This window comes from Trichoplax adhaerens, genomic scaffold, assembly GCF_000150275.1.
Source record: "Trichoplax adhaerens TRIADscaffold_5 genomic scaffold, whole genome shotgun sequence".
NCBI lineage: Eukaryota > Metazoa > Placozoa > Uniplacotomia > Trichoplacea > Trichoplacidae > Trichoplax > Trichoplax adhaerens.
In genome coordinates, this window is record NW_002060947.1 from 3,403,262 (window position 1) to 3,461,570 (window position 58,309).

General features: G+C 32.2%; 8 protein-coding genes across 8 annotated transcripts; 5 read left to right on the plus strand and 3 right to left on the minus strand.

Moving 5' to 3' along the window:
• Nucleotides 1–2,650: 2,650 nt before the first annotated feature.
• TRIADDRAFT_25751 (uncharacterized protein) lies at nucleotides 2,651–5,982 on the minus strand (the record flags this gene model as incomplete). Its single annotated transcript, XM_002112834.1, has 9 exons — nucleotides 2,651–2,791; nucleotides 2,888–2,974; nucleotides 3,085–3,230; nucleotides 3,564–3,626; nucleotides 3,699–3,807; nucleotides 3,981–4,136; nucleotides 4,502–4,635; nucleotides 4,741–4,809; nucleotides 5,904–5,982. Coding segments are annotated over 9 exons (984 nt in total), but the record flags the coding sequence as incomplete, so codon positions are not given.
• Nucleotides 5,983–7,588: 1,606 nt separating this feature from the next.
• Nucleotides 7,589–9,783, plus strand: TRIADDRAFT_56449 (uncharacterized protein; the record flags this gene model as incomplete). The annotated part of the gene is made up of 6 exons (XM_002112399.1): nucleotides 7,589–7,745; nucleotides 8,368–8,531; nucleotides 9,080–9,108; nucleotides 9,212–9,262; nucleotides 9,525–9,600; nucleotides 9,682–9,783. The coding sequence occupies 6 exons, from the start codon at nucleotides 7,589–7,591 to the stop codon at nucleotides 9,781–9,783; spliced, it is 579 nt and encodes a 192-aa protein (XP_002112435.1).
• A 710-nt stretch (nucleotides 9,784–10,493) lies between these two features.
• On the minus strand, nucleotides 10,494–14,735 carry TRIADDRAFT_56450 (uncharacterized protein; the record flags this gene model as incomplete). Its single annotated transcript, XM_002112835.1, has 12 exons — nucleotides 10,494–10,579; nucleotides 11,182–11,356; nucleotides 11,468–11,519; nucleotides 11,604–11,677; nucleotides 11,788–11,906; nucleotides 12,069–12,238; nucleotides 12,481–12,550; nucleotides 12,741–12,790; nucleotides 12,879–13,186; nucleotides 13,279–13,420; nucleotides 13,896–14,053; nucleotides 14,616–14,735. 12 exons carry the CDS (start codon nucleotides 14,733–14,735, stop codon nucleotides 10,494–10,496), a joined length of 1,524 nt encoding a protein of 507 aa, XP_002112871.1.
• A 1,988-nt stretch (nucleotides 14,736–16,723) lies between these two features.
• TRIADDRAFT_63948 (uncharacterized protein) lies at nucleotides 16,724–20,920 on the plus strand (the record flags this gene model as incomplete). Its single annotated transcript, XM_002112400.1, has 14 exons — nucleotides 16,724–16,750; nucleotides 18,286–18,397; nucleotides 18,530–18,589; nucleotides 18,756–18,815; nucleotides 18,918–18,999; nucleotides 19,169–19,312; nucleotides 19,398–19,443; nucleotides 19,571–19,642; nucleotides 19,774–19,863; nucleotides 19,978–20,074; nucleotides 20,141–20,192; nucleotides 20,323–20,421; nucleotides 20,551–20,770; nucleotides 20,849–20,920. The coding sequence occupies 14 exons, from the start codon at nucleotides 16,724–16,726 to the stop codon at nucleotides 20,918–20,920; spliced, it is 1,233 nt and encodes a 410-aa protein (XP_002112436.1).
• A 2,996-nt stretch (nucleotides 20,921–23,916) lies between these two features.
• TRIADDRAFT_26009 (uncharacterized protein) lies at nucleotides 23,917–25,071 on the plus strand (the record flags this gene model as incomplete). Its single annotated transcript, XM_002112401.1, has 2 exons — nucleotides 23,917–24,602; nucleotides 24,792–25,071. The coding sequence occupies 2 exons, from the start codon at nucleotides 23,917–23,919 to the stop codon at nucleotides 25,069–25,071; spliced, it is 966 nt and encodes a 321-aa protein (XP_002112437.1).
• Nucleotides 25,072–44,505: 19,434 nt separating this feature from the next.
• On the plus strand, nucleotides 44,506–45,204 carry TRIADDRAFT_26040 (uncharacterized protein; the record flags this gene model as incomplete). The annotated part of the gene is made up of 1 exon (XM_002112402.1): nucleotides 44,506–45,204. The coding sequence occupies one exon, from the start codon at nucleotides 44,506–44,508 to the stop codon at nucleotides 45,202–45,204; it is 699 nt and encodes a 232-aa protein (XP_002112438.1).
• Nucleotides 45,205–48,437: 3,233 nt separating this feature from the next.
• Nucleotides 48,438–49,236, plus strand: TRIADDRAFT_50304 (uncharacterized protein; the record flags this gene model as incomplete). Its single annotated transcript, XM_002112403.1, has 2 exons — nucleotides 48,438–48,855; nucleotides 49,052–49,236. The coding sequence occupies 2 exons, from the start codon at nucleotides 48,438–48,440 to the stop codon at nucleotides 49,234–49,236; spliced, it is 603 nt and encodes a 200-aa protein (XP_002112439.1).
• A 1,908-nt stretch (nucleotides 49,237–51,144) lies between these two features.
• On the minus strand, nucleotides 51,145–55,052 carry TRIADDRAFT_56455 (uncharacterized protein; the record flags this gene model as incomplete). The annotated part of the gene is made up of 5 exons (XM_002112836.1): nucleotides 51,145–52,233; nucleotides 52,320–53,787; nucleotides 53,933–54,119; nucleotides 54,468–54,661; nucleotides 54,865–55,052. The coding sequence occupies 5 exons, from the start codon at nucleotides 55,050–55,052 to the stop codon at nucleotides 51,145–51,147; spliced, it is 3,126 nt and encodes a 1,041-aa protein (XP_002112872.1).
• Nucleotides 55,053–58,309: the final 3,257 nt, after the last annotated feature.

Here is a 58,309-nt window from a genome sequence, read left to right on the forward strand (position 1 = left end):
TGAAATCACTATGGTAAAGGGGCATCACTATAAACAAATCCGTCAATTTTTAATTCGATATTGACTTTACCTGTAAGCGAAATAAAAGTTCCTAAGTACACAATAGCCGATGTTATTTAGCTTTAGGTCATTAATGCTAAAGTAAATGCCGATACGGCGATACGAGACTCGTATCGCCGGTCAAAAAGTTAACCATATATGAGGGTGATTTTATGTAGTTCATTACCTTCATCTATTATTATTTGTATTTATTGCCGGATTTTTGAAGCCTATCTTTAGAATTGTGTTACACTTGTATTTGTCGTACATGGGGTAGAATAGATATTATTACGTCTAGGGTAATCCTAATCTTGAAAAATCTTGCCTGAGTGCGATCAGTTCTTAAGAAGACGTTGGCCGTAATTTTAATCCATACAGGTGTGTGTTGCGCTGATTTATCGTGTATTAACGTTCACAATATATCATTTTTTTAAATCAATACAGTATAAGGCGATCCTATTAAGGCCGCAAGCATTTCATAATGAATGATCATTTCCTTCTAGGGGGGATAAATGATTACTAAGAGAAATGACAATTAGTCTGTCCAATTTGTTAATAATCATTTGAATATTACGATATGCATATTGTTTACTGTGTCTCATCTGATGAGCTCCTGTAATGCAATTATCGTTAGTCGTATTAATAGATGATTGATTAACAATCATTGATCAAAGCAATTCTAATGGCTATTAAACTTGAGAAAAAAAGGCTGAAACTTTTACACGGGTAATTCTTCAATTCAACAGGTGCGATAATAGGATGACCGCTATTCCATATGCCATATATCAAAGCAATGTAACGCCATCGAAGTTTATTGTATTTTAACTTTTCATTGTAACGAATTTAAGGTACTATTAGCGACAATAAAATATTATTATTGATAAAAATTTCAAATCATTGAAATCGCTGCTATCCGTTGAATTAGTGTGTTAGCATACTGTAAATAGCTAGTTTATACAGTAGGTGCCATTTAATATTTATATACCTTAAATTGGATATAAGGTAACCCTGATAATAATACTTTCCATACCTACCAAGGCTAATCTTTACTAACCGGGTGAGGACTGAGGAAGATACAAACAACAATCTTAATACTATTATTTGGTCACTAATATTACAGGACATTTGAGTATGATGAACACCAGCTGTTAATGGATGTCGTAGAACCTATAAGGGCATAACAATTATGTTTTAAGCTAGTGATAACATCAATGAAAGGTTTGGAGCTCAGCAAGGATCTTGTTGCTCAGAATTGAATTGTTTGAATTGTTTAAAAGGACATGATTATAAAGGTTTCTTCATCACTTTGTTAACCATAATTTCAACTATTGTATTTTACGTAACGCCTCACCAATTCAAGTTATATACCGTATATACGAGTCGTATGTTGGAAGGTATTTATATCATGCAGGAGGATCGAATATAACAATAATATACTTCAAGGTGGCACAGACAAAGTAAGTATTTGGTAAAGAATATGGATAAAGTATTTCGTGTTGGTTAGAATAGCGTAAATAAATAGAATTCTTAGCCTATCGGGTTATTAAAAATGATGACAATCAAGGATAAAGGGTACGTACACTGGTAATAAAATGACGACTGACTCATCTTACAAACACGCAGTTTGAAAGATTATGTATTATTTATTATACATGGATCATTGCGAATGACTTCAATTTTCGCAGGATTACCAATTGTCTGGCTTTACAATTTGTACTATAATTGATTATCTTAATCAAGGTAGGCAAAATACTACGATCATTAAATACATGAGCCAATGCAATTTTTATTTGCTCTAATATTTTAATTTTAACATCATATTCACTGTTACCATTAACTGCCTGTATTAAATGTCACAACTTTTTTTGCAAAAGGTTTATCTTTGGTAAAAACGCCGCTCTTTCTTAAGACCGAAAATTTGATGATTAATATTAATGTTCCTATACATAAGCACGAATTTAGCCAACGAGAAACTTATATAAACTTCCGGGCCTTTTGAAATATATTCTATGCTATTATTTACTATTGAAAATAGTTTCCATCAACGATTAAAAATTTAGATTGTGTTCAAATATTAAGAAAAAAGTTATACTTTAACTAAACTGTCCATGTAATCAGTTATCAAGTAAATCTCCACTATATCTTGCATTTAATAGCATCAGTAGAAGTCCGTAATGCAATTTCAAATCAGAAATCATGGTACTAATAACGCAAGTCAGAACTGTAATCGGAAAAGTTACTACTGATACAAATATTATGACTTACGGTACAAAATACGACACGCAGAGATCGGAATCTGGCCTCGGAAGATTCAATAATAATTATATTAGTACTGTATACCAGTTAAAACAGCAACTTGTATCTGACGCTAGCGTATTTGTACAAGTGTATTCTGGTATAATTTTTATAGTATATATTAATAATATGTGTATGGTAGTAGAATCGGGTATAAGTTCATTCGCTTTTGATATCTCATGGGAATACAAAGTATTTTAGGAGTAATATACCCAATACTTACACATATCAATCTATCAAGATAAGTACTATTTACCTAATCAAACACCAGTTATAAAGCAGTATTAGATGCATAATCATAAAGGAAATAATATTATTAATAGTCGAGTGCTTTCTTAACAGCGTCTAAGCATCGCCACTTATCCGGAACATAGAAGGGTTCAAATATGTGTGGGAAAGGCGTATCCAACCCACATACTCTCTGGATTGGCGCTTCTAAGCTAAGAAAGCATCGCTCCTAAATATTGATATAAAGAAAACCTTACAGTCAAGTTCTTATGCTAAACTGAAATATGAAATCGTACATGGAAATAAGTATTTGTCATAAATCAACCTGGATAGTACTAGCAATTTCGGCTCCAAATCCAGAGGTTATTGGGGCTTCATGGCTCACAACTAGTCTTCCAGTTTTCTTAACAGACTTTAAATTGCATTAAGAAATTATAGCGTGATTTAGTCTGTTTAGATAGCTTCACTTTAGAAATCGCATACAAAATTTTCAATAATAATCAACAGTAATATATATACTACCTTCACTACAGTTTGATAATCCCAAGGTAAAATTGTTCTTAAATCTATAACTTCACATGATGCTCCAAATTTTTCACGAGCCATATCGGCAACCTCTTTTATAATGTGAAATTGAGTGCCCCAAGCGACAAGTGTTATGTCGCTACCTATAAAACAAAATATACAAATCTCAAGGTATTAAATTAGCAAATAATTCCATCATGCACGGTTTAGAAATGTTATTATAAACTACTTTAAGATGGTATGAAATCAAAAGATTGTATCATCATGTAATTTAAGCCGTATTTACAGCCAAAAATCATGCCTTTTAAAGACAAGATTTGGTACATTTGATAGCATCTCTACGAACGTAAAGAGTATAGATTTAAAGAATCCTATGTTATCACAAGCATAGTATTTTGCAAATATGACATAGCAAAGTTTGCGCTGCTTTATCAATTACAAGCGACCAAATTTCTGAACACTAGAACTATCCTTACCCTCCATAACTACTTCAGCTTTTGATAGCGGAATTTCATAGTCATCTACCGGAACTTCTTCGACTGTGATGCAATATAATAAAAATGTAACTTATTTAGCGATTAAAAGACAGCATTATAACATTAATCTACAACCTGCAGAACGATATAGCACTTTCGGTTCTAAAAATATGGCAGGATTCGGATCACGAATGCAAGACAACAGCAGACCTTTGGCTTGTATAGGACTGCGAGGAATGACAACCTTAGCAAACGAAACAAAGAGACTTCCCTGCTTAGATTATAATAATATCTATGGTGATATACACTTAAAATAATATTATGTAGCATTAGATGAATGGCAGTGCAAGAGATCTTGATCAGAATTAATGTAGGTCAGTTTGCAAATTTTTTAAATACTGCAGTAATTAGTCGAACCTTAAGTCCAGGAGTATGTGAAAAGTATGCTTCTGGTGACTGCGAATGATATAAGGCACCATGACCAACAGCTCCACAAGGTGCTCTGATTGTTAACTTGCCACAGTCATATATATTACCAGAGCGATAGCGATATTTTGCAGCTTCATTTACAATCTGTGGTTAAAATTGCAATAAACACAATCGATAAAAAGCGGTTAATTGTTAGCTGTATAGACTCTACTGGTTGAGTGCATCCCCTTGGTATAAATTTGTAAGATTGTACAACATAATTATCAAGGTTACTGTTCTAGCTCAACTGGATAATATTTACAATAACAGGCAAATTTTACACGTCTGGCATATCGATGATATAAGGGTCATTTCCGTGGAGTAAATTTTATTTTACGTTCGGAAATATAACATACTGCGTATTTCTTACTAATATATTACCTTAGTAGGCAATTTAAGTTGATTATCGACTATTATATAATATTATAACAGATAAAATCGTTCTATTCTTACTTTGGTATTTGCAGTACCTGATCAAAAGCGGGAAATATATAGTCAGCAAATTGAATTTCTGCTATCGCAGTAGCTCCAGCAGCCGCTAAACCAATTCCAAAACCGGCAATTCCTTGCTCACATAATGGAGTATTAAATACTCGATCCTTTCCTGTATAGATGAAAATAATACATTACGAAATTACCTATCTTTACAAGTGTAAATGACCTCTAATTCAATAGTCGCTAATTGCCAAAGATCTTGGATTGGACTAACCGTACTTGTCCGCTAGTCCTAAAGTGCAGCGAAATACGCCACCAAAGGCAACGTCTTCTCCAAAGATAACTATTTATTTTATCAATTACATGAGAAATGTTAATATCTGTTGTTCTATTTGACGCAAAATTAAAATAGACCTTTAGAATTAACTTGAGTTGATTTTTTAGATAGAGATATCATTCATTGCTAATATCAACGACGTTAATGCTATTAAAAGTTCGAGTACTTCTGCTATACAGATATCAAGGCTTATATTATTAGTTGTTAATTGATATTTACTAAGAATTTATGTAACTTGAAATCTTTGTAATAGGTATAGTAAACCATTATTAAAGATGTCTCACAGTTTTCCATAAAATGTAATTGAATTAGATTGGGTTCTGATATGTACAGTATTGTAAAAATAAGTCGTTATAATTAAAAGGTAAATTAGATGAGTATTTAATATTTAATATTAATACTCGTATGTAATTATTCATATGGATATGTAATAAGATTTTATTTGTGAAATAGCATAGCCTACAGTATATCATAGCCTTAAATATAGCTAGTGAAGTTCTCGTATCATGATGACATTTTGTGTTATTAGTGGAAGCATCTAAGCACATGTTGATGAGTAAAAAGATCAACTTTACTAGCTGCATTCAGAGTAACTATCGTGCAAAATAATAATATAGATACATAACAGTTCTGAAGTACTATTTTTATCTAAAACTTGTAAAATCTTTATCATCGGATGTGCAAATTGATGCATATAAGAGAGTTCTGTAAAATAAAGCTAGACTTTTCTTAAGCTCAAAACTAAACTGTTCTTACGGTCGTTGAGGAGACTAGTAACAACAGATTCGAATAGACATGAACAATTTATTCCATTTTAACATGCAATGTCAGCTAGCAGTTACACCCACTTGCTTGCAAATTTATTTCTCTACTATTTGTTTTTAGTTCTTGAAAGGCCAAAATTTACCGATTAATGTTGGGCTTGCAAATACGTATAATAAACGTATAATATAATTTCAATTACTTAGTATGCACACTGTGTGCATTGCACAGGTGTTGTGTTAACTATCATTTATCATATATTATTGGATAGAGTACATTGCATAAAACAAAAATTCAGGTTATCAATTATAACCGTCAATATGTGATATATATCTTACCTGCATTTGGGTCACTAGCCATAGCAATATCCATAGCATTCGTTAACGATTGAAACAAATTTAATCTTTTCGTTTCACCTATAGGAATGAGAACATCGCATTTGAAAGTTTATTAAGCACTGTACTCTGAAATATACGTATTATCCCTTACGATCGATATTAAATTGAATAAGAATGTGATTAGCAGCTGCGCACAGTAAGGTACTTATGTATGTTTTACGGTAAATGAATATTAGTACAATATTTCATAGCTGATTAATATATTATATACCCGTACGCGCACATTTGAGAAATAAAGTCCTATTGATAGATCGGATCATGTCAATTTCACGAATTTACACATGTGAAAGCGCAACTACAATAGGTCGAAAGCTCATGAATAGTCATCCTACGTTGTGATTTGAGTAGCCTTATATGTGGACAGTCTGAGATCTATCCCGTGATAAGCTGCAGTCAGTGTGCATTTAAAGGATCCAGCTTAAGATCAACAATAACTCTCCATTGCTTCTTACTTACAGTACACAAGAGCAGAAATTTCTTACAGAAGAGCTAAAAAATAAGTACATATCCCATTGATCGCTCCATATTAGGTAATTGGCGACTGACGTCAAAATTGCAGAAAGATTAACCATTTCACGTTTATTCTTACATTACACTTTTAGCAAAGATAATCCATCGATACAGTCGTATACAACAGTGAATAAATCTGCCATCTCCAATACCTCTAATACAGTAACGCAACTTAGGCAAGATATTGTTGTAGTGTTCCTTTATTTCAAGTGGGTTTATTTTACAATATTATTGGCATGTGTCGCGATTGGAGCGAATTATTGTCGCGCACCTCCCAATAATAACAGCGTCAAAGATAGTACATTAACATACTGTACCTCCATGCAAGCCAACTGATGAGGCATCTTCTGATTGAAAAACGAATGATATACTTCTGATGGAGGACAGCAACGGGCGCCAGGTAGTTGGCTTAACAGCTGCATTTCTAATAGCTATCATTATTAATTAGGATAAGTTGTAAAATAAAGTCAACGCAAACGGAGTGAAAGATGTTTTCAATCTCCTCAACCAGCCAAACGTGTAGACGAACTGCAGTCTGCAATGCTAGATTGACTATCCTACTACTAGTAGTAAAGCTTTTCTTTTGCACTTTACTGCAACGTTGTACAGTCCAGTACTGTACACATGGGACGACGCACTTTAAAACTCACCGTCAACAGATTTTGCAGGTCTCCGGGATCACACCAGGCGTTGGAAAGTACAGAGTACGGTCCAGTTACGGTACAATACGGTCCAGTTATGGTACAATACGGTACGGTACCGTGCGGTACTGTACTGCTCTCTTATTACAGTACATACTTTACAGTGTACAGTACGACTGTACTGTACGCACAGTACTGTACTGTACACTTGTACCAAGTTGTACAGTACGTACGGTAGTGCATAAATCGATCGAGATCTTGCTTTCAACAATAACAGCCCTTCATATACAGTACAGTACTGTACTGTGCATCGAGCTGCAACAGTAAGATGTACAATTGTACAGCTCCTACCTCCACCCGTCGATTCGTATTCGTGGTTTGGCAAAGAAAGGATCGTTTTGACTATTCCTTGAACAATATTTGCCTCAGTTTCAAGCACAATTGTGATACTACAGAGTAAACATAGCTAAGGATATGGCAAGTAAAGTCAGCCATGGAACTAAGCCTGGTAATAGACCAGGCGCAATTGAAAGAACACTTTTTGCCGGATATAAAGTACCCGATGAAGTTTCAAAAATGTCCAAGTTATTGAAAAAGATTGATCATTCAAGTTACCGTAAAATAGTAGTAGGTGAGTTATGAAAGCTAGCTTTTCCGCTCAAAGAGCAAACTAATAAGATCAATCATATTATCAAAAAGCAATTTCACCTACAGTATGTGCTTTCTACTGAGAGTAGGCTTAAGGTTACGTGCAGTGCCCTCGAGGTCGATAGTGATCTTACAGTAGAGTTTTGTTAACTTATTATCAATGCAATTCATAGCATTGTACACTTCAGTTAGTTATTCTGCTTCAGATTGCTATCGAAATTATCTTCAGTACTGTACAGCCCCATTTGTGACACCGTAAAATTTGAATCGCATTAGTCTATTTGCATAACTTAAAAGATTAGATTTGAGTTTCAATATAATCAGACTCCGATATAAGTTCACATACTGTATGTAAGATTGAGTGAGATTATCCTCTCGTAAGATGGTGAATCTCTTTGCGTCACTAGTTTTGAGCATTGAAATAGCATTATTTATATTTTGATACTATCTATCAGATAATCTGTGGTATGAAAGTATAGAACTATTAATTAAGCAACCATTCCCTTTCTCGGTTCATGTCTAAATGAATATAATAATTAAATTATTATTTACAATTTCAAATTACTTGTTCTTACTCCAGTATTTCACACTATACTCAATTATAGCTGTTGTTAAAGACATCGAGGGAGACACTTCTAGCTATCACAGAGTCCTCAAAGAAGTTAAATCAGAAGAATTGCCGATTGATAACTTTAACATAATTTTTGCTGGTACCAAATTGCTTATAGCAAGTAGTATCAGACTACCAGATGCATCTCTGAAGAGCGAGGTTTGTAAATTAATCAATTTACCTATAATTTATCTCTTACTATACTATTTCTAGCATTGTACGTCCATAGAATATTTATTTCCAGGTTGTACAACCAGCTATATGAACCGATATTATAATCACTTATATAGTAGTACGGATGACATTCTCAGTTAGATTTACAGGATATAGCAAGTTAATAAATAGTTCAGTACTTTTTCATAAATGTTAGAATAGTCACCTAGAATCGCTGATTGGATGTTATACCTAGCAATTATTTGATGATAAGTTTACAGTATATGATCAATTATGAGCAATGCAGTTGCACTATTGTATTTACAATATTACTGGATTGTAAGATTTAAATTATTAGCATTCTTACTTTGATATCGATACGATCAGTTTTCTGCAGAGATAGAGAAAGAGCTCACTGAAATTGGTACTATACGTCGACAGTAGTAAAAGTATTTAAAATTTTCTGCTGACACTAAATATTATTAGATATTATGCTGTACTTTGCTGATGTTTATTATATTAGACTTATAAAAATTATCCTCTCGGAATTTTAGGTATTTGAAACCGATTTACAGCAGATGAGGTAAAGAGCTATCAAAGCTACTTAATGGTAGCGATATGTTACAGTATGTCCTTGATAACTTTATGCTGTTATTTTATTGACGTATCATTATTAACTGTTGTAGAATACCGGATGAAGTTATACCTTATCTGAGAGATGCGGTATATGGTTCAAGGTAAAGGACAAAGAGTGAATAACTGTTGTAGGAAATTGTATATTGTAATGTCTGAATCTGAATTTTTATCATAAATAGACGAAAATATATGGAATCCGAAATATTAAACAGCACATGCCATTTTCCACGATGCCAGTCTCTTAGATGGCGTGTTGATGTAACGATATCGACTAGGTTATAAAATGTTTTAGTTTCTCTGCTATTATAATGATATACCTTTTGCAACCTTAATTAAAGTCTGTTATGATTTTGTTGTCTGTAGTACAATCAGTAGATCTCTGGTGCCTAACCTCTTGCTTGAATTGACCCTTAGCAACGGCAAAATATTCACTTTTGAGGTGGGTAGGGAAAACGTAAATTCTTTGCTGTAAATTGTTACTTAATGTTTCCGTATACCGCTATTCTCAATTGATACTCAGGTTTCTGTGGCGAAATTTCATGAATTGCGATATAATATTGCTAAAGTGCTAAAGGAGATGAATAGTGTGGAAAACAAGAACATCTTAAAGATACAAGACTAAACATGCTTATTTCTACTTTTTAAGCATGGAAAAGTTATTGGGTCAGCAAAGTACAGTACCGTAGTTTAAATTTAAGAATGCAATATTTCGGTGACCTTCAAAATCACCCCATTGCGTAGGTACGCACAGTACTAGCTAGACCAACTAGTTATTTTATAACAAAATCAAGATGTCGTATTGTGCTTGTAAAAAGGTACTTATCGATAATTTGTATTATCAATATAATACCGTATGATACAATTATAGAAATTGATGTATTGAATATTTCGTGGTTGTTTACCTCATAGGGCTTAACAGTCCTATGGTGTGTGGATTATTAATCGAATATACGATCCTAAATATCATATATAGATTTCTAAGTGTCAACAGGCAGTGCCAATATTTTACCTTGTAATTTTGTAACATTATAAAATGGCTGTCGCATCTGCTTCTTTGTCACAATCACTGAACATGTTCATTTATTCAAAAGTTACGAAGAATGTGAAATTAACTCGAGTTAACTGTATTCGTAATCTGATAACAATCATCAAGACGCTTTTATCATACAAATGTAATCTCAGACAAAGGATATAAAATTCCTATACTAATAAGGTTTGAGTTTTATTTTCTTGATAAATCTTTGTAAAAATTATTGATGCGCTATTGAAGATTTAAAATATTAAAAAATGGAATGAAAAGTCAATCATGAACTAGGGTCAAAATTATTTTCGTCAACTTTCGTCAAATATAATTACAATGAAACGTTTTGTCATTATTTTAGCAACATCAAGGACATTCTGGCGATATTTACCAAATTCTACAAATGTGAATATTATAGCAGATAGATAGTTCAACTCGGCTTCTACATCATACAAGTAGATGATTGGTATAAATCTGAAATTGTGGATCTAGAATATTATGCGGAAATATTATAGTGAATAAAAATATCATAGATATTAACAAAGTAAAGTCTAGGCATATTTAAGCAATAATGACATCAAAATGATCGCCTACTTAGCTAAGATATCTAATGCAAATCTTGAAACAACAATTATAAACAGTATAAGTCCAAAATTTTACTTTTATTGTTATCATTTAAAAGTATGTGCATGATACTTGATTTGTTCATGCTCCCCAGAGAAGATATCAAGACAAATGCAACATGGTTTACAGAGCTGTAAGATTATGATTATTCTATGGGCTCATAATCTGATCGTTGCTGTAAAAAAGAGAATACAATTGTAAGCTCATGTAAGATATCCTTACAAGTTTCGGCTCTAAATATATGACCTAGCTATAGTAATTATTTTGATAGTTTTTATCCATCTAAAAAAATCTATTCAGGAGCTACTTTGTCATACTTGTCATACTTTACCGTTATACGAGTAACTGATACTTTGCGTAAATAGCATAGATTACCTACCACGTGCAGAATTCGGCCATGTCGCTTAATACGAAATAGAACCACCGCTGATACTAGGATAAGAATTCCACTAAATGCAGGCACCGCATACTCCAAAATATGAAAGATTAGAAATGGTATAGTAAGCTGCTGGTTATACAGATCGACGTGCTTCTTATCAATCTCAGCACTCTACAAGGACAAAATAGAGTCCATTTGCCGTTAAAATTGGACAGTAAAAGTTTTTTGCAATAACGAATGCTAATGATGGTACATATTATGTTAGCTAAACGTTTATACTACCTCGTTCAGGTAAACAATCGGCATTACTACATATTTTACATTTTTCATTCCCCTAGTATTCAATAGTTATTTGGAAAGTCTGATGTTAGCAAATGCATTTATATGTCATAACTACATAACAACGTAAAACTCTTACTTAAGCGAATTATCAGGCGAGACGACAGCATTAATTTGTAACCGTTTCCGGGCATGCATGGTAAAGCCTGTAATCTGTTATCACACAAGAAATCACTTTGCTTAACTTAATAAAATATGAATACGCTAACGGATAAGTGCTACGTTTTATAATGTCATTTGTAATCAAATAATTGACTAATTACCGGATCAATATCAATCCACGTCGCATGCTCTTCCAAGTTTGGATGTAGACCTGTTACATTATGTACTAATTGAGGATCGCCATAAAGGAAATGGGGTGATGAAATAGCTACAGGAGCCCCTACAACGTTTTGAAAATGCAAGCGATAAAATTCATGCACTACTAACACAGAAGATAATACGATATACTTTATCAGTAAACTTTCTATCTATTGAATTATATAATCACTGGACTCCACTGATTGAAATAATGATACGCTGGAAGAGAACAATAAATATTTACCTTGTTTGCACGAGGATAAACTTAATAGTCCAGAAGCCAGGCACGGTTCACAGAAACCGGCATTGTCTGGATTAGCTGAAGAATTCAAGAAAACTTTACCGGGAATAGTATAACGATACAAATTAATGCCTTTCAGTTTAACATCAGAGTGGTAAATAGAGTATAAGGATCTGAAAAAGAAAAATTGATCTTAAGTAGGTGACCAGTTGTGATATTATCCAACTAAGGATAAAAAAGTACCGTAATATGTATTCTATAGTATAATCACTATAAGAGTAAACACGACAATATTATTAGACTCTAATTTAAGCCTTGTGTTTGCATCTGTGAATAAGTCATTCCTTTTGCAGCACAAATTGGAAGTCTGAAATGAAACTTGGTTATCAATTACTAATTGTGGGGTATCCTTTACCTGCATACATCGTTATTGAATAAATATAGCATTTCCTTCCGAGTCAAATGTGGATGAAATTGTACGGCATCTGAAAACGTAGTAATGCAATAGTGATACAGACGTTTCTTACAATTAGATATAATAAGAACGTATTCTTATGCACGTATATTGAACATCAATAATCTCGAATTATACTGATACTTTTCAATTTATAGTATAAAGTTATATCTATAAATTGCACTGCATCTACTTTCTGGTTAGGCTTGACATTTCCTTACCAGTTCCATTGATCATATTAGCATATTTGTCTTTCCACCAATGCAAATGACTGTGGAATGTTTTATTGATATATAACAAAGAATTAGCGACATAAGATTTTATATTAATCACTGTGCTACGTAACTATAGGAACTAACCTTTCCCCATTCCAACGCGCAATCTTTCCTAAATTTTTCGGATCATCTTTACCAGTGTAAACATCAAATATTCCAGCACTTGAGGCATTTTGTTGCAATCCAAACACTTTCGGAATTTTGACTGGGTTAGGCAACAGTGCACTTATATCACGTAAAAAGTCAAAAATATCGTCATCATAGCCCCATATCATCTGTCTAACTGACCGCTTTATAAACAATCCCTCGTTATGCAGGTTTGAAACGAAATTGAAAAAGAGTTTCTTAAGATTTTCTGATATATTATCTTTCCTCATAATTTCCAACGTTGTCTATTGTATGGTAAAACATTGTAATAATTAACATTTATCAGGGGCTCGTAAATTAATACCGCAGTTAATACTAAACACCTACTACAACTTACTAATAATGGTACGTTGATAGTTGTAAACGTAAAATTATCGCTATCAATTGATCGATCTGGTAGAAAAATAAAAATCTTCTTCTCATTGTAAGATGCAGTGCCATTGGTGTAGAAGACAACATCAGTTTTAATACGATGTTCCCTAGTCAACATGAATGATATCATTAGTAATAGCTTTTCGTATTCAAGTTCGATATATCCTTTCACTAGCAAACGGTGTCACCTTGTCAATAGGGTAAATCAATATCGAGAAAAGTAGATATCAATACCGCAAAATAAAATACGCTATTGCTTCAAGATATGATTATCATTGGATGTATTTACAATTTCCGCAGAATTTTTGGGCAATCGTGTTTAACGAACGAAAGAAGTTGCTTTCAGTTAATAATTTTCTAGTTTTACTAAATGTATAATTATTACATATATGTATCTATGTATTGTCTGCAGTAACAGAAATCTTAAACTATAGTACATAAGATGACAATAATAGGAAGTCATTTTAACCGCGATTAATTATAATTTTAACGAAGCCACAATTCTACAGTGTATGTACAATAAGGTCCAATTCTGATAATAGCCTAGGATTACAACCCACTTAAAGACTATATTCATGGTACCTATAAGTAAATGGACCAATTTGTTCAACAGCCGGTCGTTGACCTTGCTCAATTTCTAATGGATTCACAATATTGAAAATATAAAATTGCATATAAATTGGTCCGCCAGGATGCAGCCAATTATTATAACCAGTGGTATTCGGTAATAATTCTACCCTCTAAATAAATCAATTATATACGTATAATGAATTAATACAATAAATTTTTAATTTATAGTACGGCAAAAGTGTGGAGCAGTCATGTTATTGGGTTTATAAATTTAAAGGATTGAATGTCGCTGCTTAAGATTAGATAAAATGAATGTTTATCAGCCTGATTCTAAATAAGCAATGAAAATTTTACTCTTAATTAAGAGAAGCATCATCAAAAGTTATAGGCAATGGGGTGAAACATAATTACACGAGTATACTGCGTGCTAAGCAATATCCTATAGTAAATTTATTTTGTACGACGGAACTAAGATGGCATAATTAATTTTTAGCTGATATTGGTTAGGTTATATCATAGAATTATACTGAGTTTTTACGATACTGTAGCAGCAAGATTCATAACTAGTTATCAACCAATACGATTTGGTAATGAAAATTCTTATTCCATTTTTAGAGTCAATTTAACAGCGTCTCATCAATAATGTATCAAGCTAATCGAAATCTTAATTCACTATCAAAAGTAGTACGTATACGCCTATTCCATATCTAACTGATCAATATTTCTGATGACCTGATCAACTACTCCGCTCAAGAACGTCGTTAGTAGCGGAATACCAACACCACATCCAATCGCTAGCAAAACACCCAAAACCAGCGTAGTGATGGCAACACAACCGCAGGTACATGCCATGATATTACCTCAGCAGATTCTTTTAAACAGCTCACAATATCACACCGTTGTGGGATTTTAATCTTGAAAAAGCAAAATATTAACCATTTCAGTATTGGCGAACAAACTATTAGCAAAGCGGTAACTCGGATACAGCTAATGAAATGATAAGCGATTATCAACGTCATAAGAACTTATAGGGCTTTTCCCGACGAGTTGAAATGAATTCTTCATTTCATTTAATTAATCACAACATACAGTATTAATTCCAATTATCAAATTAAAGTGTCGAGTGGATCAACGTACTATCACCGTACAGTATAGCTATCCTAACCTTAAGCAATACTTTATTTTACCGCAAAAGGTGTGAAAGTCGTTTTAAGCCAAGCAATGGAACATGTTAAACTACATCAAATTCAAGTAAATTCATAATACTCTTTGGCATCAGTTTAAGATAATATTCAATAAATGTTACAATTACTATTCGCTATATGCCGTCACCAACCAAAAAATTTAGCAAAAAACGTTAGGTATGTGTTAAATTTTCCACACACTACGGTCTACTTTACATTCTTGTAATTAACAATTTCAAAGCAGCGGAGTCTAATTTTACCTGTATTGCGCAGTGTTCTGTAGATAATGTTACTATTTATTAATGAAAAGTCAAATAAGAAGCTCCTATACAAGATTATTTCTCCATCTGATTATATGTATACGTAACATATATATACTGTGTATTATAAGTATGTTGATAAGCCTCTGTTGCTGCGTTGTTTTCTTTTAGGACGTTCAAATTACTCCACTAGGCTTGCTTGTCTTATGATTAAGTTTAGTGTAGTTAAATCGATGATCAACAGTACAGTACATTTACTACAGTAGTGTACACTGTACAGTACAGTACTGTACTGTACTGTACAGGGTACCTATGTACTGTACACTGTACACTCAGTACAGTGTACAGTACGTTACATGACGTCACTCACGTTATGAGCTTGTGACTTAGTGTGCAATTGTGCATGCTGTGCACTGTACTGTACTGTAGGTCTGAAACATACTGTACTATAGAGGTAAAGAACTTCTTACTGACCTCCATAGTCTGATACACGATTGTCACCCCGTAAGTCATGGACAGACAGACTTTCCTATCAGATGGGGGCCGAAAATATCGAAAAATTAATTTGCAGATGTGCCTATATTTCTTAATAATTTCTAAACTTTCTACCAACTCGAAAACATTTATGAAAGTACAATACTTGTTTAATTGTCCATAGACCATGAATGCAACAAATATGACATTACTGTACAAATAACGTGTAGTGGGCGGTCATTACACCTGTCGATGGTTTTTAGTAGTCTTTGAAACGGGCATACACTTACTAGAAATGACTAATACAGTACGGTGCAGTGTGCAAATCCGTGTTATTATACTGTATCCACTAATGAATCTACTGTTACACAAACTTGCCATTACATTGCGTTCTAAGTGTAAACAGCGCACGTATATAAGCCGCCGTTTTTCAATACAATCAAGAGAGAGTAGGAGCTAGTAGTTTGTTTTAGAATAACTTTAACTACGTATTCAATTTCTTGTCTCCATGCTAATGGAGATTAGTAAGAACTTTCAATACGGTTGTTAGTATGAACTCTATAGTAGGCAGTAATATGGTACAAGTACGGTGAGGTACTGTACTGTACAGTACAGTGTACTGTACAGTACACTCCATAGCGTATAATACACTGTAGTACTGTACAATGTACAGTACAGTACTGGACATTAACTGTTGGAAATAGTCGTTGGTTAGTTGGCGCAAAACTGACTGAGTGGTTGTGGTTAAACTAAAAGCTTGCTTACAGGTGTTCGCGTTACCAAAGTACAGTAGACTGAGCACAGTACTGTGGTTACATCCGCGGGCCAGCTTAGTCTTACGCTGATCAAAAGATCAAAGACGTTGGCAAGCATTTGATCGATATTTTGGGAGCTCACAAGTTTACTGCTTCGAAAATTACAAATGTCTTCTGAAGTTAAACGAGTTTTGGTATGTTATGATTCCCGATGTAGGATATGGAATAATCTAGAATCCACTTCAATTGAATTTATTATTGTCAGACTTCCAATAAGTCAACTGTATCATGAGTGATACAGTTGAAATGAGTTCGACAAGTGATTAACTTTAGATTGCCATGACTAAAATTGATGCTGTCAAACTCCTACTAGCAAATTCAATATAGCGACTCGTAGATACGTATGTAGCCATTTCATCATACTACTGCAATCACGCAATAATGAAATGTAGCCTGCAAAGTATTTTACTGTGTACGTAGCGATTAGTGCAACGTACTTCTATAACAAATATGCCGTGTTGAAAGATGATAACTGAACACTGTATTGTACTGCTAGAGAATGTTACGACTAAGATGGTCAACAATAGTACTGAATGTAGTAATAGCCATTACTTTCGAAGACCTATAAATTACTTTTCATTTTGGATTGTCATTGGATAGAGATTTTTCACTCCTTTTGATAATGCTTACAGCGAATTCGAATGGATTATTCTTTACATGTTACAGTATTGCTAATAAACAGTCGACGATTTTTACGGCATAAATCTTTATGCTTTGCAATCCGTACTAATTCTACAGTAGATAAAATAATAGATGGCTGCAGTACTCCAGAAGAACTTGTTCTATTGCTTATTGTGCGCTTAAAGTACCAATCATATTTAATTATTCTATCAGTCTCTCATTACTAATCCTTTCCTTAGTATCACAAAGTAGTATCTGTTACATCATCGTAATGAATCCATGAAATAAGAACTAGATTACTGTTCTGGGCTATGTAACTTTTTCTACAAAATTGTAATTTGCTGGTCTTTTTCTAACATTTTTGCTGTTGTAATGCTGAAATACGCAGTGTAGGTGCTTGTGATTGCGTCAATAATTTGCTGGTATAGTACAGTATATAACTCGTACATTCTGAATTTAGTTAACTGCCCAACTTTAAGTCAAGCAATGATAAAAGCACTCCTTGCTCTCTAATCTGTATTGATGTTATCGATTTTCTATGTCCTAATGACTTTTAGAGTACCGACTTAGACAGTGAGTGTATACTCGAGACCCTGTGCAAAAAGATTTTTGTATAGGATCTCTAGTGTACACTGTCTAAAATATATTGCTACTGACATCATACAGTACAGTAGGTTATGTCAAGCTTGTCATACTGATAGCGTACACCATGTTGTGTAGTAAAGCGTCTAGACTTACGCCCTCTTTAGTACCACATACGGCAGCAAACGAACTGAAGTTAATTAAATTAATAAGAGACCATGCAACATGTCGATACACTGTACGTCGCTGATAGCTCAGTGTCGCTCTTGGACTATTAATACCGACTGCTTTTTATTAGTTTAAATTCTCGATCAGTTACCTGCTTATATATTATTTAACTCCACAGTGATAGCAGTGCATTAAGAAGGATAATTATAATTGATTTAGTCAACTTTGGCCTGTATAAATTACGAATCCTAAGAATACTTATCAACTTTAAATATGTATATATCACCGCTCATTGTAGGGTCCAGATCGTCCGCTAAAACCTTCTGGTACTGTTGGATTTTCTAGCCTTCCAGACCAACTTGTCAACAGATGTACTGAAAATGGTTTCGATTTCAATGTTTTATGTATTGGTAAACAGATAAATTTACAATATTATAAACTATTCTATGAGTATAAATTCGATTACTGTTTATGAACTTATCTAAATTGTACCTGCTTACGATAAAGATATATCACATCACTTTATCCAAAAATTCACATAGGCGAGACCGGATGTGGAAAGTCAACGTTAATGGATTCCCTTTTCAAGACTGAATTCGAAGGTACTACCAACGTCATACGATATGTTTTATTTGATGCGCTGAGGCACATACCTTGTTCATATTAAATTTCGGTGTTGCCGTACGATAAGATATTTTGTAAATTTACAAAAAGTACAACTTTATACGTATTACAACCAAAATTGATTTAAACCCTTTATGACTTCAGACATTAAATCTAAAAGGCATTCTAGCACTTCTAAAGTTGGCCTTGACTGCTCCACATATGGTAAGTATATATATGATGTAACTGTATACGTTTAAGGAAACTGTTCCGACTCAGAAGCTTGCAAATGTGTTCATAAATAAAATTGTTTATTATTAATGTTAGTGCTAAAAGAAAGTCAAATTTCACTACGTTTGACACTTGTTCATACTGAATCTTTCGGGGATCAAATTAACAAAGGAGAAAGGTAACAACACAATAGAATTCAATTGTGGTAATTGATTAGTAATAATAGCTACACTTTATGTGTCTTTCTTTGGCTTCTGGTTCCTACCTGATAGCTAATTTCTTAAGCTTTCGATAAACTCTTACAAAAATAAAGTGTTAATCAAGTTCAAAATGTGCCGTTACAATAGCTGTGAACAGATATCTAAATATGTTGATGATCAATTTGAGCGCTATCTCCAAGCTGAAATGGCATCTGGAATCCGTAATTTGCATGGTCTACACGATACTCGTATTCATGCATGCTTATACTTTGTTTCTCCTACTGGTCACTCGTGAGTTGTATCTTTGTTGCTATTTTTTTCGCTATGTGTACGTTTACAAATGAAAAGTTTATAATATTCTATTGATTCGGCACAGAATTAAGGCACTTGACCTGAAATGTATGGAAGCATTGCATCGAAAGGTTTGCTATTCTTATTGACAAGTAGCTAGCACTCTTTATATGTAGTTTATTGATACCTGTAATTAGCTATTGTTATAAAGTGCTATTAGGAAAATTTTCGAAATTCTATGTCGTTTTTTTTCTTTAGGTTAATATCATACCACTTATTGCTAAAGCTGACACGATTAGTATTGATGAACTGCAAGGGTTTAAGAGTAGGGTAAGAAGTTGAATAAGATATATTTGTGCTCAGCAAATTGCTCGATTGTATAAGCTTATCCTCGAATAGGTATCCTAATTTGTGATGCAAGTAACTTAAATCTATATATCACTGGACGATATTTTTAACAGATCATGGGAGAAATAAATGCTAATAATATCGAAATATATCACTTCCCGGCGGATGATAAAGTCGTCAGTGCCGTTAATAAGGCAAACAATGTACGCACTATTATATTACGCCATAAATATATGAATATATAACACTAATATCATGTATTCATTCTCTCCTTGCAAGATTCTCAGACTGTAATAAATTTGTACTTTCCCCATTAGGAACGGTTACCATTTGCTATTGTTGGCAGTCGAGAAAAAGTCAAGGTTGGCAATGAGCATGTTCGTGCCAGACAATATCCGTGGGGAGTAGTACAAGGTACAATAGAGCTATAAGTTGTCATTGAAGTTGAACCTTTATATAAACATTTATTACTTCATACAGTGGAAAATGAAAATCATTGTGACTTCACTAGACTGCGAGATATGCTAATTAGGTAACAAAGCTTCTCAATCTATTTTCTAATGCTACGTCTACTGTACTTTTACTTTCTTACCTATTTAATCAAATTTGATATAGATAGTTAATTCAATATTGATAAACTTCTGTGTTGGTTAAAATGATAGGACAAACATGGACGATCTGCGCGAGAAAACACATCATTATTGTTACGAAATGTATCGACGTAGACGTCTTCAAGAGATGGGATACATTGACGTAAGCAAGTAAGTCTAGCAACGTGTGTTTTTTTATTTCAAAGCCGCTATAAGGATATTTTTCTTGGTTAAATAAAACCGTATACTCGAAGTCGGATTTTGCTACTGCTTTATTAAAATAAACCTTGCTTGATTCAGTTTAAGTGACATGAAAGCTAGCTATGAGAAAGAACGAGCTGCTATGATTGAGACCTTTAGACGGAAAGAGGAAGAGATTCGAGATCATTATATGCAGTTGGTTAAAGAAAAAGATGAAGAACTAAAAAGAAAGGAACAAGATCTTTTAAAAGGTTTCGAAAAGACGAAGAAGGAGCGTTCTGAAGAGAAAAAGATATTAGACAAACAACGGAAAACCTTAGTAAGAACAGTATTTGTTTGTTATTATAACTGTTTAACTTACCACTGTAGTAAGCTCAAACAATTGCTTATCTTCTAGGATGAAGAGATTACTGCTTTTAGTAGGAAGCGTCAAGAATGGGAAGCCCAACACGCAGATAGACTAAAGTAGTAGCAATTAAACTTCTCTATATTAAAATCTGGGAAAACCTAACACAAACTTTCTCAAGTAAAGTTATACTGAAAGAACTCAGGTATATGCCGAAATTCAGGATGTTTTTACGATAGGTTATAAAATGGAAAATGTTACTGTAGACAACTTAAGAAACAAGTAAAAAACTATCAAAGAATTTGGTAATAGGAATAGTGGTGTCGTTTATAACTTATTCTGTTTGCACAATGTATTGTTGCGACATCATTCCATAAATCGAAATGTTACAAAATTTCTAGAACTGATGAAATTAAAGTGAAGTGTCCTTGATATGTACCTGTATTTTTGTAGCCGAATATACTACCTACGTATACTGAAAGCAGGAAAATATAAACTACTATAGGAAGTTACAACGCTTTAACATTAAATTTCAGCTATATAGTAGGTAAAGCTTAGAAAAGTTTATTGCATTGCTCACCACTCACCATGGTCTTGACTACATCGAATGATCTTGAGTTTTCTGATAAAAGATACTGCTCTCATGAGTGTTGGACCAGCTTGTGACTGCTGTCTACTTATTCTATTTACACAACCTATAACATATATAAGAGCATTAATTGCATGTTCTTTTTCATACAATTATAATAAACTGAAGAAAACTGTCCTCAGCGAACGGTTTGCCTGTTACCACTGTACGGGTTTGCATGAGATTATCAGGAACTGTTCGAGAAAGAAAATCACCCCCTCCATTTTAAGATGTGTCTTTGTACGTTATTTCTAGCCTATCTGCTTTGCGAGTTAATGACGGTTGTTTAGTCACTTTACAAAATGACTGATTTAGTGAATTTCTGTTAACTTACTCATATAGTACTATTGCCACTCTGCATGATATTGTAGACTACATATGTACCAGGAACTATCGATGTCGAAGTCTGATCATTTATTGCGCAATCATGATTTCCGAAAGAAACAATTAATTCATAGCTGAAATAGCTAACTATCAGCAAACAGAAATAGGAGTATCCCTAGAGATATTATGTAGTAAATTAAGCGCATACAGGTACTTGATAGTGTACCCTTTAAGAAATAGGGTTTATGGATTTCAGCTACATAAGGAGCAAAATCGCATACTGTACGCTCGTCTGATGTTAAGTAACTAAAATAATTTCTGAAATTGAATAATTTTAGATTCTTATTTAGGACATTCACTTCGAAGCCTTGTAAAGCTGCGTAAAAGTTCCTACTAATGATGACGATATTCGCTACGAATTATGTATTCCATATAAAATGTTTAATGATGCCCTACACAACGTTAATGATTACATGTAATAGATTTCTATTGATGTGACCCCCTAAAAATATGGAAACTCGTACATGAAGGCTTTCCATCAGGAGTCTTGCGTATACAAAAAAAATCATGCTTGTACACAAAGGTAACTAAAATAATTAATAAACCATCAAAATATTTGCTGTTAAGTAGATCATTATCCGAAACGAAAGTATACGAGTATTTAGCGATATATTGAAGTTTAAAGGCAGCATTGTTTACGTATAAATTATAAATTATAATTTTTGGGCAGATGATATTGAAATATGAATAATTTTATTTAGATTTTGATTAAACATTTAAAGGCGGCACTGTTTACGCACAGAAAATGACTTTCCAACAAACGATATGCGTATCACTGTTTCTAAATCATGAAATGTTTTTGAACTAAAAAATTTATGTTGAACTTCCTTTAATAATTGAATTACTCTATCAAAATAGGATTAATATTATTAATAATATGAGCACGATCCAAGCAGCTAGCGCCGCAGTTTAGGATTTGCTGCATAAGTCTTACAAACTTTATTCCATAACTTCTTTATTGCGTTATTACAGATAGAATTTCATGTTACTGTTAAGGCTTGACAACTAATCTAATAAGTAAACGTAACACGTTCCAGGTAAAATTTGGCGAAATTTTTCAATGCTATTTCTTGGATTCTTGTAAACATATATCAGTACAAAATTAAAAGCATAGAGGTATCTTCGAAGTTACTATCAGTTTAAGAGGAAGGAATGAATAAGTATACTTCATATATAGCATTAAATCATACTTATAAAACACATGTAACACAGGTATTCTAGTTTCATTTATAGAAGCGATAGATCATCATTTTAGAAAGCTAATATCAAAACATCAATTAAAAGATGCGTTTGCAACCAACACAACCAATTTGTCACAATTTATGCTCAAAATATATTAGGTGCAATTTAATGAATCAGTAACACTTTTATCAAATATTTACTTGTAGCAATAGGATAATTATTGTCATTAACTAAATCATAACATATTCTATACATACCAAGACCAACATCAATGGTGATAAATTTTATTTGCATATCGATAGCAATTTATTTATTGCTCAGTGTGCAGTTATACATTCCTGTAAAATAATTATATAACAGTATGTTATCACGAAAACAAACGTGAACAAAGTAAGAATTTATAAAATGGCACTTTCAACGAAACTAGATAAATTTGAAACAATACTTACGTTACTATTGTTGCTCTAGACTTGGAAAGATATAACTAAAGAAATGTTGATAGGTAACTATTAAAATCAATATAGGATTGTTGAATATATTTCAATAAATCAATTATTTCATACTTATGACTATGATGTAACAATAGTAACAACAACAGCAACTGATAATTAAATTTAAAGTAAGTATTTGAATCTCTTGTCGATATGTTAAATTAATTATATATGGATTGAACTACAGTTGCCATGAGTAACTGATTTAATTCATAATTAAGATTTGGCTGATGTTATGATAATATCCTGTTACGTATTTTATACGTTAGGGGATTATGTGACAGAAAGAAAAATAGTTCTAGATAATGGTAAATTGATAAGTTGAAGATTCATCGGAAGAAATCATTGTAGAACTGCTTCAAGCACAATAATGTTATAATAAGACATATTAGCAGTTGCTAGAAAAATCTTTGGATATCTATTTAGATGTAGCGATGGCTGATACCTACATTAACAATTTCACGAATAAATCACTAGAGCTATGCAATGGGAGCCTAGTTGTCTCAGATTGTCTATGGCGTATCATTTTAAGCTGTTTCATGACCCTATTTATGTTGATGAGCTGCATTGGTAATGGCGCCGTCTTACTCGTTTTACGCTACCATCATGATGATATCAAGTCGGCATCTAACTATTTTATCACTAATTTAGCCTTAACTGATTTTTTACTGGGCGTACTATGCATGCCCTGTATTTTGATTTCCTGCTTAAATGGGCAATGGGTTTTTGGTCAGACCTTATGCAGTTTAACAGGGTTTGCTAACTCATTTTTTTGTATTAATTCCATGATTACTTTAGCCGCTGTTAGTGTGGAAAAATACTGTGCTATTGCTTCACCATTGACATATCATCATTATATGAGCAAAAGTAAAGTCACATGTGTAATTTCAATTATATGGATCCATTCAGCTATTAATGCTAGTCTACCCTTTTTGGGCTGGGGAGAATATGTCTACCTTCCTTTCGAAACAATTTGCACAGTTGCTTGGTGGAGCTTTCCAAATTATGTTGGTTTTATAGTTGGTATTAATTTTGGACTACCTACCGTGATCATGAGTTGTACTTATTTCCTCATACTAAAAATTGCTCGTAAACATTCAAGGCGGATAGGTGTATCTACGTCAACTGTAGCAATTTCAACTTATCTAAGCCCAACTGGTACATATAATAACCTTAGTCCAGTTAACGTAACTACAAGTGATCATCAAGAAACTCTGCCATTACCTTGTGATACTGATTTAGGTATTCTAACTAGCAATTCTATCTCGCAACGTATCCGATTACAGTACGTTCGTGAAATGCTAACTAGCCGAAGAATACATTATAAAACACATATTAAAGCAACATTGATGTTATTAATTGTCATCGGTAGTTTTATAGTCTGCTGGCTACCGCATCTTATTAGTATGATATATTTAACCATTTATGAAATAAGCCCGTTACCCTGTAGTTTTCATCAAATTACAACATGGCTAGCAATGGCTAACTCGGCTTTTAACCCAATCATATATGGAGCTATGGATACATCTATAAGAAAAGGTCTTAAAACCTTACTCGGATCCTGGGTAAAATATTGTAAATTATACTAAATTCGAATGAAATTGGTGCAGTTTTGTTGTTTATATTTATCGTATTTTTATTTCTTGCATAACAATGTACTGTATCAAGGTTAAAGTAATGATTCACAAAACTGAACCGATGTAACAGCGTCTGTAAATTAAACAATTCTATTGCCATGATATAGTTGTAATTGATTAAGCGAAAGGAATTGAATAAAGTCGAAACTAGCAAACAACATCAGAAGTTTTAATAGATTTTTTCCTAATTTATCATTTCGAAACTTCGTAGGTAATCAAGCAATTTTGATTTTATTCAATGATGAAAAATTCTTTCAATTATTTACAAATCAATAATAGAAAACTGAATTTGACACAACTTAATTATTATTCAACCTTTGAAAATAGTGTTTACTACTAACTACTATATAATAAAATCCGTGTACTATCTATTACAAAGAAAATATAATACTAACAATTTTAACTTTCAAAGTCAATCTGCGATTCCGTTGAAATTGACACATTTACATATTTCCTCGTTTCAAAATAATGCAATCATTCAGTAGAGTTAAAATCTTAATAGAAAGCCTTTTTATTATGATGCCCAGGAAAAATACCTCTGGTTATGGTCTCCAAGTAAAAATAGCATAATTCTAATATCTGCTAAACTACTGTGTAACTTTTCACGTTCCCAAATTAACCAGCATTGTTGATTAAAATTACCGGAGTGATTAGTTTCAGACTGGCTATAATATGCACATGCATTTTCCCTTAATAACTAAAATTATAGAACGCGACATGCTACTGTTTTCCATGCTATTGATAATCTATCACAAGTTCCGGATAGTTGATTCATCTACCTTCAGACCAAGCACGTTAATTCGATTAATAATAAAAATTAACTAGTAAGGATAACGAATAATTTCAATTTAACCAAGAAACAGAGAACTCAATTTATCATGACTTCATCTTAAACATTGTAATTAAGCGATAATAACATACAACCAAAATAGATGGACATTCCCAAGCGGTGGCATACTCTTAGATATACACTACTTTATCATACCGTAAATAAAATTTTAATTTTTTCGCTTAAGAATCTCTTTCACTTAATTGAACGATGATAACATCATACTAAATAATGAAATTGTACGCTTGATAATTGATTTATGATTATATTATTAGCATAATAAGTTATGTAACAATTATTACCAAGTCTTTTCATGGTATCTACTAATGCAGAATCCCTTATATACATATATTCTAACTTCTACAAGATTGTATATAGGATAGATTATAGTAAAAGTACAGGAGAGCTCATACATGTCGACAAAGTCCTTCGTGTTATTTGTTAGATAAAATAATTATAAAGCTATAAAAAGGTGATATAATAATGTTTCAACGGCAAATTGCAGGATAGCTGACTCATGGAGTGATTTACGTGATACAAACTTTCGTTGGCCATCTCTTTTAATCGATCATGCAGCCTATTGTTTGGTGGCTACTTATAATTAATTTATTGATAAAAATTACTCTTTTACGACGACATACTGTGCATTAATAATTTGAACGATCAATATCAGTTTTACCTTATATATCGGAAATTGAGATGAAATTACTATGTAAGATTACTAACATAATTAGGCTAGATATTTCTATTGACAATTATGTTTGCATCATATGATACTGTATTTGAAGGACACCATTGTATCATTCTAAAAAATTTAGAATAGTAAAAAGAGCAAAATATGATTCCGTAGTTATCAAATAGATGATTGTCATGACTTGAAAAGATTTGATAAGTGATCAGGCTTACTATTATAAAGTTAACGCGGTAAAGAAAAATTTTATGATTAGTTCCATTTTAAACACGTCATGTATTACGTTATCAATAACTCATATTGACATGAAATTATGCGGAGTTTCTTTATTGAAATAATAATCTTTATTCCTACCGTTCTAATAAATTGATGATTACGATATTGTGAATGTATTGTATTTTAACCTCAAATCATACATTGAATTCTTCCGAACGTCCTCATACACTACTACAAAGAATTTGTTAGATAATAAAGCTAATTAAATGTTTTGTTTATTACATTTTTAGAGTACTTTGAAACTTACAAATTTTCTTTTAGAATCGATTGCAAAATCAAATCTATATCGCATGATTACCAGGCTGCGGATACTTTATACTGAGTTATTTTTGTGTAGAAAAAATGTAGATTATTTCCTTTGCTTTTTCTTAAGTACTGAAAATTGTAAAAACCCTATATTTCTTAATGCAATAATATTGAAGTAGGGTTAAAACTATACAATCACATAACTTTGATAGTAGCTATACTAACTAATACTATAATTATGGTAGTAGTAATTCTGCACTGATCAATAATTTTATCCACTAGCTGTATAGGTCCGTACCCCTAGGTCAGTTTAGTGATTTAGAATTGAGTAGCTATCGAAGTAATCGTCACTATGGCTCTTTTATAAAGTCAATAGATCTATAAAATATGGCAGACACTGGAAAAGGTTAAATTCTGCCTATACAGTTCGATTTTAAACGTTTCATGCTAATCGCATGTTTGAACGACATCGATATTTCAGATAGTCTAGGCTATGCTTAAAATTATAATTTTGATACTCTAACGATTAAACGGCTTGATATAGAGTAAGATTCGTTAAATCGTATCATAATAACTTACAAATGAAAGTATAACCAAGCCCTTAATTCTGAAATCTGCACGTGCATGATTTACTATAATTACATTATAAGTCTATCGGGAATTAAACAGACTAGTTATAAAAGTAAGCATTTGAATCTGTTTTAAGCATATACACCCCCAAAAAGATACTTTGATCACGATCATCAAGACAACATTTAGAGCGAGATCAGCGTTTTAAAAGATTTCACGAATACAATATAAACCATTAATTATAATTTACTATATTTTATTGGCGTAGCATTCATTACTACTCCATTTGTAGGCGAATAGAATATGCCAGATTTTGAACTAGAAATCATTTTCAGGAAAGGCAATGATCTTCAAATGGACGGATTTTCTAGTAAAACATTAAAAAAAAGTCTGTAAAATACGAATCTTTTGGCAATTTACATCTTAATTAAGCATAATAATGCGAGAAAATATCGCTCACATTTTTGCTAGCAAATATTCAAATAATAGGAAACTAATATATCTGACGTAGGAATATTTCCAAATTACAAAATTATAGTATTATTTTCGTTCATATTCACTATTAAATGAACTACGTATAGCACTTATCGTAAGTTTTATCTTATTGTAAAGAAATGTTGGACGAGAAAAAAACTAAGCTTAAATAATCAGCAATTGAACTTCAAAACAAAATGTACAGGGGGAAAAACACCAATTTATTATAACTTTAACAACAATCTTAGCAAAATTCTTAAAGGAGTAACAAAAAAGGGCAGGATTGCTGCCTCAGCCAACCAAAATATCAATTAATGAGCTAATACACGATTATTCTAAACTTTTCTTGCCTTCTCTATCTTCAACTGCACTAAACTATCAAACTATGCCACCTTTTATATGCTTCATAGAGCAGTTGGTAATATTAGACTATCCAACTATCATGCTAAAATACTCCAAATTAAACTAGCAATCAAACACATACAATAAAGATAAATTATACCAAAGATTCCCGAAATTACTAAATTAATATAAGTATAGTTTAGCTTGTTATTTGGGATCATTTCTTTATAAAGATTAATCGATTATATCATTTAAGGAGTAGTACCGAAATGTGCGCAATGTAAACGTTTATTAAGTACTCGTAAAATGATGAATTACCTATAAATAGAGTATTGCTGTTAATTTTAAACTGATCTAAATAAATGCTAATGTATAATCGTACTGCTAGACTGCATCAATAAATCTTTAGATGCAAGAAGTGTTCGACTTAGATTCTAATATACCATCCTATCAGTAAATACGCGTTACTACCTTTCAATGAAATTGCTGCTCTTGAATATGTTACATGCTCATTCCGGCGCATAAAAAATAAATAAGAATTGCACTGATTGTCAGTCCTAGCGTAAAAAATCAAGATAATATATAAATAACTTATCAATTACTGATTATCTTCAAAGTTATAAAAGTTTCGTACAAGTGTACTTCGTATATCCTATCATACTTTGCTATATTAAGAAAATGCTTTTCTCTATGGGCTATCATAGACGTTCTATTGAGCGGAATTAAAATTGATTTTTGTCATTTATTAATTATTCTTAATTGGCCATAATATATTACTTTTTGATTTTAACAGCCCAGCTGTGAATAAATTTAATTATTAATCCTGATTATGAAAACTGAAAATAGGACAAAGAAAAGTATATCACGGAAAATCGACTACTTTCCAGTTCCATCTAATAATATCATTCTGATAATTAAATCAATACATCGATTGCTTATCAAATGTTGTTACTTTTATTTCTCGACTGCAACTAAGGTTATGCAAAATTTCTTTAGAATTGTACAGAAAAGAAGAGAAATAGTAGTAAGGTCTGCATTTTTTACCACTAGCGAAATTTGTTTCGCGAATGATAATTATATAACTTATATAAAAATTAGCGATACCCGTAGTAACGTAGAGCCTGATTGTATGCTTCTATCAATTGTCTATATTAATTTAATTAGAGTTGATCGTTCAATTTATATGGGATAATCCTTATATAATATACAGTTATTTTATCGTAATCAAATTGTCCTAATTGATGCTACAACAAGTAATATAGCATTATTTAAATCCAGTGCAAAATAATTGATGAACATCTCCGCTAATAAGAAAATCTCAAGTTAACTTCACAAAATTTATATTACAAACTCAAAATGACAGTTTCAATTATTACAATGATAAATTGTTAGAACTTTCGCCAAGCCATGTCACACAGATCATGTTCTTATTGAGGCTCGTCGATATCATTATTAGAATATAAATTCAATAACTAGTTGAACGCATTATTAATATTAGTCGATGATGACATTCTTCCAAGGGAACATTGACCAAATTAATATTTTTATTATCTATAAAATAATGATATCCATTCTTGATTTTTTTTTACTTATATTGTTTATTATTCTATAAAAATGATCTAGTAGAATTGTTATGAATTGTTGATAGCGTTGATGACACTTCCTATGTCTAGGTATTCCAGTAAATATTAAGTATTCAATATCGTTCTTACATACACGACGGAATAGCTTTAAAAGAATGAAAACGCTATTCCAAAGCGGCAATAACATGCAACTTCGATTATACAATTTCATTCCAGTCAAATACCCGTATACGTATTCTTATTCGTTTATTACTCTATTCTATTGCGATTGGCGATGATCAGCTGCAATTATTTAACCGATTAGCAAGCAAAGAAATGAGTAGTCATTTAAGTGATTAGCGAGCAATGAAATGAGTAGCACATATTTTTTAAATAAGACTAATTGTCATATTAAACATTGGACTAGCCGTTCAATATTTCCGTTATTAAATTAAAAAACTACAGCTACTATCTTCTGTTGTATTATGAATAGATAGAAAGTTATTACTAAAGTAAAGCATTATTTCCTAGTGATAATAATATAATTGAAGTAATGTTGCTTTTATAATGTAACGTCTAATTAGCAAAGAATTAATGTTACCTAATCTATAAGATTTCTGATAAAGTATGAATGTAATCTTACTAAAATAGACTATTGTACTAATTGCCTCTAAATTGTATCATTTTTAAACCAATATGAAGACTACAGAATTTGAGACAACTCAATATTCGGTTGTGAAACATAAAAAAGTACGGTTTGCATAGTTCAATTCAGCAGAGAGCTATAACGTGCTAAAACATATTGAATACATGTATTAAAGTGCCAAAAAGTGTGCATGCATATAGTGAATGCCGTTTCATGAGATTTGATCTGACATTGCTATTCTTAGTAGCAATATTTGCTGTTATGTCGTGTTCAAAGAGTATGCAAGAGACGAACCACAGACAGATTAAAAAAAAAAAATAGCCTCTAAGACCTTTCAATAGTAAGCAAGAGTAAGAAATATCATGCCGTTGATTAGATGGCATGATTAGTGAACCGCTTTAATTTACATTATGAATCATATTGATGAATTGAATCTTGCACACTTCGTCATTAGTATTGGTTTATAATAATTTTAAATGGTAGATTACCTTCATTTCCTACACGTTCTTGTCAAGTTATTTATGGATATTATTTATTGATAAAACTTGATGATCGGGATGAAATCATGTAGATGAGGGGCGTGGAGATTTTACGTAATAACTGACCATGATATCGCGTAATGCTATGTTGTTACAAAGTTCGGATGCAAATAAGCCCACGGGGCAGTATCTTAATAATATTATCGTAGAACTTTCTGCAATTGTATCTAAAAATATCGGTTGGTTAAGAATATGTCATTTTTATTCGATGATTCGATAGAATCCTAAGAATATTTAATTCTCGAGTAAACTGATCAAATACTGATTGCAATAGGGTGAGTTATAATGTGTAATCGTATTTTCCTCTTACAACGTCTTGCTGTACTTTTAATGCACTTGTAAAGTAGATAAATACAGATTTATATCATACCACTTATAGTTAACTAGCCTACGAAAATATCTAATTTAATCGATATATGCTGTATTATACTCATACTACCCAAACGCACTTAATTTTATATACAGCGAAACTATTCCCATCGTACTGATGATATCTAATAGTATTTTATACTACAGTAAAAGTTTTATATCCAGACGGCCATAAGAATTCTATTATTTCTTATTAATAATCCGTGCAGCAGCCCAAAGTGCTAGTGAGAATTCGCACGGCCCTTAAGGCTTGATTCGATTTTAATGCCCTACAATCCTATTCTGCTAATACTGTTTATCTTATCATGGAACATTTATCTTTTTACTAAAAATTGAAATGATAACTCAAGTTTGTAATTAGCATTTATTTAGAAATGATCATACTGGTTGTATAATACTGAAATAAATAGTTGTCGCAGTTTGCCATCTTTTGTTATGTTGTTAATGTTTACAACATTTACATTATCTAAGCTAGACAAACACATCTTTTACATTGTGATCTTATGGCCTCAATACTATTGGTCGTTTTAATATTAAATAAATCTACAAGAATGCTCATTGCCTGAAGGCAATTGAGTACAGACGTTACTTTTCGCGATTCTAATTAATGTTATAAAAAATAGTAATCATCGTAGATTTTTGGCCGAAATAACTATAATGCTATTTGACACCTTGAGCTTTTTGCTTACCGTTTGACTTCATGACAATATAGCTAACTATAGTTAAAGACAAAAAGAATGAAAAATTATCCATTCCGTTATATCTGAGTCATAGTGACATATTAAATAAAGTAACTGTCGCCATTTTAGCCATCATTATAGAACCACTTTGTTACATATCGTAATACATGACATTGAAAAGACAAAAATTCATTTTAATAAATTTGTTAGACTTATTACATCTACTTTATCTACTTTTTAATCAGATTGATAACTTCTAATGTCATTGTAATTTACTAATTTTAACTAATTCTAACAGCGTTGATCCGACATTATCTGGCCTAGTAACCATTGTTCAATCTTATAAGTGTAGCTTTAGGGGGACAGCTAATTTGAGAAAAGCACCCCATTAATTATTGTCACCGAAAATAATAGAAACTATAAACATACCCATCTAATAATTAATAGATTAGAATAATTTGCAGAAATTGCATAACGCAGAACGACTTCATTTCATTGTTAAGAAGTTCCTAGAAACATACCGGCATATACGATTCAATAGAGTAATTAATGTTTAGCGCTCTTTAATAATATCTCTTGTCTACAGTAATTAGTCTTCACCATAATATCGATTTCTTGAATCGATACATTCTATTTTGGTTGGCTTCAATATTTTTCCTTAAGGTAATTTCTGATATAATTAATTATTAATTGCTACCAATTGATCGTAAATTGATTCATTTTCAGTTGTTAATTACTGATCGATTTAGACGTTTTAAATCTTTTCCAATGATAATCTACTAAAATTGCCTATTAAGTCATTCGATTATAAATTACATCCGATTTAAAAGTACCCTATTTTAATGGTTTATAATTTTTCTTCCATTTTAGCTGTAGAACTGGTCAAGCCTAAGGTAAATATTGAAAAGGGTATAAAAATTGGGTTTTAAACGAGAAAAAAGTCACGACGCACGAGATTATTGGCTTAGTCAGAAATTTTTGCCGTTTTATTAAAGGTGCGTAGACACGCTGACAGGGCCTATTTGTGGCATATAGTTAATGATCACTCGGCGTTGATTGATAATGATACTGCAATATCATTATTTTAATCACTACAGTACTTAATTATAAATCATATGCTACTTACTTAAGTGCAATCAAACCATTCCTCTAAAATAATAGCTTGATAAATATCTAATACTAATAGTAAAAATATATTATAACTTTTATAGTACAGCGATTCTTATCGCTTCTGCCTACACAGTAAAGTAAATAAAACAGTTGATCACTAACGATTTAATGATTGCTTATGACTTGTAGCTGAGAGTTGCTAATAAGTATTTTGCGAATTCACTACTTATACACTTTGATTAGCTACAATTACGTCTTACCATCATACTCACTTCGGCTCACTTAACAGTATTGCTTCTGATTCTATTTTAATATATAGATCTCTATAATTAAATGTAAAAATACGGTACCGTATCCTTTAATTTGGTATCAATTTATAATTTTTACGTTTTTTATCGGACAATAACATCTCCTAAGTACCATACTATGCTAGGCACACTATGCCTGTTAAATTTTCACTGTAGTTTCTGCCGTTAAAACTGATTGAATCTGTGAACTAATCATTGGCCTATCGCTAAAATTCACAAATGGAACAAAGCGTACTTTACATATAAATTATAGGCTGATAAAGAGACTAGAACAGAGATATATTGAAAACAAAAATCTTCTTATTTCTATTACGAACAATGATCGTCTTAAATAATTCAACACATCCTATCTGTTTTCTTCAATCATTATTTTGTGCAAAACTGATATTTCATAAATATCCTGCCACGAAGATAGATTCATAAAGTTAGCGCAGTAAGCAAAAAGGGAACAGGGACACCAAAGGAATAATTCAACTCAGAGATAAAGTGTTATCATATTAAGTACTATTTCAGTGTAGTATTGATCCGCACATAAGAGCCTAAGTACATACGTATACACTATACAGCTATTAGAATTCTGTTTACATTGGAAGAAAACTACTTATAGTAGACACTGAGAACAGTAATTTTGCCCTAGCGGAGAAGTTGCATATCATAACTACTCCATCTTTTACATATTTTTCTTCCTTAGAAGATAAAACTTGTTTACTACATTACTGAATGTTTACCATGACATGGAGTAGCTAACATGATGCCTAGATCTTGTTCTACTCTGTTTTCGCATGAATTAGGATGTCGTTAATAGTTCATTAAAAGAACGTAATAAATAATACATTCATAATTACCTTTTAATAGCAGGAAAGAAGTGTTGAGGGTTCACTCTATATTACTGCCGAACGGATAATTTTTTTATTCTAATAAAGGTTTCTAAAGTTGTCTTATACTAATCATTAATAGTTAAAGGCGTATTTAGATTTTCGTAATGTATCTACAGACAGTATTACAATATAGATGAATAAAGACCGGCATAAAGGCGCCCATAAATGTTAAATTTAGCTTCAAATATCTAAAGAAGGCCTACGTTGCAATGTATCATTTGTAGACAGGTTTCATTTGATTTACTTACAACGTCAGTTGCACATAGTAACATGTTTACGAACATATATATGTAAACGTGTTAACATTAGATGCAATTATATTTTTACAAGTTTACTGATACTATTATATCTTCATTTCTTAATAATTGGATTGTATGCAATCATTTTTACACGGTAAAGTACGTTAGCGATCTTGAAATTTTTACTAGAGAAATAAATGGCCTAAATCTATCACAGAGATCGAAATTTCCCTCGACCCTAGATTCTGTTTTCTCTCATATTTAATTAAGTATCGTAAAGAGTCAAGAGTAATGGAATGTATTGCAGAACTATATGACTGTCTTTTAATTACCGTCACAAGCTACCCTAATTTCTTACAATAATATTTCATATATTAATTGCAAACATAATTAACTCCAACTTTCTTTACTGTTTTTGCTATATATTTTCATGAATTTAGAAGTTTCCTCATAAATATCTATGAAGTTATAACGTAGCTTTCATGATACTATATACAAGTATGTGTCATGCCATAATTAAAATATTAGTATTGTGTTTCTTAGAAAGGCTTTTTCAACAGTAAATATTAAATAGTTCTTAACTAATTGATAAAATGCAGTATTTGAGAGCTAAATAAAGACGTCGTCTGTTTTATCATAATCTGAAAAGGCTATTCGTGATTCATACTTCATTTTGAATCAGACGTACATTTACCTAACCTTCTGTCCGTATACTCTCACTAGCATAACTACTCAGTATTCTTTTACCGTTGAGTAAGCGAATACTAAAACAAGCACTTCATTTGAAAAGGTATGCTAAAAACCGCAATGGCACTCATCTGTTTCTCACTAAGCAATCACACTAAAAATTTTTAAATTAAAAATAATGCTCTTACACGTATATTATTATTGCTATTTTTAAGTCAAAATTACCATAAAATACTTCATCATAGCTCAAACAAGTTTGAATTGGACATTTTAAAGAGCCTCGATATTAAAAGTAAAATAATTTTATATCGACGTTTAATGTTCATACAAGCACGTAAAAATAAAATAATTATAGATCAACTATTCACGCCTTTCAATACGTACCATACTGAACCAACAAAGGTTTATTGATAGTCAATTTTACAGATACTGTACATTAGGTACTAAGTATATAGGTATATTTAATAATCATAGCAACATAACTTCAGAAAGCCGTTACAGAATGTAATTAACCTTCTGTTCTTTATATACACGTACGTACCGGTAATTTTGTTACTTCGTGAGATTGGGTCTATGGGCAAGTATATCGTATTTAGTCGCACAATTACATTCTACCGCATCCACCAGGAATAAATAGAAACATAATCTAGTTATCTATTTCAATATTGTGAAATCTATAGTTACTATTAATGAATCTAGGAAATATTCTTTATTCCTAAATGCAGTTCAATAGATTATTTACTACATCTTTAAGTAGAATATATCTTAAAACTTTTAACCAGTGAAGGTGATATTAAATTGGACAAATCTATGTTTAGAAATTCTAATTATCATTTATAAAATAACATTAGGACTGTATTTAATCAATAATGTAAAATATTACTTAGAATGATGCTGTGATACGACGATACTAATGGCTAGAGGATATATGCGGCATTTAATGCCAATCAATTGTAGACTCTAAATTAAATCATACCGTATGTAAATCAGTAAGTATTTGTTATTCTATTACTTAACACTTATGGAATAATCTTGCTATGCTATACAGTATAGCATATTACACGCAGAGCTATTACATTAGTCAGAAGAAATACTATGGAACCGCGACAATACGTTCTCTCAATTTCTCATATGATTTATGTAATTAAATCGATGCGGTATTACAAAAACTAAAGATAAATCAGGAGGCAATCAAAATCAAATATAGCGGTCAATAAGACAGTACTGCATTGGCATAAAATAATGACAAGTCTGCGGCTATTGATATCATGTGTCCTATACCACAGCTGTTATTTCACATATAACAATATCCTAACATAACGGATAATATAAATAGGAGCAATCTTATTTTATTCAATTAAATCGATTAATGGAATTAATTTGAATAAAAATCTATCCTCGAATTTTTTAAACAACGTTTCATTACATCAATTTTTTTGAGTAAAGTTTAGGTCTAATTTGCTATTCTAATCAGAATATAGATTTGTACATTTGATAATGTCTGCTCTGTGACAGTTTACCTCATGTCCTCTAGATTTGACGATCGAGAAGGAGAATGAAAGTCCGATGCGCCGATTAAAGAATCGTGCTGTATTGAGCCTGTATCTCTCTTAACAAGTTGGTCAATTAAATCAAGAATTATAAAAATCAGAAAGTTCTACTAAAATTGTAAGTTAGCATCATTAATAACTTTATTTTGAAATAGAGTTTTATTCAAAATATGAGAGCTTAATTTTAGCGATTTTTGTGAAGAGCTTCACAAAATCTCGGTAACTTGCCATTTACTTGGAAGATATACCTAATAGCTCTCCTAACTTTTTTATTCTATTTCCATCCAAATTTCATAAGTAAACAATAGTAGAGGTCCTTAGTGTAGTGCAATTGTAGGGCAATTATCGAATTTGATCACCAGATTCGTATTAGGTTTCATTAATAAGGTAAAAACTATGTGCTGTATTCATATCATTACGTTACTATACTATACACCGTTAACATCTGCTACTTATGTATGTTCTCAGAAATGATACCAGCCCATATTTCATGTACAGACAAATACATTCGAACGTTATTTATAATAAGGATCACCTTCAGCTACATGTATTGTTTATTTCAGAATTATTTTCATACTTGAAGATTTTATTGTACCGTAGAACCTGCTAAAGGCTAGAATTATAATAAAAAATGTATTTGTTAATAGTCTACTCAATTATCAGAACCTATTTCAACTATTGCAGACTTACATTTTTAGACTAATCAATGAGTAAATTATACGCAATAATGATTTATTCATGAGTTTTTTTATCTTCACTAATTTTTTCTGCCGTATTAAGCATTACTTAAATTTTATTGGTACAAAGCAACAATAAGTTTACGATGATGCTATTAAATGGTTAAGTGTTAAAGTCAATTAAATAACTATTTGGAAAAGATTGTGGTGGATTCGCATACAATTCTATCTTTATAAACATTTTTTATTGACATGAATTACTAACTACCACTAATATAATCTGAATATGATGGAAGTACGTTGTTCGGGAAATTTGATTATGAGCTCCGGAATTTTGTAGTTGAACACTACACACATAAAACTTTAGATGATATACTATTTTTAATATAATAGTGTGTTGCTATATATTCATGTAAAGGAAAATAATAATAGAAGCAATTTTTGACGACTCCTTACTATGATATCAACAGCCTTAACATATATTACAACTTTGTCTATGCGTTTGAGAATGAGGCTAGTTGATATTAGTGATTTTCCTTCGCCCATCATGTTGATACTTACCAAGCTCTTCATACCTTACATAAAACTTAAACAAATTTAGCGCAATAGGTCTGAAATTGAATTTTAAAATGTTTTTTCAGTAAAATAATGGGATAAAGAGAGAAACAGATATTTTAACTATAGTATTTACTCATACCTTAGTAGCTTTATCTGCAAGAATATCCCTATTGCAAGTCATTGATATGCTTACGAAATCTGCACCAGACCACCATGTACTTAATGACTTCACAAGTATTAATCATTACCTACAACTTAAGCCTTCTTTAGCCTTACAAACGAGTACTGTACTTTACCAATTTTTTTGTAATGCATGTAAAGATAGCCCATCGCGTAGACTATTCTTATCGGATTTATTCTATTCTATTTACTACAAATTTCTATGAGTGATGATATCACTCTACACTTTACCTTTAAAAACGCTGCAATAGGAACAAACCTGATCATCATTAATGTAAATGTTGTACAATAGAACTTAAATTACTACAATTGTTTGCTTTCTTCTGTAACAGCGTAATTTGAAGTCGACATTAATTGTACCTGTAAGTCTAAGAAATTAATTTACAAGGTTACTTCAAGTGATGAATGATATATCTATTAATTGATTTCCTTCAGCTAGATATTGCAGATGTACAGTACAGTTCCCGCTGAGCGATTAAAATACCACTACTAATTCTGTACTTCTGAAGGCTTAAAGAAGGATTTGATAATGCTTCCTCTTGTTATCAAGCACTAGGCAATTCTAAGAATATTGTCCCTTTATAACCTCTTCGTTTCCTGAAGAAACAGAAACATACACAAATGACAGTATAGGTTGACGAAATATTAGCGATATCAAATATTCCAATTTATTGTAAATTATAGCTGTTTGAAGTACTATTATTTATCAACACTTGCAACGTCTGTTTTCTATATTTCCGATGCTTATCCATCTGTTACCACTTTATCGCGACAAATATTTGCTTATCGTTAGCGCCTAATTGTTGAAATTGCTGTGGATTTTCATGATAATTTATGAATCATCAATTAATATATTTTCTAGAAATTTAATTTGATCCGTACTTACGTATATCGTCTCATATTTACTTAATTAAGTTCCTTTCTCGCCAAATTATATAATATTCATTATTATTGCAGACATAAATTGAATGATCATCGGAGCGTCGCAATTATGATCTTGTTTAATTTAGTGTTTACGAAGATCTACAAATGAACAGCTGAATTGTAGCAATGTACGCGTATAAACTTCTGCTAATACTATCTACACTGTGAAAGGGTTACAATCATAAGTAGAAGCATCTGACGGAAGTGTGTCCATATTTAAGGTCAGCTGTTGTCTAATATCGAACAATTATATCACTTTTGAAGCCATGATTGTTCTTAGAAAATTAGTAAACCGTGATATTATAGGACTATACTCGTCAGCTGATTATTCAGTAGACATAAATGTTATATAAAACAGTCTTAAATACGACGTCGAATCTATAATTTGGTTTATATGCAGTAGAAAAGACTCTTATGGAAAGAGTGGTACGATTACTAATAGATTAAATAGAAGTAATTTTTTAGCGCTAGTAAAGTTTTTATTAGTTTACATTAATTAATTATCGTAGTTAACGAGTGGAGAGAGAGAGAGAGAGGATAAATTACAATTTATTACGACATTTACGACCTTCATCAATCATGACTGCCCTTTACACTCCTTCATGAGTTACGTAATTGGCATCCGGCAAGCATACTTCTTCTCTTTAGTTCCTTGCTTATTATATATACTACTTGATGTAATATATTGGTGATTTAGTCTAAACTATTCCATCTCAGCTCTACAATATAGAATTATTGGCTTTCAATTCTCAACGAAATCATCCTGAATCTACGGGACAAATAGTATTTTACAAGCATGTGCTCAGTCTGAAAAATTATTTTAAAAAATTTTCGTGTACGTTCATTGCAGCATAGGAGTAGTCATTCAGGCTATTCCACTTATCTAGCCTTAACGCTTATACGACCAATTTACGAATAACAAACTTATTAATTATAGCTATATAGTGCTAATTAGACCAAAAAACTCCTTTTTACTCCTGCACTATCCCAGCAAGATGAGGTGCACTATAGTTCCCGGCAGTAACCATATTCTACAGTGCAATTCGATAAGTTTCCTAAATCTTCATTTTTTAAGTACACCTATTATGCTTGATGTCAGCGGTGTCCTTATGCTGAATTATTTATTACGAACGTCATGCAGAGGGCTATTTAGAGATAAATTTAATGATGCTATATAAAATAGAATATAATATAAGTAAACATTGGCTATCTATTTGTATGATGTTATTAATCGCCACTTTTCAAAAGTATTTTAGACTTAATTTTGCTTCCTATAAGCCTATTGTACTCTTACAAAGTAGGCTGTGCGGTTGTAGTACAGACTACAGTTGTATTGTGAATTAAAAGCAAAGACAAAGATTATTTTCTGCGAACAATGCAAGGCATGGGTTATTATTCATCTTTCATATAAAGCATAAGAATCTGATGTAGTAACCATATATGTAAAGCTATGGAAACCTTTTAGTGGTACTATATTTCAGTGGATAAAATCATGATTCATTAATGACACTACTGTGTTCATCCTTCGTCACATTGCAATAATCAAAGCATTTCTCTCGTACTGTTTATGTAGATAATTTCAGTGACAATATTGTCCCGTAATATTTTTAGATTTTTGAATTTGACGTTCGCCCATTCATTTCTCATGATATTTTAATTATGTGACACTGCAGAAAAATTACTATTTTAAGTTTATAGCCTGTATATGGTCTTACTTAAACCTTGGTGAAATGTTAAACATTGATGTTTATCCCAGTATCAAGCATTATCGATTGTCAGTTTCAATATTATTTGGGCTTAATTTGACTCCTAATACATGTAAAATGAAGTAGATATAGAGTATTCTACATTATTTCAATAGGCTAATTCATTGCAAGCGTATACGTGTACGGTACTTTGAATTAATATAGATATCTGGGTAATAAATCATACAGTACATTAATATTTCTATACTTTATGCAGAACTAGGGTTATGATCCCCGGGTATTTAACAGAGTAAAGCTGATTTCAAAAGAAATAAAAGATTCATTTCATACTAATATCGTTATCTTAGTCTTTTAACATACTCGGAATGTATCCATTTAATTAGACGCAAAACAGTTTTATAAACATTTTATTTGCATTATCGTTGTCTTTTTTACGTAAACTAGTCAATAATTAATTGAATTAGTATGATATCATAATTCAATTTATATCCAGCCTTAATTTTTCAATTTTATATTGGATGAAAGGTAGTATTATTCCTAACAATCAAATAACGATTGTTTCAGAGTAAATATCTATTTTTACGCTGTCACTGATCTTTCAATTCTTATATCAACGACATCACCTAATGAAAATAATAACTTTCATTCAATCTTAAATATTAAATATTAATTATGAACGATATGTATGATACCATTTTTCAAAAGATTTTAAGCCATCTTTTGTTTCTTCTTTCCAATATTCATTATCAACTTACCGATTTATATAACATCGATACTGTCTAATATCATTTTATTTATTAAATTTTGACTGCATGGTATCTCTCCGCATTAAACTAGATTATACTCATACTTCAACCTCCATCATCACAATAAAAGTCCCGAAGGTAATCGTTTATTTGTTAATGCATTTTGCTTGCTGGTATTTAACACTTAGGAAAATTAAGTCTTCATTTTGATTTTGTCATGTGTAAGCTACTATTTTGGCATATACGCGTATACCGTGTAGCAAGGATTAAGTTTAATAACAGTCAGTCACTCATAAAATATATGAGAGATAGTCATTCTGAAGGGTTTACCGTTGTGAATTTACTTAGTCGTAAAATTTATTTTGCATACGCTGAAAATAAGCACGGTTAAAGTATCGCCATCTGCTGATTTTGAAAAGAGTAAAACTGATATTGAAATTATTAGATTAATAATAATTGTGTTATTCTGTTACATTCTCGGCTGATGTCGTTCCAAACAATTTTGATTCGCCTGTTACGATAAAAACGTCATCATCGTATCATATTTTGATAATTTGCATTTGATAACTTCCAATCTTAATTTCAAGTGTGATTGCAGCTACTTATATTATTTTGTCTTTCTGACTCTACATAAAGGAATTCAAATTGTAACTGGAAGTTATTATTAAATACTGGGTGTAGGATAAAAATTGAGATTATCTGCATTAAAACTTAGGGCGGATGATAAATAACAGATATGTCTTGGTGTTTTATCTATGACAAGACAATAAAAATGTGTTAATTATAATATTATTAAGGCTTTACTGGAATATTTCTATTCTTTATATTGTTTACTTCTCTCTGACATAACATGATCATCATTTAAATTTTCTGAAACAACGGTAGGAGGGCAGTACAACTGGAAATTAATTTTGTCAGCTACATGAAATTATTAAATTAGGAAATGCTTTCATCATTAATTTTCATTATCAATTAACTCTTTTAGACTATCATACTATCCTTATCCCATGCTGTCACATTTAAGCTCTTGTATTATTTCTCTATCCATTAATCATTTCTTTTTGTATAAAGAAATGATTTCCCTCTTCTAAATTCTTGAAGATTTTGCTATATACAGCAGAAAGCTAATATTGTTACGATACAGCATTTTTAGGCACATTTTCATGATTGATCTTAATATTAAATAAGTATTAGAGAATGAGATTATTATACACTACATAGTAACGTTACAAGTAATGAAGTGAACACTTTTATTACTTGAATGAATACGATAATCGGGCGGAGATAATGGCAGTAGCAACTACCATGCAGCAATGTTATTCGATAGCGGAGTAATTAGAGAGAATTTTGTAATAGGGATAATTTTTTAAAACATTACCATCAGTTTCCTTTGATGTTTCAATGCAATTTATCCGAATTAGTCAATCATCCAATTCTTATTCTCTTGCTATTAATAATTCTGTTTCAATCTACATATTGTACGATGCTATCCAGTATAGAAAATATGCTAGACCGGATTATGAGCATCATGAACAATTACAGTAGAATTTTGATTATTTTTTGTGGTCTTGAAATTAGGAAGGAGTATGGTACAGAAAAAGTCTTAAAGTACCTCTACGTCATTTGTAGCCTTCTAGTTACAGTAACTTGCCATGGTAATAGGATAATCGCACTAATATATTAGTTCTCCGTTCTTAACATATGTCCATACGAAGCACCATATTAGTTGTGGGCACGCACTAACCAAATTATAGGGCCTAAGGATTTATAAAGAATTGAGTAACCAGCCAGCGAAGTGGTTGGTTCTTAGGCTGGTCATTTTATTATTTACATTGACATGTTATACATAGCTCCAAGTTACGGCGTTTACCATGTCTAGAAAGTGTCTTAACTTGTATTTCCATGATACCATGATCCTTGCCAGTGTTTTAAAACTTGCTTTGCTTTTTGTTTATAGCTTGAAGATGATAGTTGATGCCATTCATGTAAACGTGAAGACAGTTAGCCAAATTTGTTAAAGTTAGTGAAAATAAGAAAAACAAATGTGAAGAGATTGCGCAATCTACGAGTTAATATCCTGTTAATTTTACAACAACTATATCCCTCTTTCACTCTTACCATCTTGGTGTTCAAGATCGAATTGTTTTTCCATTAATATCGTCAAAGTTGGCTGATTTTTGAGTTTCAATCAAGAAAAATTTATTTAGATCTCGTGAAATCATTAAAGCATTACATTCTATATCATAGTTTGTCCAAATCTTGTTAATTTCCGCTTCTAACTGGGAATCGCTATCTTAAGAAACAACTGGAAATAATTGCCGAACCAAATATCAAGATTCGTCTTTTTCGTGAAATTTATTGTTATCAGTTGATAGCTAACTAGTTATCGCTGCAATTTATTTTAAATCAATTATGAATGGTCGTGTTATAGCGAAAAATTTCAACAAGAAAATTTAAGATTTGGCAATCCATTTTCAAGACTTTTTAAGTTAAAAGCAATAGAAAGGGCTTTGTTATAGCCATAATGAGATCACTAATAACACCACAAAATGAAACTTACAATAAAACAGTACCTTCTATTGTAGCTGAAGCTTCGACAATGACATTTTTCGCTATCGCTGCTATTGCAGGAAACATCTTAGTCCTGCTATCAATCAAAAGGAAGAAGAGCTTACAAACTATACGTAATGTGTTTGTTGCTAATCTAGCAGTAGCTGATTTACTCTTTGCCATTATTGGTATGTCATTAGCAGCTGTATCGAGTGTTACTGTTCGGTGGATATTTGGCTACGAAATGTGCCAAATACAAGGATTTGCCAATTCCTTCTTTTGTATTGTATCGCTATTGACATTAAGCGCAGTTAGTATAGATCGTTATTATGTTATACTTCGTCCATTGGATTACCATCGAAAAATGAGCCCTAGAACTGTTACTTGTATGGTTGTGTACATATGGCTACATGCCTTTGTTTTTGCTGCTTTACCATTTACTGGATGGAGCACTTATCGGTATTACTATGAAGAGTCATTATGTACGGCCGATTGGGGCCATAGCTTAAGCTATACTTTAACAACAATTGGAGCTGCTTTTTTTTTACCTTTAGCTATTATGGCTTATTGTTATTATCATATATTACGAGTTGCTCGGGCACAATCGAAAATAATTGCCGCCGAAATGGCTTCTTTAAATCTTCCGGGAACACCAAGTGAGGACAATAATAATAATAGTAATCAGGAACATAATCAGTCTAATGGCAGTAATTTTTACCAGTTGATATTAGAGATAAAAGTCGTATAACAAATGCGTTTCGTAAATATCGTCGTGAAGAAAAAGCAACGATTACGTTGATGACTGTCATGGGAACATTTATGATATGTTGGTCTCCCCACTTTTTTGGCATTATTTGCTTAACATTTCCCTACTGTCCATTTCCCAAGTTATTCTTTACAGCTACTACATGGTTAGCACTGATGAATTCAGCCTGCAATCCTGTTATATATGGATTTCTTAATCGAAAATTTAGGCATAGTTTTTATGAGCTATTAGGAGTTAATAAATGCTGCAAAAAGCAAAAAATGATCATTAACGACGATGTAGTTATGGGTGTAACCTACCGCCAAAGTAACGGCGAATAAATGATATTTATAGCTAATCTAGTGTTATGTAATTAGTCTTATCTTTACGTCGATTAAAGATAGCGATTATCCGTACAGATACATATTGGAAGAAATTACGAAACTAATGTTATGAACGTGAATTGCTAAATGATATTACATGCTGTCTATATGAAGAACAAATTATACAGTAAAATGGTGAGCTATCAGAAATGCAGTTTGGACGTACACTATCAGTTTTACTACGATAGTTGCGATAATCATTTAATTAAAGCCTTTATTAAGGTATTGCTTTAGTCATCTTTTAAATTAGTAAAAGAAACTATAATTATACAATATTTTAAAAGGCTGATAGTACATATAAATTTTATAACACTAAGAATAACTGTAATGACGATTTCCGTGTGGTAGATATAGTGAGAGCTTCTGAAATCGAAACCACTAAACAGGAAGCGTTTACCAATGGAATACGACCAGGTATAATACTCTATAACAATAAGGATGAGCAGTTTAATACAGTACATACTCATCAATCATTAAATGAAGATTTCTTTGAATTTTGAATCTTAAAGTTCAGCAATTTCGATGGAATACGCGGTACTAAACACGATAGCTCATGATTGATGGAAATAATACTAAAAGCTGATATTTTTTGAAATATATTAATGTATTGATATTACAAGAGATTTCAATTACAACTTAATTCTCTATTCGTTACTAAACACTTAATGTATACAATCGTTATTTATGATTGTGATATGTATATATAATGACGGATTCGATAATTACAATCGGTACACATGCTGCATAAAATTTCTGTAAGATAACATTTCATACTTGCATTAAGCATAAGCCGAAATAATATGTCATTCTTCCAATCATGACAAAAATTGGAGCAAATTTCTAATAGGATCTAATCAAAATAATTTCATAACAGTTATTTATTTAATTATACGCTTATGAACGGAATAAAAGCACTGACGATAAATTATTAAAATTTCAAATTGAAAGACACGGTCAATTCTCATAAGTATCGTAACGCATTCATAATGATTCATTGCATAAAGCAACTGATCAAAAAATCGCCTTATAACTCAGTGGAGTTGAGACGAAATCCTTACGAAATTCTTATTCTACTCTCACCTTTAGTAATTTACATGCACGCGAAAATTGTGAGACGTTTTAGTCGGATTAAGTAAGAATGAGTGGGTTTGATTTATTACGTACGCAGTGTGTATTATTATTGGTTACCATATATATTTTAATATATAAACAAGCATAAGATAGAAAAATAAAAATAAAATGTGCACTTGTGCGGTACTGTATATAGTTAAAGCACTACGTACTAAAGGGGTGAGGCAGATTCAACGTAAGCTATGGAATAGTGAGTTGAATCATAACTTTCCTATTAGTTATACTACTACATATTAATTATAGGAGATTTATAGAAAAAAAGTTTTTACTCCATAATCCATGCTGTTTATGTTTAATAAGAATCTAGTGGGCGTTTAAATGAATGAATCGATATGTTGAAGTTATAGAGTTTTTAGAGTGTGACCGATTGGCATATTCCACCTTCTCGCCACATAATGGTCGTCGGCAGTTACACCCTCCTTAGCACCATTTAAAACGTTCTACGATCACATGACAGCAGGATGATAAATAACACTCAGTCACATACTGTACACTGTGTAGAGTCATCACTTCGGTAGACACAGACAGACAGAGTTACGTTTGCTGTCGCAACACTGTACACTGAGTAGAAAGAAAGAAGAAAAAATTGCGAAATTATAAAATTAAAAATAAAATAATTTGGATAAGTTGAGGATGGAACTTGTAGAGTACTGTAAGTAAAAGGGCGAATCTTGATACTGTAGCAAGATGTGAGGACAGCATGAACGGATGAGGATCTTGGTACAGAATGTATGTGTAAAGTATACAGTACATCAACACATACAACTTAACTTAGTATTTCATGTTTAGAAATGAATTTTATTATTTTTTACTTTTATTCCTCTGGTAACCCTTACGTAATTAAATCCTGAGTATGAACATTAATTACAAAAATAAGAGGAAATTCACTTGAAATTTTTAATCCTTAAAGTCAAATTATAATTGAAAGATTATACAATACTACAGTCCGTAAATGTCTTCGCCATTTCAACACTACCGTACAGTACAGTACAGTACTGTACAGTACACTATACTGTACTGTCATCAGTGAATTACTGTACTGTACAGTACCGTACTGGACAGTGGACACTGTACAGTACACGTGCTAGAATACCGTACTGTAAACCTGCCGGCCAAGTACTGTACGGTATTTCCCTCTAGGAATCCTTGACTACAGTACAGTACAGTACAGTAGTGTACTGTACACTGTACAGTACAGTACATTACAGTATTTTACACTGTAACGCTAAACCTACAGTACAGTACATCAAGTTATCAACTATCAACATATCGAAACGGGTTGCTAAGGCAACGCCAAAGTTTATCGACAAATTGATATCAAGACGATTCTACGCTGATCGCATAGGCTACTAAGGTAATTGTCACAAATATCTCAGTTACGTCCTACTGTACAGATAATCTAATAGACATCCTAGTCATTTATACATACACAGTCGCGGATCATATGTATTGATACTTTGCACTATTGACTCTCCCGCATTCGCACTGATCACTTTGTGGAGTCGTCGTTTTACCTTACATCGGAGCACAACAACTGGCTGAAGATAGATAAATTCGTTAGGACTAATCATATCGCTTTAAAATCATCTGTGTTCATATCTAAAATATACTTAGTTGTAACTCAGAGTTATCATTGAAACAATTTCGTGAAATTTTTAAGTTCCGACACCATAGGTACTATAGTAAATTTTCTTATCCGCTAAGGAGTTTTGCTAATCGATAATGACTAGTGACAGTTATCAGTGTACCCTCGCTATTATTAAGCCCAATGCAGTTAGGAAAGAAGATGAGATAGTAGAATTATTGGAAAAGCAAGGATTTTGTGTACTTCAAAGACGCTGTGTCCGACTCACTTCAGAACAGGCCAGTGAATTCTATACAGAGCACTATGGGAAAATGTTCTTTCCAGCATTGGTTACATTTATGAGTAGTGGGCCAATTGTAGCTTATATCTTGGCTAAGAATAATGCAATTGAGGATTGGAGAAATTCCATGGGACCTACAAACTCGATGAATGCTCGAATTGCAGCTCCTGAAAGTCTACGTGCAAAGTATGGGATTGATGAGATGAGAAACGGCTTCCATGGTAGTGATGGTCCATTAACTGCTGAGAGAGAAATTCGATTTTTCTTCCCAGATTGTAAGTAGCTCTTACTAACTTTAAGATACTGTAGCTTCATTAGTATTACTTGAAGAAGTTTTCTTGATTGCTTATAAAATAGCAGAAAAAAGCTATGTTAAAAAGTGCGTATAGACATTATTTTACTAGGTATATATACTAAGGCATTTATCGCTAAACTTTACTAATCTTACGTCTCCTATGTGAAAATCATTAGTCATATCCCATCCGGTACCAGATGGTCAAACAGCTACAGACTACTTACAAAGGAGAATCAATCCAACTCTCTTGAAAGGACTAACAGAATTATGTAAGAAAAAGCCAGATGATGCAATTTTATGGCTTGCTAACTGGTTAATCGAAAATAACCCTAATAAGCCGAAAATAGAGGAGCCTTACTAGCTAGCAATTATTACAATTAAGTAGATAAAGTTACCAATAGTCATCGCTTTTAATTCACAGTAATAACATGAATACGTTCATAGCGGTTTAAACTTGTAATCTGACTGAATATTAATCAGAAGTATAATAGAATGCTTCATCTCAGATCTGCAAACCTAACATGAAAAAATTTATTACAGTATAATATGTTCCTGAAACTGACACTCGATGAAAGATTTTCTTTCAAATAAACATTAATCATTTCTGTACTGATTAGATAAACTGCATATGTATAGTTCATCTATACCTGATTATTGTATTCATTAATTATTTCATTTTCACTGTAATTTAAAAATGGTACATTGTTCATCCTTCTCATAATATTGGTATGTAATATTTAAGATGTCTATAACTCTATTCGATAACGCTAAAGTGAAGATAATTTATCGTAATTATGTGATCTGGTGGCGAAATTATCGTAGCTTCACTCCAATAAAGTGTATTTTGCATAATTACCGTATAGTTAAATATGCATTTTTATGGATAATTTCATATAATTGTTATTCTTTGCTTATATATGATATTTATATCGTAAAATAGTAAATTTCAAGAGTTATTTACAATGAATGGCTGTAAGAATAACATTATAGTTGTCTAGCATACTACTACAAGCAGAAATATAGTCCAGCAATAGCTATATCACATACAATGCCTACTGTACTACTAATCGATAATAATCGCTGATCAATAATAATAATAATAAGTGATCCAGTTACATGCTATAGAACATAAAGGTATATTCTCATTAATAACCTAGATTTATCAAGCCATTTAACATAGCTGTAAGTAATTAAATTTTAATAGGTGTTATTAACATTGATAATTCTGTCACTTTCGAGTTCATAGCATAAATTATGTAGCACTTAAATTGCCAGCCTAAGCATCAGAGAAGGACTTTAATGCTTTCATTAAAGATTAACAAGTTACGTTACTGTAATTGTAACTATATGCCCGGTAATTGGACTTGCAACTTCTAAGAAATCAATCGGAAAAAGTACCAGGTATGTCCAGCTACGTAGGAATATCCATAAAATCATCACAGTAAATTTATTGAAGTTATGCGCGCATCATTACACAAGCACATGCATTAAAAAGCTTCATAGATTAATAAATTATAAGCATTAATCGTGATGTCTAGTTGGCTTAACTGATTATTGCACGAAGTGGTCCAAATTTATATTATAACGAAATAAAAGTCTAAGCACTAAGATAAATTGATTTAGTAATTCAAAGAGTCTTCATAGTTTTAGTTTTAATTCTGTTTGTATAGCCATAGATATATAGATATTTTCTGTTAAAAGTACAGACTAATATGCTGTTTCTTATACAACATTATGTCGTTAATCACCTAACAACCAATAATATTAATATTCATCTCTATAAAAATAGATAATATCGATACAATTTGATTATTATAAACTGAAATTTCAGAGCAGAATAATTAGTATATTCGATACTGTAGCGCTTACGAAATAAGTATTGCATTATATTCGTATGTATAAGTACCTTGTCTACGTTAGAGACCACAATTTAGTACTACAATAACTGTCTAGAGCATAGTACTTGCGTTAGACCAATTATTTAACAATCAATTCCTATAGTTGAATAAGTCTTGTATTTACATGGCATCTAAAATATTATATAATCTCGGTGATACAGGTAGCGTCTATATTAACTTTCAATACATTAAAACATGAACTTTACAAGAAATTACTTTAAAATACCTTATAACGTGAGCTACGGACTAAATAGTATAAGGTAATAGTGATCACATATAAATCATTTTGTAGAAGTCGTTTGTAAGAAATGCGCAAGTTTAATACATTACATATATCGCCAGGCAACATGCAAAATACAATATCAGTATTACTAATTGCGTAAAAGACTGCATGGTTTTGCATATATGAGGCAAAACATTTCATCTTTAGCGACATTGAATCGATTAATATCTTTCTTAGCCTGACAATGTTCCATCTTTTCTATCTGCGCCAATACCCATTGCGGTCCGGTATTTCCTACTCCAGCAATGAAATGTTTAAAATAACCTTGACACGTTGGGTGCATTAAATAGAACTTTTGACGTGGTGTACAGATCTCGCATGATTGAGTTATTTTATTTAAAATCACAATAATGTAATCATTTAAGTTAAAATCACAATATGCTACGTTTTTGACGTACGACAAATTAGTCGTTGATGAGCTGCTATTAAATCTCTCATTCAGCTTCTCTTTTAAATAGTTATTTTCAGCTGTAAGTGCATCTAGTTCTGAAAGCGCTGACGGAGACTTACTATCATCGTCTAAGTTTGGAATTTCATTTTCATTCGATTTCCGGAGTTCTTTAACCACCTCATTTAATTCTTGGCTAATAGTCATGACTTGTGATTCTACCTTATCTAAAATCGTAGCCAAAGAGGTAATATCGTCTGCATTTCCATTGTTTATAAATGATGAGCAGGATCGTTTACATTCACTTAGTGTAACAAATGCATTGCCTATTGATCTAGAAAGACTTGTCAAAGTCATGGAATCAGTATTTTTAGTAAATACTTTACTGTCTAACTCATGTAGTGCTTGATATGAGGAAAGCATGGTAATTTGTTCCTTGAGACTGTCACATTCCTTTTCCTTAACTATCAATTTCTCTTGCATTTCAATAATAGCTAAAGGTTCTCTAGTAGCTTTAACAGCGGCTAATTCTTCTTTAATTTTAGCTGATTCAAGCTTTTGTTCTTTTGAATATTTTATAACCTGAACTATATTATCGATCTTATTATCTATATCGTTGCCGTCAGATGTAATTATAGAAATATCTCGCATAATATCGCTATCCAACATGATATCATCTACGGCCTTTAATAACGTTGTCAGCTTAATAGTATCTTCGTTACTTGCATTATCAATATTGCAGACATCGTCCGGCGAACAATCGGAGCGATCAGCAACAATTTGGGATTGCTATAAGAATTAAGAACGCAAAACAAGCAAGTATTTAAGTTTCGAGAATGCAATTGTTAGGAAAATTGCTCACAATTAAACCTTACCTGTTCATTAAATGAAGCCAGTACAACATTTAGCTTCTCATTTGTATCTGTGATGTAGTCGTCAATATCACGTTTACTTTTCTTAACCTCGTTTAAAATATCATTAAGTTCAGATTTTACAGTTGCTAAGTAACTTTCTTTCCATTGCTTAAACATTCGATTCGCTATCACTTTACTATCATAGTCTTTGCTTTCAAGGCCATCGGGCATTCGTGGGCTTGTTATAGTATCATCAATATTTGGACTTTGATTCTTATCTTTACCATTTCTTAAGAGGGTGTGATTAATGCTATCAGTATTACTAGAAAAAATAAAAGGTTCGGAATCATCCGGATCATCAGAAAACAACCTAGGGCTGTTATTATTAAATGCTTTATTGGTGGGTACGACGGTTTCATCCATTGCAATGAACTCAAATCTATTACTTTTTGACGTTGGAGACAACTTTCCACTACAACTAAAATTACATGGTTTGACCAGTAAATCATCGGCCATTTTCTTTAAAGATAGCTCCGATAATGCATTACTATTTAATTCATAATATAATCTTTGTAAATCATCTCGAGATATAGATGGCAAAGTAGTATTAATAGTTTTAGGTGGTTGATGGGAATATGTAATAGGGTACTCGCTTAAACCAGGGAAGAGTCGTAACAAGAAATGCTTGCCAATCCAATCTGCAAATTGCTTTCTTCGGGTAATTTCTTCTTGTAGCTCTTTTTGAGATTTTTCATATACTTTACTAGCCCAATGCATGACGTTAACAGAAAATTCCCATCTGTGCACAGTTTCAGATAGCAACCTCAAGTATACTTCTGGAGATGATCTAATTTGCTCCAGAATGGATAGTCTATGACGCAAATGTTTTAGCGTTTGATGATGGATGACTAACTTACTATCACATTCACAAATACTCCTTTCCATTACGATTAACCAACGAAGACGACCGTGTAAATTATTGGATAATTCCGTTTTGGAACGAAAGCAACGTTGATAAATATCATTTAATTTTTTATGATTAGCATGCATAAGTTTCAGCTGTTCCGTATGGCCTTGCCAAAGATCGGACAAGACTGAACTATCCTTTAAACTACTAATTCTATCGTTATTTTGTGCAAAACCTTGAGCCATTTCAGTCTGATTTTGGGCTATCTCTTGCCCACTAGAAACTAGTTGAGATAAATCGTTGAATCGATTTTCGATACCTTTTACCTCTATCATATCTGCATTATTAACAGCATCCGCAACAGCACACATTTCTCCAATCAGGTCTTTATAAAAGGCATCATTTAAATGTTTTAACGCTCTACTACAATCTTCAATCATACTGTTCAAATTACTACCAGCATCTTGAGTAATAATCCAATCAAATAAGCTCATTTCGGTACTTTCTAGTTCATTATCGCTACTCGATAACAACCTCGGAATAACGGGAACGTATTTAAGCAATGGTAGGACGTGATCAAGCCTAGAAATATTGAATAGGATAGATTATAGTATACGGATAATAATGCTGGATAGTATAGACTAAATATGCGAATTTTTTAAATTCAGCAATAAAATTTTACAGATAGCTTTCTTTAAAGAATAGCACAAAAGTTGTACAAGTATACCTGTCTAACGTTGTCAAATACTTCTCTCTTTTACTAACATAGTCATTACAATTATTGCTAAAAGCGTTCAACCGCTTTCGCAGTGAATCAGCTACAGATCCTAAATTAGTGAAAACCGCCTTCCAAGCAGCATACTGCAGCTGCTGATCGCGAACCAGAATCTTTAATTCTTCTATCATCCTATCGTCTGTAGCATAGTATAACAATTATAAAAGTTACATTTTGCTATCAATGAATGCAATTGAGATGTCAAATTGTGAAGGAGAGGAGTTATCACTAGCAAGTGCATTACGTACACAATCGGTAGTTAAAATACACTGAAGGAAATGCAGTTACAATAGAACTAAGTGTTACAAAGAATTGCAATAACACGGTTCTAGAGTAGTGATATGCATGCAAAGTGAAAGTAAAGTCCCTTTGACCTCATGTTGACATCTGTTTATCTGTTGCTGAAAATGAAATGGTCAAGGGAGCGACAATTAATTTCGTGCACACTCCTAAATAGGAACTACTGCAAGTTACCAGCTAGATTTACCTTCTCTACTCAATTGTAACGCTAGATCTGTCCTAACTGCAACCGTTTTGATAGAGTTAGGCAAACTTAAGGCTGACTCTATTGCTTCTGTCCAGCGAATATTAGATGCATATGGCTTGATCGATGGAGGATTTGGCATTTCCATGATCGACTTGTTGAAAAGATAGATAGGGTTAGACTCTACCGTGCCACACCTATTGGAAAAAAGTAACCGATTCTGCAGATTAGAAGAAATGATCGCGCATTTATTGCAAGGACATTATACCGTAATAAGCATTACTACTGCTTAATGTGATACTCTGTGGAGTTATAATGATAAAAGATGACAACTGCCACAAGTATTGTAATATCGTAAGCAAGCCTAAAAGGCACTGACGACAACCACGGATTTACTTACCCATTGTAGAAACAGATTTTATTAGCAGAATTAAGAAGTTGTCCTCCATTGACGAGTAGCACTTGATTGGCTATGCCAACATTAATCTTTTCAAATATTTCTTCCTTTAGCTTACTGACACTTTCTAGAGCAACCTCAACATCGAAGGTGTACAACGTACCACTATTAGCATAAAATACGAAAGCCATAACTTTGTTTTAACAGCATTAAAATTCCTAAAAATATAAAGAATATACATATGTACAGGATCAAAACCACATGCTTATTATGATGTTAAAAAACTAATGAAAACTCCATTAGGATCTATAACCAGACCAATTTGTTTCCGAATTTTTATTTGCTATATCTTTGAACCATATTTACGATAGTATTCTAGGATTGAATAGTTTTAAACTAACAAATTATAAGATAGCTGGTGAAACAATCTTCCACAGCCCTTAAATGCATCGTTTCATATTTATACAACTATAAATTGTAAATCTTCGTCGCAATAAGTATCTACCCGGATATTAATCAGAGTTAATAAAGAAAACTATTTATAGAAATTGGCCTACGCTCAGAATTAAAGCGTACTTTATTGGGAGACATCGAAATGGAATACTTTATTTAAGAACAGCAGCATGGCAGAAGATCCAGTGAGTCCTTGAATGAATTGATAGATCATGGCAAAAGATATCTCAAATTGGACCTACTATATTTACAAGCGAGTTATAAATAAGAAAAACTCTTAGGAGTCTATGAGAATAGACAGGCATTGTAAGAGTTTAATACTCGACTTCACATATGCATGAAAATACGAGTGTATTTGTATGCCTAGCACAAACTATTTCTGAAGCGGTCAATTTAGAGAATCTCAACCATCAAGTCTCCCACTAGTATTTATGTCCTGTCTATGGCTGTAATCCGATAACAAAATGATCTTCCGAAAAATATAAAAATGTCGCTAAGATTTGCAATGCAAGCAAAGAGTTGTTCAAATAGTGCTAGCCTTAAAGTGAACCCAATGTTGACATCTTCAGTGGATAAAAGTATATGGACTATAGAGTTCAATTACGACGACATTCTACCAATAAAGCGACGAGCAACGTTATATGATGAGTTATCCTGTATGACTTTCTAATTAAGGGTATCTTCTATCCTTGCTAATCCTGCTATCGAAGTCACCACGAAAAGGTTTCATACTAATATCATCAATCCTACGTAGATATTTACTACCGAGTGTTACACAGTAATAGGATAGGATATTACTCGGCTTACAAATACGATTACTTTAGACATTACGTAAGATTTTCCATCATCTGTCATAGAAGTATTTTGCTACATAATCAATCTTGATACAGACCAGTCACTGAATTGGTCACGAACAGTGTAAGCGTAGTCGCGTACGCTAGATTGAGTAACATGTTGAGGATTGGATGTGATAGAATTTCGCAAGGGTATCACGTAATATTACTACTGTACTTCGTAATCATTGCCATTATAATGTAGTTCGCAGTATCATAACAATTTCAATCTTTATTATGGTGCTAAGAGATAAAATTATTCTAATCAATAAGGTAAGCATAATTTAACGTGCGGATGTCCATTGTACTGTATAGATTCAGACATATTTCTGTCGGTAACAGCTTGACCGTATTTCTAGTTCAGAGGATATTCCTTCAAATCAGTATCAATTAGGTATCAGAAAATTGCTTCTATCACTGTTCAATCTATAATAGAAAATGTATAGCTCTATGCAAGCTTCCATTTTGGAATATTTCGCGCTATGCAGCCGGAAGTAATTGTACCTAACGTAAGGTTGTCTGAAATCGATTATAATATCATATCGAAGAGCATTTTTAAACTTTCTTAGCATATCGTTACTAGAAACGCAATCATACCTTACTATATTTAAAGTATGAGATTATCTATTCATTGTATCGATAGTACAGTATGTTAAAAAATTTCCTTTATAATATATTTGTGTATTATCCCATTCTAGTCTGTCGAAATTTGCAACCGAACAACACCAGTCCTCTTGGCAGAATGTCAAGTACAGATACGCCTACACTGATTGTATCACATCGTTACTGCAAAGTATTATTTTTAAATCACAACTGGCCTGACGTTAAGACTTCTTCTCAAAGTACAGAATATTTTTTACTCTATCAACACATCAATCTTAGTAATCTTACCACTTTATTGAATCCAAGAAATGATTAATTCCGTGCACAACGACGTAAACTGCGCTAGTCAATCACTTCATTCCGAGTTGGAAGCGTTGAAAAATGTCCTCTTCCAGTGCTGTACTGTAGTGTGCTACCGCTCGTGTTCACTACCAGCGGCACCGAGAAGCCACTGATACAGTGGAAAGTAAGGATGGTACTGCGCAGAATCGGTGAATGTACATATGAAGTTATAACCGAGTGTTTAGTCCTATACAGTAGTTGCCTCTATGGTCAAACACAAGAGATTGTACCACGAAGAATGGTGGCGTATGGGGATTGCTGTGAGCTGATAATCTTTACTCTATACGATTACAACAAAAATGTGAGGAAAATCATTGGAAAATATCCTGATATTACACTCAGAAATCTCAAATGACTTTCCACACACCCTGTACACAGTGTACAGTCATCACTACAGTGGCCGAGGATATCACTATCTGGTGTTCGGTCTTATAGTAGCTACTATGGTCAAATACAAGATTCTTTTATGACTCCAAATCTCGCTATACTGTACATTGTGTACAGTACATTTGAGTGTACAACGTAATAACATATCACGGTGTACACGGTTTGCAGTAGAACTTGAATTATGGAGAAATTAGATATCGTACGTGAATTCTGCCAATGGATTCTTATAATTTAACTCTTCCTCTATCGACTGATATGTATTTTATTGAAAATCGACAAAAATTTCAATTTTTTATTTTTAAAATTTATCGGGAATCAGTTCTGGGACAACTTGTACAGTATTTTGCATTTTGCTGTACAGTGTACAGTACTGCACAGCTTACACTAGTGGCCACTGGACACTGGACAGTGGACAATGGATACCCACACAAGGTAAAAACTAAAAACTACTATGATGGACTTTGCCTAGTTCGCCGTTACAGTGTACAGTGTACAGTACACCAGTGGTCACTTGGACAGTGGATAATGGACACCACACAAGGTAAAAAACTATGGTGGACTTTGCCTAGTTCGCCGTTACTGTGCAGTACTTACTGTTAATGGTGAATGCTTGATTCTATCCATTCGACATGTAGCCATTTCTAAATTTGTATAATTAACGAGCAGAAAGTCCCCCTTGGTGATACTTTGCGTCAATGGATTGTGTTAATACTAAAGGAATAAATTTCCAATTACTTTCCTTTTCTCTGTCAGTTGTGCACTGCACATTTACAGTACAGTACAGTACTGTACTGTACAGCCTACAGTGAAACTCTACAGTACTGTACTGT